The 72,089-nt window shown below is 34.1% G+C and overlaps 3 protein-coding genes and 2 non-coding genes across 8 annotated transcripts; 2 read left to right on the top strand and 3 right to left on the bottom strand.

Annotated features, from left to right (window-relative positions):
• Positions 1-7,985: 7,985 nt before the first annotated feature.
• Positions 7,986-8,092, top strand: LOC121222789 (small nucleolar RNA R71). Its single transcript, XR_005920160.1, has one exon. It is a non-coding gene; the product is annotated as a small nucleolar RNA R71 (small nucleolar RNA).
• Positions 8,093-13,584: 5,492 nt separating this feature from the next.
• LOC121222853 (small nucleolar RNA R71) lies at positions 13,585-13,690 on the bottom strand. Its single transcript, XR_005920223.1, has one exon. It is a non-coding gene; the product is annotated as a small nucleolar RNA R71 (small nucleolar RNA).
• Positions 13,691-34,273: 20,583 nt separating this feature from the next.
• LOC121222039 (uncharacterized) lies at positions 34,274-34,798 on the bottom strand. The gene has a single exon (XM_041101922.1). The coding sequence runs from the start codon at positions 34,796-34,798 to the stop codon at positions 34,274-34,276; it is 525 nt and encodes a 174-aa protein (XP_040957856.1).
• Positions 34,799-36,175: 1,377 nt separating this feature from the next.
• Positions 36,176-36,790, bottom strand: LOC121222037 (secreted RxLR effector protein 161-like). The gene has a single exon (XM_041101921.1). The coding sequence runs from the start codon at positions 36,788-36,790 to the stop codon at positions 36,176-36,178; it is 615 nt and encodes a 204-aa protein (XP_040957855.1).
• Positions 36,791-62,357: 25,567 nt separating this feature from the next.
• On the top strand, positions 62,358-64,283 carry LOC107914439 (psbP domain-containing protein 2, chloroplastic). 4 transcript variants are annotated; one of them, XM_041102120.1, is made up of 4 exons: positions 62,358-62,705; positions 62,849-63,004; positions 63,231-63,365; positions 63,419-63,568. In XM_041102120.1, exons 1-4 carry the CDS (start codon positions 62,382-62,384, stop codon positions 63,470-63,472), a joined length of 669 nt encoding a protein of 222 aa, XP_040958054.1. In that variant the 5' UTR covers positions 62,358-62,381; the 3' UTR covers positions 63,473-63,568. The 4 variants fall into 4 exon arrangements, 2 of the variants coding, with proteins under 2 accessions (XP_040958054.1, XP_016698845.1); XR_001688852.2 differs by adding an exon at positions 63,827-64,283 and having other exon boundaries at positions 62,360-62,705; positions 63,231-63,554; XR_001688853.2 differs by adding an exon at positions 63,967-64,283 and having other exon boundaries at positions 62,361-62,705; positions 63,231-63,554.
• Positions 64,284-72,089: the final 7,806 nt, after the last annotated feature.

Raw genomic sequence — 72,089 nt, 5'->3', positions numbered from 1 at the left:
CTTTATTAATAAGTTACTCATATACAAACATTTTGAGAATTTTTATTCTAAGTTTAAAGATATGCCAACATGAATCATAGTTTGCATGTATGTCACAGCCATAGATAATATTATTCATTCAATACAATTTCTCATAAATCAAGCAAACAATCATAAGGCTTATTTATGATCTTCATATGTTGAACTTAATACTTCCCCTCCGCTAATGTTGGTGACATAATCATCAAATCAATAGGTCTTTTATAAGGTTGTAATGGGGCTTGGTTAAAGGTAGGGATTTTAAGAGATGAGATATTTCAGTTTCAAAAATCTTAACCCTTAACTTGTCCTGGATTTCTCAAAATTCAACCTTTTTCTTCAAGTGAACTTTTGGAACACCCCCAATCTTATTTTGAGCTCAAGCTCATACATTTTTCCTTTTTGAAGACTAGGTGAACTTTTCTTCGCTCTTTCTTTGTCTTTGTGATTTTTTTAAGCATGAGCACATACATCTTTATGAAAATTTCCTCAAATCTTGATTCCCAAGACACTTAAGTTCTGATAGGTGCACAAAATTAGGATAATTTTAAAAAGATGGTAATTGGCTTATAATGTAGGTTCACTGCAAAAATAGGCCTTAAAGCTCAAAATTACAGTTTCAAGGGTCTAATATCATAAGGTGGGCTTGAAAAGGCTCAAACGATCCATAGAAAAATGGTGCCTATACCATTTTAGATTAATATGTCTCCTAGGATTTCGCCTTAAGAAAGTTACTAAGTCAATTCTAAAGATATAAACCTTCATGCATGTCTAATCTCAAGAGAAACTAAATTTTCATGGCAAACATTACCTAAGACTAAGATCATAAAAACATTCCATTTTTCATGATAACATACAATAAGTCAGATAAAATCATCATTCATACTTGCATACAAGCTATCTTATTAAAAATAACTTCTCTAAACATTCATTTATTAAAACATACTTATGAAAGAACGATTGAAACATACTTGAAAATTTTAAAATTTGAGCAATTTAATTGCCTTACCCCATTATTTAAAAAGAAGCAATGTCCTCTTTGCAAGAACAAAGTAATGAATGAAACTGACCACCAGGTAAGGTTGTAAAGAAAGAGAGCTGAGTCATTAAGACTGCTTAAATACCAAGTCTTTCCTAATAACCCAATCCTAGACATGTTCATTCCCATTGCCACATCACTTAGTCTTTTTCTTTCTAAAGAAGTTTTTATTCATGCTTGCTATGTTTTATTATGCAAAAATTAAATCCTAATTACTAAAGAAATAAATTCCTAAAGTCCTAAAAGACAATTAAATAAATAACAAGACAAGAATCCCCCTTTTATTTTTTTGACTCATTCCCCTTGTCTTTTTTAGTTCCATCTCCGCTTGCATCGTCAGTATCTTCCGTCCATGTCTCAAAGATAACATCAGGGAACTCAGGAACAAAAGCGTTAGAGATATTCTTAAAAGCATTTTGAATTGAATCATCCCTAATTTTTTCATATTTCCAATAAGTTTGTTGTTGATTGTGCATGAACTTGCACATATCCATCAAAATTTACAACTCTGATTTCTTTGGATTAGCAGGAGTCGGCAATGGAGTTGTAAATTCTGGTTCACCACTTAGCTTGACTGGTTTTTCTTCTAGCACAACCCTTGGTTCAGAGTTTTTAGTTCCTTCAGCTAGTTGAGGACTATTTGGTTCCTTATCAGATTCTTCTTCTTCAGTGTCTGTAACTGAATCAGCTTCAGTTTCTGTTTTATTTGCTGACTCTTCGGTTTCTGGCTCAGTTGGTTCCTCTTGCTCACCTTGGATCAACTCATGCACTCTCTCTACTAACCTTTCAAGATAATGACTTGTGATGCACCCTTGGACATACTGCCCCTTCAGATTTGCTTGTGTTTTAACACGGGCCCTTAAGCAAAGTAAAGTGATTAATTATAGGAAATAAGAACTTCTTGCCTTCTTTTTAGCACAATCATGAATCTCCTTGAGGATAATTTTCCCAACATTAATGGATTTTTCTGTCAAAATTACATATAACAAGAGCGTTCGTTCCATCAACTTTGCTACTGGTTTTAAATATTCCATTTGAAAAGAATGGCTTCCATACTTTCTTATAATCCATTGGGATCTCGGATTTGTCACAACATCAAGCACTTGTTGAAGAAAATCCCAATTGATATTGTTCATCATAGGGTAGTACTCATCTTCCTCAACATCAGCTAAATTAAACAAATCATTGATGGACTTAGAAGTAAGAGATACTTTTTTTTCTTCTGAACGATGACTTCAGTAGCATCTTGTGTAGTCAAACTAGCATAGAATTCTCGAACTAGTTCATTGTCAGGAAGTGAATGAGCATCATAGAATCATTCCCACTTGAGAGCATTGATTATCTTTCTAATCAGCACAAGGACAACCATCACATCATTGCTCTTCAGGTTAAAACCCTTTTCCGGTGTCATAGGTTGATGCTTAAAAATTGAATCAAATCGCTCTTTCACTTCTTCATCGATCAAAATCAGGTTTTCAGAAGTAGTGTTTGACGATCTAGTTCTTTTGCGCGACATGGTATTTTCCCAAAAAATTGGCAAAAGAAGGTGAAACTTGCTTCGGCAAACCTTGCTACGGCGAAGGGTTGCGGCGACGGTAGCAATGTGCAACAACAATGGTGGTGTCTGGCGTCGATAACGGTTGCGTACAGCAGCGACATTGATGCTTCGGCAATTCTCTTATGGCGGTACTAGGTAGTTTCGGCCAATGAAAAGAAAAGGCCCAGAGATTTCTTTCGGGATTTGAGGCTAGCGGCACTAAAAGAGATTTTAAGGAATTTTAGGGTGTAAGCAAATTGCTTTGAGAGATATGAAAATTTAGTAGAATGGAGAGGGGTTTATATAGGGAAAAATTAGGGCAACATGTAGCAAAAATTTAGCTACATGAAAGTTAATTGGGCGGCAAGTAATGGGTGTGACGGCAAGGGTTAAATTTTTTGCTCCTTTTTGCTGACTTGGGCCTCAAACTTAGGCTATATCTTAAAAGAAAACTGATTAGTACTTGGGCCAAACTTGACACCCTTTATTAACAAGAAATTTAAAATTAAACAAAATAAATTAAACTAGAAAAAAACATTTTAAAACTCAATTAGAAAATTTCTTCTTAACAAATTACTTTAAATTAATTCCCAGGAAAGGCTGGAGGGGTCACAGCGGTCCCGCTTAAGTTCCAATCTCCTTAGACAGAATTAATTAAATGTACTTAACTAAGAAAAATAAATTCTAATTATTTATTTATTTACAAGGCGAGTTTATGAAAAATCAAGGGTCTATTAATTTGAACGAAGATTCAACTCGCTCAATTTCACCATCCCAGTAATTTTTGAGACGTTGACCATTGACTTTAAATGTACCTCTGTAATTGTTATACAATTCAATAGATCCATTAGGATAAACTCGGTGGATGATATCAGGTCCTTTCCATCGGGATTTCAGCTTCCTAGGAAATAACTTTAGCCTTGAATTAAACAACAACACCTTCTGACATTCTTTAAACTCGCGAGGTTGTATATGACTATCATGCCATCTCTTTGATCTTTCTTTACACATTTTGGCATTATCATAGGAAAACAACCTCAGCTCTTCCAACTCATCAAGTTGTAACATCATTCTCTCACCGGCTTGCTTAAGATCAAAATTTAACTGCTTCAAAGCCCAGTGAGCTTTATTCTCCAATTCTAATGGCAAATGACATGTCTTTCCAAAGACTAACCGATAAGGAGTCATTCTTGACAGAATCTTGAATGTTGTTCGATAGGCCTATAATGCATCATCGAGCCTTCGAGACCAATCTTTTCTGTTAGGGCCTACTATATTTTTAGGGATACCTTTGATTTCACTGTTCACTCTTTCAACTTGTCCATTAGACTGAGGGTGATAGGTAGTAGCAATCTTGTACTTCACATCATATTTGTCAGGTAACCACTTAAGCCATTTGTTCACAAAGTGAGAACCTTCATCATTAATAATAGCTCTTGGTGTCCCAAATCGTGTAAACACATGCCTATGTAGGAATCGCATGACTACCTTAGCATCATTTGTCGGGTATGCTTCAGCTTCAACCCACTTGGATACATAGTCCACAGCAACTAAGATGTATTTATTTCCATATGAAGAAAGAAATGGGCTTAAAACGTCAATGCCCCATACGTCGAATAATTCAATCTCCAAAATGCTTGTCAAGGGCATCTTATTTCTCCTTGATATATTTTCGATTCTTTAGCACTTATCACAGTTCTTCACATAAGCATAAGAATCTTTAAATAGTGTAGGCCAAAAGAAACCTGCTTGCAAAATCTTTGCTGCTGTACGTGAACCACCAAAGTGACCCCCACTTGGAGATGAATGGCAATGATATAAGATCTCAGCAATCTCACTTTCAGCTACACACTTTTGGATTATATTATCTGCACACTATTTAAACAAAAACGGATCCTCCCAAAAATAATACCGACTATCATGAAGGAATTTCTTCCTTTGTTGGTATGTCATTTCTCGAGGAATTATTCCACATGCAACATAATTGGCAAAATCAGCAAACCAGGGTATTGCATGAATTCGACTTACCTTAAATAAGTGCTTATCTGGGAAATTTTTGTTGATAGGCACACCAAACTAGGTTACCTTATCTTGCTCCAACCTTGATAGATAATCAGCTACTTGATTTTCAACAGCTTTTTTGTCTTGGATCTCAAGGTCAAATTTTTTGAGTAAAAGTATCCAATGAATTAGCCTTGGTTTTGCATCTTTCTACGTGAGCAAGTATTTAATGACCGCATGGTCAATAAATACTGTAACTTTGGTACCTATAAGATATGAACGAAATTTGTCAAAAGAAAAAACTATAACAAATAGTTCCTTTTTAGTTATCGTATAATTGAGTTGGGCTCCCGTCAAGGTTCTACTTGCATAGTAAATTGGGTGGAATATTTTATTTCTTCTTTGACCCATCACAGCTCTAACAGCATAATCACTTGCATCGCACATCAACTCAAAATGTGAGTTCCAATCAGGTGTAACGATTATTGGGGCTGTAATTAACCGATTCTTTAGATCTTCAAAAGCTTTCCAAAAACACTTTGTTGAAATTGAACACTGTATCTTTCTCTAACAACAAACACAGTGGCTTAGAAATTTTCGAGAAATCCTTGATAAACCATCGGTAAAAACCGGCATGGCCTAAGAAACTTTTGACTCCTTTCATATTAATTGGGCCCGGTAATCTTTCAATTACGTCCACCTTTGCTTTGTCAACTTCAATTCCTTTCTTTGAGATCTTATGACCTAAGACAATTCCTTCATTGACCATAAAATGACATTTTTTCCAATTAAGGACAAGATTCGTCTCTTCGCATATCTTCAGTACCTTAGCCAAAAATAGAAAAATCATCCATGAAAACCTCGACGAAATTTTCGACCATATCAGTAAATATTGCCATATGCATCTTTGAAAAGTTGCAGGTGCATTGCATAAACCAAAAGGCATTCGCCTAAAAGCAAACGTACCATACGGACAAGTAAAGGTTGTTTTATGTTGGTCCTTCGGGGCTACAATTATTTGGTTATATCCCGAATAGCCATTTAAAAAACAATAGAATTCATTACCTGCCAGTCGATCTAACATCTGATCCATAAAAGGCAATGGAAAATGGTCCTTCCGAGTGGCTTTGTTCACCTTTCTCTAATCAATACAGATTCTCCAACCGGCAACAAGTTCTTGTTGGAATTAACTTATCACGCTTATTTTCAAAAATCATGATTCCACCTTTCTTCGGCACACACTGCACCGGACTTACACACAAACTATCTGAAATATGATAGATGATTCCTGCATCTAACCATTTGATCACTTCCTTTCTCACAACTTCTTTCATAATAGGATTGAGCCTCCTTTGCCCATCAATTCGAGCTCTTTCATCTTCTTCTAAAATGATTTTATGCATGCAAAATGAAGGGCTTATACCTCGAATATCAGTTATGCTCTAACCAATTGTTTCCTTGAATTTCTTTAGAACAACAATTAATCGCTCGTCTTGATCTTTTGTCAATTTCGCTGAAATAATCACAAGCAAAGTAGAACAATCACCTAAATACACGTATTTCAAATGGGAAGGAAGTACCTTTAGTTCGATTTTAGGTGGTTCTTCGATTGACAACTTGGGTTGCACAAATTCTCTAACTTTCAACTCCAACGGTTCAAACCGTGTGGATTGAATAAAATTTCTCGGATTGGCTTTCATCAAAGCCATGTTTTCTTCACCTTCTTTATCCTCCAAAGGGTCAAGATCTAAGGCTTTCTCTAATAGATCTTCTTCAAAATTGCATGGTGAGTTCACCTTTTTGCACATCAATTAATGTTCTTCCCGTGGCTAGGAAAGGTCTCCCAAGGATGATCGACACTTCCTTGTTTGCTTCAAAATCTAAAATAATAAAATCAGCAGGAAAAATAAATTTATCAACTCTTACCAAAACAACCTCGATCTTTCCTTCGGGATATGCTAAAGATCGATCCGCTAGCTAAAGCGTCACAGTTTTAGGTCTTACTTCACTTATTCCTAACATCTTAAAAATAGACTTAGGCATCAAGTTGATACTTGTTCCTAAGTCACACAAAGCTTTACCACAGTAAGATTCACCAATGTTACAGGGTATAGTAAAGCTTCCTGAGTCTTTCAATTTCGGTGGCAGTTTGTTTTTGTAGGAACGCACTACACTCCTTTGTTAAAGCAAAAGTCTCATACCTCACTTAGTCATTTTTTCTTGGACAGTATATCCTTCATAAACTTCACATAATTCAGCATCTGTTCTAAAGCCTCCACCAACAGAATATTGATGTGTAATTGCTTCAAAACATCCAAAAACTTCTTGAATTGCACCTTATTTTTTTACTTGTGTTGCTGCAATCTTTACGGATACGGAGGTGATGGAACTTTCGGTTGAATCGAACAACTTTTCTGAGTAGGTAAATCTGTATCAAAAGAAGATGTTAAAATATTTGAATTCACTAAGTCAAGGTTTACCTTGTCAGACTTTGCAGATTCAGATTCCATTGGTGTAGGAACTTCAACATCTGGTTGACTTTCCTCCTCAACGAGCTTATCTTCGACATCAATCAATCGGGGTTCCAGAGTCTTACCACTTTGCAATGCCATTAACTTGATATGTTCTTTACCCAAATTCCTTGGATTCTTAGTATTGCTCGGCAAGGTTCCTTGCGGCCTATTACGAACCTCTGTAGCCAACTGACCCATTTGGTTTTCCAAATTTTTCAGTGTTGCTGCTTGGCTTTGGATCAAAGCGTCATTCTTTTCCATGTACGCTTTCAACAAGTTCTCTAAATTGTTTGATGCCTCAGCTTGAGGTGGTTTTAGAGCTTGCTGATTAAACCCTTGAGATTGGTTCGGTCTTTACTGCAATAAGTTGTTGTTTGGTCCATTTCCTGCGTTACTCAAAGAAAAGTTAGGATGATTACGCCAAGAAGGATTGTAGAAGTTGGACTGGGGTCCTTGTCCACTCCTATTTTGATATTGGTTCCCCATATAGTACACCACTCGGGATTTGATGGACAATTCTCAAAAGAATGACCTTCCTCACAGTACACACAGGAAACTACTTCAAACGGACTTGGTGGCTGAGCTGCAAAATTATTAGTACTATTAGTGGTTAACTGTTTTAACATAGAGGAAATAGACAATACTCTGAGTTGATAACGAAGTGAAAGAGTCAACTTCATGAACTCCGGCTACTCGTCTTCTTGAAGCTATTCGATTTGTTGGCCATTGATAGTTATTACTCGCGATCCTCTCGATGATCTTATAAGCCTTATTATAAGACTTAGACAAAATTTCACCATTCGCGAAAGCATCTACCATCAACCTTGTATGTGCATTGAGACCATTATAGAATGCCTCCAACTAGATACAATGAGGAATCCCATGATAAGGACACTTACGAAGTAACTCCTTGAATCGCTCTCAAGCCTTATACAAAGACTCGTCATCTAGTTGCTGGAAAGTTGTGATCTCGTTCCTCAACTTAGCATTTTTGCTAGGTGGGAAATACTTAACCGAAAATCTCTCTGCTAATTATTGCCATGTAGTTATGAAACTTGGTGGTAATAAATTGATCCATGCTCGTGCTCGATCTCACAACGAGTATGGAAACAACTTTAACCTCAGTGCATCTTCAATCACACCAGCTATCTTGAATGAATCACTCACCTTCATAAACAATCGAAGATGGAGATGTGGATCTTCTGTGGGCATACCATTAAATTGGCCCACCGTTTGTACATTTGAAAAATCACTGGTTTCAATTCAAACTGGGTTGCCTAAATATCTGGCCTTCTAATTCCTGGGTTTAACTCACTGAAAAATGGCACAGCATATTATCTGATGCATCGATCCCTATCATCGGCAATGAGGATAGGATTTCGTACATGATCGGCTTCATTACCTTGGTCTTGATTCTGATTTCCATGGTCCATCTCGACTTGTTTTTGAGCTATTCGTTCACGTCTTCTTTGTCTGAAAGTTCTCTCAATTTCAGGGTCTACAGGGAATAAATTGATAATTCGATCTATGCTCATAAACACCTGAGAAGACAATCACAAGAATTAAAAAGAATAAGTTAGTAATGTTAGAAATAAATCAAATTGAAAATAAATAATTTCACGAAAAAAATAAATATGGCAATAGTTGACAATCCCCGGCAACGGCGCCAAAAACTTGTAATGCTCGGGTTTGTGTAAGTGTACACAGTCGTTATCAAGTAATAAGTATCGAGTTATCATCTCCACATGGATTTTATTTGTGCTAAGTCACTTAATTTGTAAAATTATATTAACAATTTGAAAAATAAAAACAAAATATAGTAGAGAAGTGGTATAAACTAGATGCAATGATCCTTGATGTAAATTATCCTAATATGCAGACTATATGAATGAAATAGATTTTAGCAAAATTTAACACAATTTGCAACAATTATAACATAAATAAACTAGGACAATATACTTTAATTAAACTTAATTTATTATCCTCATGCTTAATAATATTCGGAAAAACATTCCACGGCAACTTGATCTTTCATGAGTTTGGAAACCAAATTAGATCTTTTCGGAATCCTTTACATATTAAATACGCATTTTACTAATCCTTATTTACTAAGTGTTTATTAGCATTCGTGTGAGGTAACAGGGACGTGTTAGGTTTGAAACAATTTAATCAATCTAAAAACTATGTAGATAACAGAGCCTGGTTAGGGTTGTTATGCAACTTACAATTTAATCGAGTTAGGATCTAAATTGAACATGCACATTTCAATTATGAATCCATTAGCCATCGTCTGGTTAGGATCACTCAGCTAAATCAAGTGCATTTCAATCATGTATGAACGAAAAACAGACTTGATTTTAATTGAAAACATGATCAATTGAGGCACAAACATTATAAGCATGAATCAAATAAATATTATTTAATTAAAATAATCATCCTAGCTTAAATAAAATTAAGCTATCACTGTTGTAAACAAGAACAAAGAACTCATAGCAAAAATTTTTAAATTAAATTAAAGAAAAGAAAGATTAAACCCAATTCAGAGTGGTTGTCACCCAAGACTCTGATTGACAAGGCTCCTTCACTTCTTTGCGTTGCTCCTTTGTTGATGGCTCTCCAAGGTGGCCAACCAAGGGCTCTTTAAGAGGATAATTTGCTAAAATTCTTATGCAAGGATGATGATAGGTTTGAGAGCTAAAGGAGTTGAGAGAGAGGAGAGGAATGAGGGATGAGGGATGATTGAAGAGTGAAGGAGAGGGTTTTATTTTTAGGTGAGGAGATGGGGTAGTTTACTAAAAATTGGAGCTTTCATCCTTTAAAAAAATCTTCCATAGGTGGCCGGCCATGAATTGAGGAAAAGTGGCTGATTTTTCCTTGATTTTTGGTCAATTTGAATGCCACAACAACTCAGGACCAAGACTCGGTCTCCAGCAAATCTTCAGGTAAATCTCTAATTTCTTTAACTCTTCAAGTGCCTTATGTAATTAAACCAAAAATTGGTTTATAATCAGCCATGTGCAGCTGAAAATTGGGTTGACTTGGTCCCCACTTTGGACGGTTTTGCAATTAGAAGAAAACTCTCAGACCTGTCAAAAATAGCAGATAGTTTAAAGGACTAAATGAATTAATTTAACCACTTTAATTAATCAATCTACTTAATTAATTTAAACCCAATTTTATTAATGAAATATTTAAAATGAATTATTAAAATATAATATAATATTTTATTATTTAAATTAATCATGCATGGCTCATTTTGTGACTCCCCAAAAATTTAAGTTTTTAATTTTTACATATTTTGACACAACTACTTGTTTGCTTTAGCGGTTAAGTGATTTGGGTGTGTTTGGGAGTGTTTGTAAAGCTTGGGTTCAAGTATTGGCTTTTGAAAAATTTTTAGTTTTGCTCTTGTATGAAACTGGACATTGGCTTATAGGCCTTATGAATATTAATGCTTGTTTTATGACACAAAAAGAGCTTGTGGTCTAGTGGCAAGGTGGCGTGTTGTGTAACTGGGAGGTTTGAGGTTCAAGTCCTGAGTTGCGCAATGGAATATTTATTTTGATGCTAGAGCTGTGTAGGTAGTAGAGTTGGACTGAAATACAACTAAGGGGAGTTTGAATGAAGTTTGAATGGAGTTGTTGGGGGTGTTGGAGGATAAATTGGTAGAGTGTTTCAAGGAGGGATAAAGGGAGAGATTTTAGGAGAAAATCAAGGAGTTGTTTGTGAGGAGAGTTGTGCCGTTTTGGGAAAACTCTAGCTAAATGTTTCGGCTGGGGGTTTGCTTGTACCGAATTTGGTTAGTAGGCACTGAGGTAATCGGTTTTTGAAGTTGTTATCTTTCTATCAGTTTTGGTTTCGGTCAGTTTCATATTCTTGTCTTTTCGCTTTTGGGTGCCGGTTTTTGCTAAGACTTGGTGTTTCTCTCGGGTGTGTTGATATCTTTTTCTGCTCATCTCTTTTTCTTTTTGTGTGTTGGCCGAATAATTATGGTTTGCCTCTGTCGAATACACTTTCCTCTTCCCTCTTCTCTTGTTGCTGAATTTCCCTTCTCTTTGCTCCTCATCTCTTCTCTGTGGGTCGAATCTCTTTCTCTTCTCCTCTTCTTCCTTGACCGAATAACCTTCACTTTCTGTCTTTGATTTCTACTTCCTATTATTTTCTTTTTGATTGAGAGCTATCCCCCTTTATTGTCTGTGGTTCAATTGTATATCACTCTTCTCTATCGGTTCGAACTCCTCGAGGATTGAAGGAGTATCAAGTAATCTCAAGTCACCGAAACCTATCTCTCTTCTCACGATCTAAGGCAGGTATGTGGGCTAGCATTCTAGGGGTAGGTCGAATGCTTGTTGTATTTCTGTAAGCTATCATGAAGTGGATTTAAACCACATGATTAAGCAATCTTGTCTAATAAATCCTTTTTCAATGAAAATATCCGTCAAGAAGATTCTTGTCAACCTTCGTCAGTGGTATAGGTGGGCTAAGCCACTTTTGACAGGGAAGGCAAGTATTAATTTATATTGGTTAAGGATGTAAAAGAAGGAGATTAACCCTATTGTTTAGTAACTAATGGAAGACTTGAATGAATGCAGATTTTGGGTGTTCGTGGTTCTTAGTGCATTTTCACAATCAAGTGTGTAATCGCCCCACAGAAATAGTAGATCGGTGAAAAGCTGAAAAGTCGTAAATACGACATTTGAGACCACACGGGCGTGCCATCGCTCGAGTGGTAAGCCCAACTTGTGATTCATGGGCAAATGACCGAAATACCCTCGAAGGGTAAAATGACCAAAATACCCCTGAAGGTTAAAATGATCGAAATACCCTCGAACGATAAAATGACCGAAATACCTTCAAAGGGTAAAATGATCGAAATACCCTCGAAGGGTAAAACGACCAAAATACCCCCAAAGGGTAAAATGATCGAAATACCCCGAAGGGTAAAATGACCGAAATACCCCCAAAGGGTAAAATAACTGAAATACCCGTATAGGGTAAAATGACTGTTATACCCCTAGGAGATGAAATGATCGTTATAGCCTTATGTTATGTATGGTTGATTTGTTCTATGATATATATATGACTGTTATTGAGTATGACGTTCTGCATACACGTATGATTTATGGCATGACATACTGCATGGGGTTGGGATACTGATATGGGGGAAGTATATTGTACTGGTGGCTTTGCCACACATATTGTTATTGGCAACTTTGCTGCGATATTGGTGTGTTAGCAGGTGGGTTGATTTTATCCCCACATGGTGTGTTGGTGGTACGGAGCGGTGTGTTGGCTAGATTGGGATGGGTTGTATTATTGCACTATACTAGTTACTGTATTGGGCTAAGGCCCACACTATTACTGTATTGGGCTAAGGCCCACACTGTTACTGTTTTGGGCTAAGGCCCACACTGTACTGTTACTGTATAGGGCTCAGGCCCTGACTAATACTGCATGTTGCATATTGTTGACCGAAAGGGGATTACACACTGAGTTTCATAAACTCACCCTCTCCTTTTAATTGTGCAAGTAATCCTTATCCATAGACGATTCGGAGCTAAGAGGGACTCGGAAGTGGCCATACGACTACTGCTGTTTACATTGGCTGTTATTTTAACTTAATTTATATGTTGGGCTTTGTTTTTGTTTTTGTTTTTGCGTAATAAGGCCTTTAAGTTGGTTTTAATTTCTTTTGATTGGGCTTTGCTTACTTATTTTAAACTGCTAGTTTAGGAGAAGATTTTTTTAAAAAATAAATTATGTTTTCAAAAACACGAGTTTTAACAATAAACTTTAAAAAGCTTCTGCGATTTTAGACAAACTTATTAAAACAATATCAGATAACAAGATAAACGTTTTGACTAGTTGATTTGTTACTAATAATAAAAGGGGTTTTATAAGCTTAGAAACAAATTTTTACCAACGAGTTCAATATTCGAAAGACACTTCAATGTGACACTCCAGATTCGACCATAACGTCTAGGCCGAGTTTGGGGTGTTACACACTTCATAGCTTAAAAATATAATATGCTTAAATTAATATAAAATAAGCCATTTTATGCATGAAAACTATATAATAAAACATAAAATCACATTTTAATAATTTCTATATCCTAATTTCATATTTTCTCATATTCCATTAATTTATTAAACAATTACTTGGTTTTAACAACAATTTTAAGTAGAAAAGTGATGAATTATATAGGAAACATCCTATATATTTTTCCATTTACACCAATTCAGTGGAATGCCTACAGAAGATCCACATATTCACCTTCGATTGTTCATGGAGGTGACTGATTTCTTTAAGATAGCTAGTGTAACTGAAGATGCATTGAGGTTGAAGTTGTTTCCATACTCGTTGCGAGATCAAGCACAAGCATGGCTTAATTCATTGCCACCCAACTCAATTTCCACTTGACAATAATTAATTAAATGCTTTCTAGTAAAGTATTTTCCACCTAGCAAAAATGTTAAGTTGCGGAATGAGATCACCACTTTTCAGTAGATGAATGATGAGTCCCTATACGAGGCATGGGAAATATTCAAAGAGCTACTATGTAAATGCCCTCACCACGGGATTCCACATTGCATCCAATTGAAAACATTTTATAATGGTCTCAACACACATACAAGGTTGGTGGTAGTTGCTTCTGCAAATGATGCTTTCTTATCAAAGTATTACAATGAGGCTTACAAAATCATCGAGAGAATAGTCAGCAGCAAGTACCGGTGATTGACAAATGGAACAGCTTCAGGAATACGAGTAGCAGGAGTCCATGAAGTAGATTCCCTTACTTCACTCTCAGCTCAGGTATTTTCTATCTCTTCAATGTTTAAACAGTTTATTATTAATGGTTTAAATCATGTTGCAAATCAGCCACCAAGTCACTTTAATGTTATTTTGTACGTATATTGTGAGGACGATCATTCTTTCGAGAATTTTCTATCAAATCCCAAGTCTATTTTCTACGTAGGGAATCAACACCAAAATAGAAGTGGATAAGGATTATAGTCCAACTTCTATAATCCTTCGGGACAAAACCATCTAAAATTCTCTTGGAGTAACCAAGGAGCTAGATAGAACAACAATTACATGCAGCATATGTCAAATCAACCTTGTGGTTTCAATCAACAAGTTCAAAAACCACCGCAAGTTGAACCTTCCAATAATTTGGAGAATTTGTTGAAGGCATACATTGCTAAAATGATGCCTTGATTCAAAGCCAGGAAACAACATTGGAGAATCTGGAATCAAGTGGGACAATTAGCTAATCAGCTTAGAAGTAAATCCCAAGGTGCTATACCAAGCAACATAGAAAATCATCTACCAGCCAGTTCTCCTAATAATCTTGAGAACTTATTAAAAGCATACATGGATAAGAATGATGCAACTTTGAGAAATTTGGAGAACCAAATAGGGCAGTTAGCCAACGAACTTTGAAATAGACCACAAGGAGCTTTGCCTAATGGCAAGGAGAATCTAAGAAAACCAGGCAAGGAGAATTGCAAAGTGGTCACTTTATGAAGCGGAAGGACTTTGGAACCCAAGACAGTTAAGGTTGAAGATGAACCTCCCAAGAAAGAGGAAAATCAACCAAAAACTAAAATTCTTGCAACAGAGAAGCTAGATTCTGCAAATTTTGAAGAGGTAAAATCTAAACTAGTGAATTCTGATAAGCTAACCCCTTCGTTAGATGCAGATATATTACCTCAGAAGAGTTGTCCAGTCTAAGCCAAAGTTTCACAACCTCCATATCCTCAAAGACTCCAGCAACATAAGTAACAATAAGATACTCAATTTAAGAGAATGTTGAATGTGTTGAAACAACTACATATCAATATTCCATTGGAGGAAGATTTAGAGAAAAAGCTGAACTATGCAAAAGCGAAGGAATTTCTATCCAAGAAGAGAAGGTTTGGAGAGTTTGAATTTGTATCCCTAACTACAGATTGTAGCTTATTTTTTTAGAATAGGTTGCCTCCTAAGTTGAAGGATCCATGAGGTTTCACCATACCTTGCAATATTAGAGAATCCTATTGTGGTAAGGCTTCGTGCGGATTAGGATCAAGCATCAACTTGATGCCTACGTCTGTGTTCAGATGATTAGGTATTGGTAAGGTTAGATTGACTACTGTTACACTTCAACTAGTAGATAGATCCTTAGCGCATCCAGAAGGAAAAATCGAGGATGTATTGATACTTATTGATAAATTCATATTTCCTACTGAATTTATTATCTTAGATTTTAAAGCAGTTAAAGAAGTACCAATCATCCTAGGATAGCCTTTCTTGGCAACCGACAGGACAATAATTGATGTACAGAAAGGTGAACTCATCATGCGAGTTCAGGATGAATAGGTGACCTTTAATGTACTTAAGGCCTTGAGATCTCCTGATGAGGTTAAATGTAACAACCCATACCCAGCCCAGTCGCCAAGCTCGAATATCAGGATGCCACACTATCTTCACACATCATACTCATAGTAAATTGTCACATTATTAAGAAATCATGCTCTTTATCAGTAATCTTATAAATTTTTAGTCAAACATATATCAATAATCATTAGAACATGCCAAGAATACTTTAAATAAACTTATAGTAATAAGGTAACATGCATTAGGATCACTTAGAAAAATTCCAAGACAATCCTGTAAGTATCGATACTAGAACTTGAGTATCGATATTTTCCATGCACGGTATCAATACTGTACGAAAAATCGGTACCAAATCAACATTCTATTTCTTGTCCAAAAATCAAAACCTGGAAAATATCGGTACACTTGAAAAGGTATTGATAAAATTACCCCAAGTATCAATGCTCTTGATAGGATATCAATACCATATTAAGTTACTAACTCCCTGCACATTTCAAAATCATAGAGGTATCATTTTTACAAAACGAATATCGATACCTCTGCTTCAGACTAGAAAAATTCAACTTACTTGGACATATAAATCATTCCAACACGAATCTATTCAACATGCATCTTTTACCATATCAAATAAATGTCAAAACAACTATAATTAAAGTTTCAAACATCGAGAATAAGTACGAGCAATAATCAACATATCATGATTCAAACCGTTAAATCCTAAGAATAAATAAACTAAGGAAACATCCAAAATATCATGGCAAAATTCATGCAAAAATTCTACTACATTGCCTTTATTTCCCCAAAACATAAATGAATTAATAACACCAACAAAGTAAAGCTAACATCTTGCTTGGATCACTCCTCGGAAACCACATCACTCACACCGGCACACAACTAATCTGCAATGGTTTAAAAGGAGTGGGTGAGATTAACCAGCCCAGTGAATGCTAAGAATAACCACAATGCACATATAATATCAAAAGTTAAACAAGAGCATACTATAACACGTTCACAACCATATTCTAATAAAGTTAAAATATCATATTCACATTTCATTAAATCATAAAATTAACATAAACTCCTTCATAAAATTACACTCAAATCACTTATAAATAATTCATTTAACAATAATTCATCAAGACTCAACGAAGAATACATGCTTTAATAACCCACAAGTCTAGTAGATATATTCACATGCATTCACAAATTAATTGGAAACGATCCAAACAACAATTACATACGAAATTTACTATGAGAACATACTAACATTTTCATGAAACTTAAATCAACTCATTTAGCATAATATTCACATGTTTAAGTGTCCATGTCACATCGTATAACCATAAAAAATAAGATCACATTTAAACAATAAATTTTCATAGCAACCGCATAATCATTTAGGTATACATCACATTACACATATATACATTTTAAGATAATTTGGCGCTATGAAACATAAAAGTGGGCTCTATCACCACACATCGGATACACGGATCTCCACAAGCCATCAAGCATTGGTGTAACATACATGTAGCATAACTATATCAGTCTCAGCTTAATTGACACATTTCACTCTTTATGCATATATGTGTAAAGCTAACACTTACAAGGTCAACACTTACAAGTATACATCACAAAACATACAACATATTTATAAATATTTTGAGATAATTTGGCACTTGAGCTATGAAACATAGAAGTGAACTCTATTACCACTCATCAAATACACGAATCTCTAACACACCAAATAGACTCATAGAGTGAAACATGTCTTACAAATGAAGCATAAAGCTAACACTTTCCAACACACAAAACATGTCCCGTTGAATGGAGCTTAGATCATATTCCCTTATCTCTCCAACATGTCCCAATGCTTCAACACCCAAATCACAAAACACATTTAGGTGAGCACTCACAATCCTATGGCATGTCAACTATATCCAACAGTCTCATAAGGTCACAAGGCCAAAACATCCACAATTACACATTTTAATTACTGATTTAATGCACATCTCTGTTTATATTCACCAATTTACATCACAACTTGTACACAAAGAATGCTTAACGAATTCACATTTAATTGCACTTTAAATACCACAATAATGCTCATTGAGCCATCATATATCTGACCATATATGTGTGCATTAAAATCAGTACATCATAATCACATACAAGTATTCTCACATACTACCTTTCATAATAATACCACATTCCATAATTCAACACATATATACTTACCAAAGTTCCCCTCGTTTTCGCTACATAATTGCATCATTAGCATATCATTATCATTATCATTTGGCATGTATATCATGCCCATAACACAATTCACAATAGTCATTACACATGTGTTATAACACAGTACCTCATCATAATAATCAATCCACAATTATTCACATAATTTGCCAAAATAAGTTAAGGGAAATAGAAAGATTACACTCGAAACTTAGGATAGGGGTTTAGGCTATTCCTAATCTCCCAGTTAACACTATGAATCGTGTCTACTAGTAGCGATTCCAAACACTCACCAATTACGCTTTCCTCGAAAAGCAGAAAGCTTAAACTAGCTTTTCCTTGCCTTTCGCCTTGCTTGAAGAAGGTTTCAACAGTTTTGATACTTTACACATGATAACCGCACAATATACACAATCAATATTCAGCTAAAGTCTCACTTAAACTAACCAAAAACGCAAGTCTAAGCTATAATCCTCTTGAAATTGAAATCTCGACTAACAAAATTGAAACTCAAATATCTTCCTTTGTACTTAATGTTTTTTTCGAAAACTGATTTCATTCATCTAATTATTCACCTATGACTAATTCTCAACCTTTAAACTACACAAAACTACTCAATCCATAATATTGAAATTTTCGACATGTTTTTTTGCTATTTTAACGAAATTTCATTACAAATAAAAAATTCTTTAACAAAACTTTAAAGTAAGTCTAGAAACCTTTTAATCATGTTAAAACAAGTTGAAAAACACTTTGTAACCACGTTTTTACCCAAAATCCCAAAATCCACCATTAACGACCTAATTTTTGGCTTTTATTTAAAACATGTGATTTAATGCCTAAAAATCTCGTTTAAAAGACTATATATAATTTAAAACTAATTAGGAATTGAATCATTACCTTAGTTGAAAAAAAACCAAGCGTTTGATCGAAAACCTGAAAAAATTCGGAAGCTTGACAATGGAAAAAACTATGGTGTTTTTGGGTGTTTCTCTTAACTGCTATGGAGGTTTAAGATTAGGAGGATGATAGAAATCAAATGAATAGGATTTGTGAATTAAAACTTAAATGAGAAGAGCTTGGGAAAGCAAGGGACGACAACCACAAAGGATAGGAGAAATTTATTGTGGGTTTTATAAAGATGAAAGAGGAAAATAGATTAATTTGAAAAAAGGTAAAACTGCAACATAAATGCTCACAATTTTGTCTCTATTACAAATCAGTCCTTTTCCTAAAATTAAAGGTTTCTAAAACACTTCTTCAAAAATTGATTTTATTTTCTAAAAACCATAATCGAAAACATTACCGATATACCATGTCACAAAATTCTAAACACTCTAAGGCTAAAATTCCTAAAATACCCCTAAAACTCCTAGGCTCAATTTTGGGGTGTTACATTAAAGATTGTTCTACTACCTCCAAGACAGATCCATTCGAAGTTATTTCATCTGATTCTTCACATCAAGATGAGGACGATACATATTTGGCCTTGTTAAAAATTATCTCAAAAGGATTCAATTCAAAGGTTCAGTTCAAATCAGTAGAGCTATCATCATATGAGTATAAGCAACCTAAATTGTCAAGAGAAGAGCCACCCGAGTTAGACTTAACTATTTTGAGAAGGCACGAGAAAGGTATCAAGTGGACTATTGCAAATACTGAAAAGAGATCCATCAAGGGACAAAAGAGTTCGATTAAATCTCAAGTATTTGATCCTGGGAAACTTGAGTCTCAATGGTTGAAAGTAAGGATCATGTATCCCATCTATGACATTCAATAGGTGAGATATGTATCAAAGAAAGAACACATCACAAATAATGAGCTGGCTCCATTAAGGACAATCATGAGTAGGCAGATTTGTATGAATGATAGAAAGTCGAGCAAAGCAAAGTAGAAAGACCATTTCCTACTACTATTCCATGATCAAATGTTGAACATAATTGCTAGGCAAGATTATTTTTTCTTTTTAGATGGGTATGATTGGTATGATAAATAACCTTTTGACATTGCCTCAATTAGTGACAATCCCCAATAACATTGAGGGAGTTCTCTTCAAATTCTCTACTGTTATTTTTAAATTTCAATTTTTTCTATTCATTAGAATAAATGGCATGATTAAAAAAATTTCTTGAATTAGTACATTAAATTAATTCTGTCTAATGAGATTGGAACTTAAATGGGACAATTTGTGACCCCTCCAACCTTTCTTAGGAACTTAATTTAATGTAATTTTCTGAGAAAATTTTTCTAAGTAGCCTAAAAGGAGTTTTATTTTTTGTTTTCAATTTTAAGTTTATTTTCATTTTTATTTTTATGTTCAAGAAGAGGGTCAATTGACCCAAGGTTCAATCAGTTTATTTCTATTAAGTTTTATTTCAGTGCAAGTAATAAAATTTTTGCAGTTTTGGGCTCGAGGCCCGGAACAGTGATAAAGGGAAAAATATCCAACACTCGCTGCCCATTCCCTTCGTCCCAGCACTACTTCCCCACGCTACAACAATCTCAAAAAAAAAAAGGGATGACACAAATTAATAAAAAGGGGATGAATTTATTTTATTTCTTTTTCTTAGTATTATTTTTAGATATTTTTATTTACTTAGGAATATTTTGTTTTATGCATAAAATAAATTGAATAATTTGGAATACATGAATAAATTAAGCCCAAATGTTGTTCTCTTATAAAAAAAAAGAGCAAAGTACTGTGATAATGTGAATGTACATGTCTAGGGTTGGATTTGCAAGAAAAGACTTGGCACTTAAGTGGTCTTCATGGCTCACCTCTCTTTTCTTGTTATCCTACCTCGTGTTCAATTCTCATTCATTACTTTGTTTACACAATGATGACATTGCTTCTTTTTAAGGAGGGGTAAGGCAATATTTGCATGAATTTTAAATTTTTCTTAAGTATGATTCAATGTTTACACATAAGTACGCTAAAATAAAATGATGTTCAGAAAAAAATTTTGTTCATAAGTTAGCCTAATTGCAAGTATGATTTCTGATTCTAGTTAAGTTTTTATATGTTTTCACCAGTCATGACATGCTTATATGTTCTTAGGTCTTCTGTAGTCTTTGCCATGAAAATTTATTTTCCCTAGAAATAGACATGTATGAAGATTTATGTCTTTAGAATCGACTTAGTAACTTTCTTAAGGTGAAATCCTAGGAGGCATAAGAATCTGAACATGATATAGGTATATTTTCTTTGGATCGTTTAAGCCTTTCAAGCCTACATATGAATTTAACCCTTGAAACCTTAGTGTGAGCCTTCAAGCCTATTTTATTGCTATTCACTAACATCATAAGCCCTACTACCATCTTTTTAAGTTTTATCTTATTTTTGCACCAATCTTAACTATACTTGTCTTGATGATCAAAATTTGAGGAAAAATTCAGAGAGATATGCATATTATCCATTTGATTTATGTTCAAAAAAAGAAAAAAAGAGAGAAAAATCTCTATTCAAATGTCAAGTAAAAAGAGTAAAATAAATACTCAAATATTGAGAAGTATTGTTGGTGTAACACCCTAAACCCGACCTAGACGTTATGGTTGAATCTAATGTGTCACATTGAAGTATCTTTCGAAAATTTAACATGTTGGTAAAAGTTTGTTTCCAAGATTAAAATAAACCCCTTTATTAATTAATTAACAAATCAACTAGACAAAACTTTTGTCTTGTTATCTGATACTGTTTTAATAAGTTGGCCTAAAGTCGCGGAAGCTTTTTAAATTCTATTGTTTAGAACTCGTTTCTTTGAAATCGGTAATTATTTTAAAAAGTCATCTTCTTCTATCTAGCAGTTTAAAATATGTAAGAAAAATCCCAATTAAAAATTTAAACCAACTCAAAGGACTTATTACAAAAACAAAACTCAACTTATAATTTAGATTAAAATAAAAGCAAGCGTGAACAACAGCAATTGTGTGGCCACCTCCGAGTCTCTCACAACACCGAATCGCCCAAGGCTGAGGATTACTTACACAGTTAAAAGGAGAGGGTGAGTTTACGAAACTCAACGTGTAATCCCCTAATAGTCAATCAGTAATCATGTAGTATCAGTCTAGGCCTGAGCCCTATATAGTAACCAGTACAGTGTAATAATGCAACTCATCCCAATCCAACCAACACACCACTCCGTACCACCAACACACCATGTGGGGATAAAATCGACCCACCCAGCCAACACACCAATATCGCAGCAAATCTGCTAGTAATAGAATCGTAGCGAAGCTGCCAGTAACAGTATATGTGGCAAAGCCACCAGTACAGTATGCTTCCCCCATATTAGTATCCCAACCCCATGTTGTATGTCATGTCATAAATCATACTTGAATGCAGAATGTCATACTCAGTAACAATCATATATATATCATAGAACAAATCAGCCATACATATCATAAGGTTATAACAGTCATTTCATCTCCTAGTGGTATAACAATCATTTTACCCTAAGGGGTATTTCAGTCATTTTACCCTTTGAAGGTATTTCGGTCATTTTACCCTTAGGGGGTATTTCGGCCATTTTACCCTCTAAGGGTATTTCAATCATTTTACCCTTCTGGGGTATTTCGGTCATTTTACCCACGAATCGCAAGTTGGGCTTACCACTAGAGCGATCACACACTCGTGAGGTCTCAAATGTTGTATTTACGGCTTTTTAGCTTTTCGTCGATCTACAGTTGCAGTGGGGTGATTACACACCTGATTTGTGAAAACGCACCAAGATCTACGGACACCCAAAATCTACATTCATACAAATTTTCCATTAGTAGCTCAATCAACAAAAGTAGCTTAGGCCACTTATACCACTGACGAATGTTGACTACGATCCTTTAGACGGGTATCTGCATCACAACATATTCATTAACCAAAATTGTTTAATCAAATGGTTTAAATCCCCTTCACGATAACTTACAAAAATGCAACAAACATTCGGCCTACACCAAGAAAGTTAGCCCACATACCTACCTTAAATCGAGAGAAGAAAGAAAAGTTTCGTCGATTTGGTATTACTTGATACTCCTTCAACCCTCTAGGAGTTCTAACAAACAGATAGGAGTGATAAACGGCTGAACCACAAACAATAAAGGAAGATAACTCTCAATCAAAAAAGAAATAAAATGAGGTGAAATCAAGGACAGAAAGAGAAGGATATTTGACCAAAGAAGGAGAGGAGAAAAGAAAGAAGGTTCAGCCAGCAGAGAAAAGAAAAGAGAAAGAAAGAGAAGGGAGGATTCGGCAAAGAGGAGAAGGAAAGAGGAAAGAAAAGAGCATAATAGAATAAACCCGAGAGGTAGTTCCCCAATACCTAGCAAAATTCGGCACCAAAAGCTAAAAGGAGAACACGAAAGTGACTCAAAATCGAGTATCTTTAGAATCTAAAGACTAAATTCGGTAGATGCTACCCCAAGAAGTTCTTCCAGATGCCGAAAATACCAATCTATTCCCCCTAGCCAAATTCCCAAGACTTCAGTTACCCCAAACAACACACACTCCCCCTAATCAAATTCCTTGATTTTATTCTAAAATCTCTCCCCTTATCCCTCATTAATTTACTCCACCAATTCCTCCTCAACTCCCCCAACCACTCCATTCAAAATCCCCCTTTAGTTGTGTTTCAGTCCAACTCCACCACCTACACAGCTCAAGCAGCAAAATAAATATACCATTACGCAACCCAGGACTTCAACCTCAGACCTCACAGTTACACAACACGCCACCTTGCCACTAGACCACAAGCTCTTTTTGTGTCATAAAACAAACACTATTAATTATAAGGCCTATAAACCAATGACCAGATTCATTTAATAGCAAAACTAAAGATTCTGCCAAGGCCAAGACTTGAACCCAGGCTCTTCAAACACTCCCAAACACCCCCAAATCACTTAACCATTGATGCAAATAAGTAGTTGTGTCAAAACAAGAAAAAAATTAAAAACTTAAATTTTTAGGGTGTTACAGTTGGGCATGAGCTTTGAATTAAGTTTGGGGGTGGTAAATCCCATTACTAGGAAGGATGTACCTCGAAAAGATCCAAGACAACGTTAGGGTTAAGATTATAAAACCTAAAAGCTATGTTGTCTTTATCCCTATGTTGAGCCTAGCCCCATTACAACCCTATAAAAGACCTATTGATTTTGATAACTATGCCAACTATATTAGTGGAAAGGAATTGCTAAGTTCAACATATGAATACCACTAATTAAACCTTCTGATTGTTTTGTCAATTAATAAGGAAACTTTGATTGAGTTGTAAATGTTATATATGAACTTGAAAAGCATGCACTCTATGACTTATGTTAGCATTTTTCCGCACTTAATATAAAATTTTGAAATAATGTTTGCATATGAACGACTTATCAACAAAAAGAGTTTGTAAGCATGACTTTGTTGATGTATGTTTATCTGCAAAAGTTCGTTCTACTTAAACTTATTGCAAGATTGCCTTATCTAAATTTTTTATTTTCATTACTCGGGACGAGCAATGGATTAAGTTTGGGGGTGTGTAAACTCTAAATTATATATATTTTTTATAGTTATTTATGACACCTTTTTACTTAAAAATTATGTTAATCTCAAATATCTAACAGTGATTGCCTCCAGACGTAGTAACGTCCAGAGTGTGAACACTGCAATAAAATATATAAAGACAATGCGGTATCCACAAGTCCCTTGGAGATGGTAGCTCTTATACTTATATATTACTTGATAACGATTGTGTATACTTGCACACACCCCAGCGTTACAGGTTTTTGGAGCCGTTGCCGAGGACTGTTAATTTAATCATTATTTGTGAAATTATTTCTTGCAATTTGGTTTTTAATTTTTTTTAATTCATTTTTTTCTTTATTCTTTATTTTTTGTGATTTTCTTTTCAGGTCTTCATAAGCATAGATTGAATTATAGCTTTACACCTTGTAGGCCCTAAAATCGAGCGGGCATTTAGACAAAGAAGACTAGAAAGATTAACACAGAGACAAGCTGCAGAAATGGACCTTGAGAATCAAAATGATGTTCAAAGGAATGGAGCCACTAATGTTTGTAATCCAATCCTTATTGCTAATGATAGGAATCGTGCTATAAGGCAGTATGCTGTGCCACTTTTTTATGAGTTAAGTCCAGGAATTAGGAGATCGGAGATCAAGGAACCAAAGGTTGAATTGAAGTCTATGATGTTTTAGATGCTTCAAACAATAGACCTATTCAAAAACCCCCTCACTTAAGTCATTACTTGTCCTCAAGAGAGGAGAAATCAAACAAAAACATAAAGAACAACCCTTGAACAAGTATAGTACAAAGATTGGTTTTGAAGTACAGAACTAGGCATTTTAATGTTTACACATAATCCTGGCTTGATATATACACGACTTACCATTTTCAGTATCAAACACCTAAGTTCAGTATATTACAAAGTACACAGGCATTAAGGTTTTCAAATATATGCATCCATTAATAACTGATACAAATAATTTGATTATCCTAGCAGAATACATACAGTCATAAATGCAATTACTCAATATGATGTCAATGCATGAATAAGTCTACCTTGGTCACATAGGGCTTTTCAGCTTGTAACAACATACTAAGGCTTAGGACAAGTATGGAATTTAAGAACAGGAAGCATCAAAATAGTTTCAAGCATGAAAATAGTTTGGCACATCGTATTATTCCCTTTTCTTCCCCCTTTGTAACCCTTGCCCACTCATCACCTTATTTCTCCACATAGGAAGTCACAACATAATATAGCAATTACGGCTAGCTCACGAGTATTTGTGCATAAATGATCGAGTTTTTTTCTACTTTTGTGACTGTGACTTTTTTATCTTTTTCACTACATCTCACTTACAATTTTTTTTCTTTTCAAATACTTTTTTACAATTTTTTTTCTTTTCAAATACTTTTTTACTCATTTTGATTTTCTTTTTGTATTTTTTTCTTTTGTTACACGTATTGGCTAACCTATAATCACTATATTGTACTGCTTTCCAGTGGCATCGAAACCTATGCTTTCTAGTGGCCGAAATTCATAGAAAGTCAATTTTTCAGTATGCACATGCTAACGAGTCGATGTAGAAACAACAGAACTTGATCTTAAATCCTAAAAAGCGACAAATAGAACTTCAAAACATAGCCATTACGAACCAATACGAAAGAACTATCATCGACCAACTAAGTCAAAATTTCAATAAAAACCCCAAACACGAAAACAACCATTACCTTCGCAGGATGTAGCAATTCCTGAACCTAAAGTGCTTGGGGAACAGTTTCCTCGTGACCTCCTTCTAATGTGCATTAATTAAACGTTTAGATAGAGAGTCATGAAATGTAACCAGAAAATAAGTTTTCGACCAAAACACACAACAATGAATATAAACAAAAATTGAACACCAGAACTTACGGAATTAATGAAAATGAACTTACCCAACAACAACAGCAAGATGAGAACGAGAATTTAAGCGGCGATAAAGAGGAAAAAGAGAAAGAAGAGCAAACAGTGTAAAGAAAAAAGAAAATAAAAGAAAATGAAAGAGGGAGAGGGAGAGGGAGAGAAAGAACGTTTAATTTCTATTTTAAAACTACCATTCAGAATTCTAACAACTAGTAAAAAGTATTCCTTAACACATGCACCGAGACTCGAACACAAGACGAAGTAGAATACAGAAGCTTAACCAGTGAACTAGCAGGCACATTCTTGATACAGATTCATAGAAAATAAACTTAAGTTGACAATTCAAGAATAGAGATTAATTTAGAACAAAATAGCTAAAATTTCTAAAGACGCGACTGGAACCCCCGACCTCAAACATATAAACAAAACACATCGCCACAGATTCAAAAATTTAATTACTACCAAGTTCCACAATCAAACATTCAAATTTTTGGGGCGTTACAACTCTCTCCCCCTAAAAGAGATTTTGACCTCAAAATTTACTTGAATAAAAAAGATACGGGTGTTGCTGACGAATCAACTTTTTGGGTTCCCAAGTGGCTTCTTTAGTGCCATGGTTTCGCCACAGAACTTTAACCAGAGGGACAATTTTCTTTCTCAACAACTTGACATCTCGATATAGAATCTGAATAGGTTCCTCATAAAAAGTTAGATCCAGTCATACCTCAATTTTCATCAATAAAGACAATGTGTGACAGACTAGATCGATATCGTCTCAACATCAAAACGTGAAACACATTATGAATCTGATCCAACTCAGGGGGTAATTCTAGCTGATAGGCAATTTACTTGACACATTTTAGAATACAGTAAGGTCCAATGAACCTCGGGCTCAACTTTCCTTTACGTCCAAATCGAAGAACCTTTTCCTACAGAGACCCTATAAAAAATACTCGATCACCTACAAAATACTCGATATCTTTTCTCTTTAAATCTGTATATGATTTTTTCAGTCAGAAGTAGCTTTAAGACGGTCTCGAATCAATTTAACACTATTTTTAGTCTCAAAAACTTGCTTGGGACCTAGAACCCGATGTTCACCTAACTCAGTCCAAAACAACAGTGTACGTCACTTATGACCATACAGAGTTTCGTAAGGTGCCAACTAAATACTAGACTGAAAACTCAGCCAGCGATAGATAATCTTCCCAACTACCCCGAGAATCGTTGACACAACCCCGAAGTATATCCTCTAAAATTTGAATAACTCGTTCAAATTGCCCATCGGTTTGAGGGTGGTACGTAGTATTGAAATCCAGTTGAGTGCCTAATGCCTCATGAAGTTACTTCCAAAACAGAGACATAAAACGCGGATCCCTTTATGAGATGATTGAGACCGTAACTTTGTGCAGTCTCATGATTTTAGAAACATATAGTTTAGCAATCTTTTGAAGCGAATAATCCGTCTTGACAAGAAGGAAATGAGCGCACTTGGTCAATCGATCAAAGATGACCCAAACTGAATCTTTCTTAGTGGTTGTTAAGAGCAACCCACTAACAAAGTCCATCGTTACACGCTCTCACTTCCACAAAGGAGTCTTAACCGGCTGAAGCAAACTAGAAGGCAACTGATGCTCAGCCTTAACCTTTTGACACTTTAGACAGTGCGACACAAAGGTAGTCATTTCCTGTTTCAGACCAGGTCACCAGTAAAGTTCTTAGAGGTCCTGATACATTTTATTCCCACTGGGATGCATAGCATACGAACTACTATGCGCCTCATGTAGAATCGATCGCATCAACTCTTTGTCATTAGGCACACAAATTCGACCCTTGAAACACAAAGCTTTGTCGCCGTTCAAACTAAAATTAAAAGTTTCACTCAAATCAATCTGACGTAGACCCTGAAATAGAGACTCATCACTTAGTTGTTTGGCTCGAATTTGATCAACCCAAGTTGTTTTAACCTACAACTCAACTAATAGGCTCCAATCCTTGAATAAACTCAAACGACTGAACATCGACCTTAGATCAGTCATTGCTCTATGACTAAGAGCATCAACCACCACATTAGCTTTACCGGGATGATACTTTATCATGTAGTCGTAATCCTTAAGCAACTCAACCCATTTATGCTACCTAAAATTTTACTCTTTTTGGGGTAACAGATATTTGAGGATCTTTTGGTCAATGTAAATGATACACCTCTCACCGTATAGGTAGTGCCTCTAGATTTTGAGAGCAAACACAACTTTAGCTACCTCCAAATCATGCGTGGGATAGTTACCCTAGTGCATCTTAAGCTTCCGTGATGCGTAAGCTACCACCTTACCATCCTGCATCAGAATACACCCTAGACCAATGTGCGACACATCACTATAAACTGACTCCCAACTCGATTCGGGCTGAACCAAAATAGGAGCTTGAGTCAAAATTGACTTGAGCTTTTCGAAGCTCGACTACTACTTGCTAGACCACACAAACGGGGTGTTCTTACGAAATAGCTTAGCCAGAGAAGATATGATCAGAGAAAATCCTCCAGTAGTAACCTGCTAAACCCTGGAAAATTCAGATCTTAGGCACATTCTTCAGTTGTTTCCACTTGACTACAACCTCAATTTTCTTGAGACCCACTAGAATCCCTTTGGCAATCACTACATGCCCTAGAAAGGAAACCTCCTGCAACCAAAATTCACACTTGCTAAACTTAGCATACAGTTGCTTCTTACGGAGTATCTACAAGACAATACGAAGGTGCTCGTCATGCTCAGACTCAGTCTTAGAATAAATCAAAATGTCGTCAATAAAAACTACAACAAACTAATCGAAATACAGTTGGAACACCCAATTCAATAAATCCATAAATGCATCTAGAGTATTTATCATACTGAAGGGCATAACCAGGAACTTGTAATGCCCATAACGAGTCCTGAAGGCAATCTTGTATACATCAGTCCCCCTAACCTTGAACTAATGTAACCAAAATAAAGATCAATATTCGAGAAAGTAGATGCTCCGCAGAATTGATCAAATAAATCATCAATCCTCAGTAGTGGATACTTATTCTTTACTATCAACTTGTTAAACTGCCAATAATCTATACATATTCTCATTGATTCATCATTCTTTTTAATGAACAAAATCGGTACTTCCCCCGAAGATACACTCAGTCTAATGAAACCTTGGTCAAGAAGCTTTTGAAGTTGAGCTTTCAATTTTGTAGGCTCCCTCGGCGCCATGCAATACGGTGCAATAGACACTGGAGTAGTACCTGGTAATAATTCTATATCGAATTCAACCTTCTTATCTGGAGGTACACCAAGTAACTCTTCAGTAAAAACATCTGGAAAGTCTTTCACGGTGCGAATATCCTTTACAAAGAGTTTTACAGGTAAAGAATCAAAAACAAAAGAAATGTATGTCTCGCTACCTTTTCGAATTAGCTTTTCAGCTACAAGGGCAGAGATTACATTGGAGAGGTAATCTCGACGCTCACCAATCATAACAATCTCACTACTCTCATCAGTTCTTAGAGTAACTCTCTTAGAGGCATAGTCTAGGCTAAACCGATATTTTACGAGCCAATCCATTCCCAGAATTAGATCAAACTCGCCAAAAGGAAACTCTATTAAGTTCGCCAGAAATACCACACCCTGGATCTCTAATAGAACCCGTCTATATACTTTATCAACTCGGACCGACTGACCCAGAGGACTAATCACAGAAAACTCCCTAGAAGTAATTTTAATAGATATAACCAATTTTGTATAAATAGTACTAGTTATACAAGAGTGAGTAGACCAGATATCAATTAGAGGAAAATATGGAACAGAGTGAATAAAGAACGTACCCGCTATAATGTCGGCATCGTCACTATCCTCATAGCTTCTTGCCACATAGACCAGTGCAAGCTGTTGTGCCTCAGTCTGACCTGCACCTCGACCCAGTGCTCTCTGATCTCTACTTGAACCATTACCACCCCTAACCATACCACGGCCCCTAGGTGGTTGCTGAGCTACTCTGGGAGGTTGAATAGGACCCAGAGCTTGAGTCTATGCCGCAGTGGTCACCTGATCTAGTCGACGAGGGTAATCTCGAACACGATACTCCATCAACCCACAATAGAGACAAGCTCCTAATTTCATCCAGCACTCACCCAGATGGTGCACGTTACAGTAGCTACAAAGCTGAATCTCAGTCATTGTAACTGGTACCTCGATCCTCGGAGGCCCTTCTAACCTTGTCTATTTCTTAGGGCTCTGTCCAGAATTAGAGAAACCTAAATCCCTCTTAACCTTGCACTGACTTCTCTCTCAGTCTCGCCTCTCGCGCTCACTGTGCTTCACTTCTTCTGCTATCTTAGCCTTATCAACCATAGCTGCAAAACCCTGCTCCCTCTGAAGAGCTATCACAACTCGTAGATCATAATGCAAGCTTTTTTTGAACCTCACATACTTATCATAATCAGATGCTACAAAAGCCCGAGCATACCTACTCAATCTCAGAAACTCGGCCTTATACTCGACCACAGATCACTCACCCTACATCAGACTCATAAATTCATATTGGCGAGCCTCCATATAACTCGCCCCCACATACTTACTCTGGAAGGCATTCTTAAAGTAGTCTCAATTAATTTGTTTGGGCTGAGCACCTTACTCAACCATCAGCCACCACTAATAAGCTTTGTCTTAAAGCAGAGATACAACACCCTTCAATTTTTAAGTAAGAGTGCAGTCAATATCGTTTATAATACGCTCAGTGGCCTCTAACTAATACTCAACCACGGTAGGGGCGACTCCAGTGACACCTCTAAATAATTCAGCACCGTTCGACCAAAGTCGCTCAGTGACTGACCTTCAGCCTCTCGATCCAGAATGGGTCCTGACAACCCTCTTTAACGCGCGAATCATAGCCTGAGACAGTGCGTTGTCCCCAACTGTTGAGGTTTGCGACCCAATCTTAGTAGTAGGATTACCAACAATCTCGCTAGTCTCCAAATTGGGCACACTACCCTTAGAGGATGACTCTGCTTGAGCCCCTCCTCGACGCCCACGACGTCCACGAGAACTACGTCTACGACTATCGCGCAAACTTATAATATCAGATTATCTACAATATCAGAGGTGCACAGATCAATTTAGAGTTTTGATCACAATTCTAATGCTAGTTCCTATAAGATTATTTAACCAAACAATAATTTAATTGCTACAGTATCGTAACTAATCAGATTAATTGAATAGAAATACTCACAGGGCCGGGGTCAGACTTGGTCTTTTATAAAATCATTTTGCAAAATTACTCGGATAACCTATATTCATTTAAACACCTTTTAACACAAAATAGGAGCGCAAATCACAGCCCGAGTATTGTAAACCTGGCTCTGATACCACTAAATGTAACACCCTATACCTGGCCTAGACGATAAAACTAAGTCTAGATAGCTACATCAAATATTTTATCAAAACATAACTCTCGAAACTTAGTCTTTTTACAGTCATCCAAAAATAAAGGAATTTAACAACATAAAGTTTAATCTGAGCTCATCATCTTAGTAAGTCAAATTCCCCAAATATACTAAAAATAAACCATTAATGTAGATAATAATAAAGACTAATAAATAACATGACCGAGCTCCTGATCCGTCGGCCCAATCAAGTGTGAGTGTTACCTGTAATTCAATCAATCGATCAAATGAATTAGCAATGCAATAAGGAAAATAATTACATATTTAGTAGAGCTGTGAGTAAACCAATAAAGTTCCAAGTTTAGATTTTGAATCAGCCTCAGAAGGCAATTCGTTCAATTAACAGACCAGAATAGACCAAACAAACTAGACAGATAATAAGTCAAATCATTGTCAAATACAGAACATATGTAATTATCCTAGCCTCATCTGTTACACACATTCTCCAACCAACCCAACACACCAAAATGAGTAATTAATACTCATCCAGCCCTATACACCACATAGTGTCAGTATGACACGTCTCAGTAATTGCAGGCTAGCTGCCAGATCAGATTAAAGATACTGGTGGTTTAACCACTGATTCAGAATGTAGCGCTTCCTCCTTTACACACATTCCCACCCAAATGTGAATGAAAATTTCAAATGCCAGTTAATACAGAGGTTTATACGACCATTCAGATACAGATCATACTCTTACTAAAAAAATAAGTATCATTAACGATTTTCACACGCAATACACATACTTATTTTCAGTATTCAATCTCAGATCACAGAATAACAGTATATACAGTTTAATTCAATTCATACGGACCCCGTAAAAGGCATGCATTCATGTCAAATGATGTTTGTGGCCCGAGGGAAAAATTCCAAATATTGGTCCACATGCCCGTGTAGTTTCACACGCCTAGCACACACCCGTGTATTCGCCTGTGTGCCTCACATGGCTTGACACACGCTCGTGTCCTTAGCCCATGTGTCTTTAATTCGTGAACAGTGATTTACACGGCCTACCATACAGTTTGGCACACGGTCGTGTGGTTTACACGACCTACCACACAGCCTAATACACGACTGTGTGGTGTCGACAGCCATGCTTTCCAGCGTCCAAAATTCACAGAAAGTCAGGTTTTCGGTACACACCGCTAACAAGTCGATGTAGAAACAACATAACTTGATCCCAAATCCTAAAAAGCGACAAATAGAAGTTCAAAACATAACCTTTACGAGCCAATTTGCAACAACTATCATCGACCAACTAAGTCGAAATTTTGACAAAAACCCCAAACACGAAAACAACCATTACCTTCGCACGATGTAGCAATTTTCGAACCTAAAGAGCTAGGGGAATGGCTTTCTCGTGACCTCCTCCTAACATGCATTAATTAAACGTTTAGACGGAGAATTAAGAAATGTACCAAAAATCAGGTTTTCGACCAAAACACTGAAAGGCGAATATAAATAGAAATTGACCACCAAAATTTACGAAATTAATGGAAACGAACTTACCTGACAATGGTAGCAAGATGAGAACGATAATTTAAGCGGTGATAAAAAGGAAAAAGAGAAAGAGGAGCGAACGGTGTAAAGCAAAAAGAAAATGAAAGAGAGAGAATGAGAGAAAGAATGCTTAATTTTTATTTTAAAACTACCGTTCAGAATTCTAACAAATAGTAAAAAATATTCCTTAACGCATGCACCGAGACTCAAACACAAGACCAAGTAGAATATAAAAACTTAACCAATGAAATAACAAACTCATTCTTGATACAAATTCACACAGAATTAAACTTAAGTCATCAATTCAAAGATAGAGGTTAATTTAAAATAAAATAGCAAAGCTTTCTAAAAACGCAATTTGAACCCCTAACCTCAAACATATAAATAAAGTACATAGCCACAAATACAAAAATTTAATTATTACCAAGTTCCACAATCAAACATTCATATTTTTAGGGCGTTACATTTTTAATATTTTTACTATTTTAACTAAAGTTTCATTTAATCTTTAAATTAATTTTTTTATAAATATATTTATTATATAAATTGCTTTCATCCATAATGTGGGTGTGCCACAATTTAGTGTAATTTAATTTGTTAATATATTGTGAATTACAATATCGAAAATGATCAGAGTAGCAAGAGAATCAGCTACTTCATGCAAAATTCTGTAATATACTTCATTTCCAAGCAAACAAAGTCTCTTCAATAGTTATTGAAAAATAAAACGATGTTACATTACTTGACAAAAGAAAACCCTTAAACGACTTAAGAATTCAAGAGGAAAACCCTAGAAGAACAAACTGAGGATGGGCAAAGAAAAAACTAGTCTCAATTGTGTTTGAAAGGTTAATGAAAAATGGCATAGTGAGAATTAGGAATGATAATATTTCTTCCTTCTTAGGTCAAATTTTCATTTCTTTCAACAAGAAAAAGTTTTGTTAGTGCAAAAGGGTGGTACCTCCGTATTGAATTTAAGCAACAACTTGGGTTCTTAAAGATGAGTATAATTACCAACAATCATGAGCATATCCCTCTCTTTCTTTCTCACTCTCTTAAATATATAAAAATTAGAAACAAACGAAAGGTCTTTCCTGGTGAGAAATGATTACTGTTGCTTGAGATTGAACCTTCTGCAATCATGCCATACTTGATTGAATTGAAAATTCGAACGGTTCACCGAATTTTAATCACGACGGCATTGATAAGACCAATGGCTTTTCACTTTCACGTGAAGTAGTAGATATATGATTTGACTTGTTTGAAGAATAGCTACCATCTATCCTGGTACTACTTTCTTGACCAATATCAACATTTTTAGCCGCACCAATTTGAGAGGGCTTTCCATTAGTCTTGGGAGAATTTGGTGGAGACTTGGCACTAACATCAAGAATTTGTGCTCCACCAATATCATTGGCTCTAACACCGTCGCCAGAACTTTTGGGTGCAGCATTACCATTACCATACAAGCTATCAATTACCATCCTGAATCCAAAGACCCTTGATGTGAACCGATATACTACTATTATGATCCAAAATATCCAAGGCATGCAAACGAGGGTAAAGCCAATAGTTGGAAGGAAAATCGAGGATTGAGAATTAGGAACGAGCAAGTAGGTCAAAAGGCAGCCACCTCCAGAAACAATAGAAATTAACAAAAGGAAAGTGATGATCCATATGATTGTACGGCCAGCCGTAGGATCTGGTTCAGACATTGGGGAAACGCAGGAAAAGATTCAAATAAAATGTGTTTCTTTGTCATCATGACCCATGTTGTTGATCGGAATTATCCATCGGAGATGGGGTTTTTTTTCCCAAAGGTGGTTGTTGTTACAGGGGGGAAGCGTTATGGTGGTATTTTCCCTAGGTTTAGAATTTAGACGTGTTCGAAATTTTGTTTACATAAAATGTGGTAAATTTTGTGCCTAAACAAGACTATTAGGGGAAAGGAAAGAACAAAATAAGACGTGTTCGGTTTATGTTTGTCAAGCAAGGTGAGGGGTTAATTTTTTGTCCATTAATTTTCAAAACATTTATTAGTACCTTTCATCTTTAAATTAAGAAAGTTAAACTTAATGAACAATAATTAAAATATTGTGCTCAAACTACGAAACAAATCAAGTAACCTTAATGAGCCCTAATATAAGAAAGGTTTCGCATGATAAATGTTACTTCAGAGTCCCTAAACCTAAATATTTGATTGTAAGATTGATGCTTTCAAAGAAAAAAAAAGCTTGTAAGATTGTTTGATTCAACATTTATAATTAATATCACTTTGAGTTTTATGTTGGTATTTTTGCTGCCATATACCAAGTATAAACACGTAGAGGTATTCATAGAATCATGGTCGGGCATTAACAATAATTTAAGCTTAGGTTTGATTAGTCCAAATAGTTCATTTTATTATTTAAATAATGATAATTTTTAAAATTTTAATTTAATTTTATAATAACTTTCACATATTTTTATAACTATATTTAAATAAAATATTTTAAAATTATTTTATTTGAATTATAATATGATCATGCCAGACTGAGATAAAAAAAAATTTATCCAAGCTGAGGGACCTTAGTTGGCTTTGTGGGGGGTTGAATTGTTCCCCCCAAAGTGAAGGATTTCTGGCGGTGTGTTTTGCGATGGTTTTTACCTTGCAAAGGTTGTTTGGTAGGGAAGGGTTGTTCTGATAAAATTGTTCTCAATGTAAAAAATTGTTCACCTTCATATAAAATGCTTACAAACTATTTATAGATTATAGATAACTTTTAAAACAAAAAATTAAAATCTAATAATAACCAATGACTCTTGACCTTTCATTCTCCTAAACAAAAACTACTAATTTAAACCCATTAAAAAAACAACATAACTCTTGACCTTTCAACTCTTGACCTTTCACTTACATAACTCTTAACTTTTCATTTAAGTTTATTTAACAAAACTCCCCTGTAAACTTAAATGCTTCTGTCATCCTTCATGCCAATTAATTTCTTGTAGTTGTCCAAGAGTACCATCGGTAGCGGTTTTGTGAAGATATCCGCAACTTGGTCTCGACTTGCCACGTGCACTAATTTCACACTTCCTTCCTTTACATGATCTCAGATGAAATGAAAATGAATGTCAATGTGTTTTCTTCTCTCATGATTCACTGAGTTCTTTGCCAACTCAATTGCTGATTTATTGCCAACTCGTATCTCAGTTGCACCAAGTTGTTGTTGCTCCAACTCGCCCAACAAATTTCTAAGCCATATAGCATGACACATACACCAAGATGCTGCCACATATTCAGCTTCACATGTCGAGAGTGTCATGATTGGTTGCTTCTTTGAAAGCCAAGTAAACGCCGTGTTACCCAAAAAGAACACATATCTCGATGTACTTTTTCGATCGTCTAAATCTCCACACCAATCACTGTCGGAATACCCAATCAACTTGTAATCTTCCATATTTGAATAAAATAACCCGAGTGACACCGTTCCTTGAATGTACCGTAGGATTCGCTTCAACGCCTTCCAATGTGAATAAACCGGCTCCTCCATGAATCGACTTACAATGCCAACACTTAGCGAAATGTCAGGCCTTGTGCAAGTGAGATAGCGAAGGCTTCCCACCAAACTCCGGTATTTGTTCGGGTTGACTCGTTCTCCTCCATCGAATTTCGAGAGTTTTACACCTGGTTCCATTGGTGTTGATACCGGGTTGCAATGTGCCATCTTGTATTTCTTCAAAATTTCCTTTGCATATGCCTCCTGTGACACAAAAATACCTGTCTCTTCTTGTCAAACCTCCAAACCAAGGAAATACTTCATTAAACCCAAATCTGTCATCTCGAATTCTTGTGTCATCTTGCTCTTAAAATCTAGTATCATCTCACCATTGTTCCCCATAAAAATGAGGTCATCGACATAAAGAGCAACAAATAACATAATACCTCCATTCTTCTTCACGTAGAGGGCATGTTCATAAGGACATTATTTGAACCCGTTCTCCTTGAAGTATGTATCGATACGAGTATTCCATGCCCGTGGTGCTTGCTTCAACCCGTAAAGTGCCTTCTTCAATTTCAACACCTTTTTCTCTTCTCTATTTTTTATGTACCCGGGTGGTTGTTCGATGTAGACTTCTTCTTCGAGCACACCATTCAAGAATGCCGACTTGACATCCATTTGAAATATCGGCCATTTAAATTGAGCTGCTTGTGCAAAGAGCAATCGGATTGTCTCCATTCTTACAACGGGAGCAAATACCTCGTCATAATCGATCCCCTCCTCTTGCTTATATCCCTTTGTAACAAGTCGCGCCTTGTACCGTTCTAACTCGCCTTGAGCATTCATCTTTCTTTTGAACACCCACTTCACACCAATGGGCTGACTTCCTTTCGGTAATTCCGTTAACTCCCATGTGTTGTTACGGTCAATTGCTTTAATGTCCTCGTCCATAGCAGTTTGCCACTTCTTGTCTAGCACTGCCTCTTCAAAACTTATATTCTCAGAATCTGCCAAAAGACATACAATATGTACCTCATTTGTTGAATCATACAAATCTTGCAAACTTCGCATTTTTGGTTGTTGCGGTTCATCTTCATCATCGGTAGTTTCAAGATTTGTCGGTATGATTGTTGGTGTAGCAATTGATGATCCTTCATTTTTGATGATAACCTCCGTTGAGTTATTCCAATCCCACTCGCTTGCTTCATTGAATCGTACATCACGACTTACCACAACCTTCTTACTTATCGGGTCGAGTAGCTTGTATCCTTTTGTTTTCTCATCATACCCAATAAAAATAAACCTTTTGCTTTTGTCTTCGAGCTTCGTTTTTCGCTGATCCGGCACATGTTCATAGGCCTCACTATCGAATACTTTGAGATGAGAAACTGATGGTTTTTGTCCGCTCCAAGCCTCTTGTGGTGTTTGGTCATCCAACTTCGCATGTGGACATCGATTTTGCACATAGATGGCACATTGCACGGCTTCCGCCTAAAATTCCTTCGGCATCTTCTTGCTCTTGAGCATTGATCGAACCATATTGAGAATAGTTCGATTCTTCCTCTCGGCCACACCATTTTTTTGGGGAGAGTATGGTGCGGTTAGGAATCGTCTTATGCCTTGCTCCTCACAGTACTTCATGAAAGCCGTACCAATTTGATAAAATTGTTCTCAATGTAAAAAATTGTTCACCTTCATATAAAATGCTTACAAACTATTTATAGATTATAGATAACCCTTTAAAACAAAAAATTAAAACCTAATAATAACCAATGACTCTTAACCTTTCATTCTCCTAAACAAAAACTACTAATTTAAACCCATTAAAAAAAATAACATAACTCTTGACCTTTCACTTACATAACTCTTAACTTTTCATTTAAGTTTATTTAACATGTTCAGTCGACATCTTGTGTTCCAGATGTGGCGCGTCGGAGTGTATTGAGCATGTTTTGTTGTTTTGTCGTTTTTTTCCTTTTGCAGCATCTGTTTGGAGGAGTATGGGGCTGGTTTCGGAGCAGGATCTTGCTTTCTTTTTTCATACTACCATGACGCTAACTGACAATGCTGTTAAGTGTCATACTCTATTCACAGCTTGGAGTGTATGGCTTCACAGAAACCTTTTTTTTTGGAAGGGAGTTGCTAATTCACATCAGGTCGTGATCTTGACAGCTATACAATTATTATAGGACTGACGGGAAGCTCAGATGGTTTTCGATAAGGTTCAGCCGCAGCCTGCTGTTCGATCAGCCAACGAGGGTGTTTAGGTTCGTCCGGAAGGGAATACAGTTAAGTGCAATAAGGATGCGGCTGTCAGTATACCACTGAATATGTCCTCCTTCGCTGCTATTGGTCGAAACAACGCAGGGACTTTTGTTCGAGGTCTTTCAGGTACGTTCCATGGTATCCTTAATCCATTCCTGGCTGAGCTGCTTCATATCCGAGAGGTACTCTTGTGGATGAAGGATGAGCTGTTTTATGATGTCAATAGTGAATCGGATTGTAAGCATGCCAGCCCGAAATCTTACTGAGTTCAGATTAATTTTACATGATTGTCGTTCTATTAGATCGTCTTTTCATTTTTTATCCTTCCAGTGGACGCAACGATCTGCTAATGGAGTGGCTCATAAACTTGCTCGTATGACCTTATCCTTTGAAGGTCGTCAATCATGAGATGCTCCACCCAGTTTTCTTTGCTTTATTTTAGATACTGATTGTTCTGATCGTTCTGGTTTTTGGTCAATAACCCTGCGAGGCTTAGGTTTACGTGTACAGGTAAGATTATTAACTTGGGATTTAGACGTCTCTCAATTGTTAGCTGATTTTATTTCTACGATCGGTTTTTGATCAATGAAATCTTCTTTTTACTAAAAAATAAAGTCATAAGTTGAAGAAAATATTTCGTAAATAATTTTAAAATATATTATTTATAAAATGAAATACTAATTTACTTATTCTATAAACAATTAAAATTTGATATTTAAATTTAAATTATTTTATTTTATTTTATTTTTTTGTTAATGAAAATTTAATGCTTTAAAGATAAAGTGATGCAATATAAATTTTAACTTTTTATTTATTATCAAATAAGTTTATTTAATAAAATTTGTTAACTTAATTATTTACAACTATGATAAATTTTATTATTGATTAAATTCATTTAACCAAATCGTAAAGTAAAATTAGAATTCTTATTTATAGATGTGGTAAATCTTAAAATGAAAAAGTAGTAATACAATGAGTAATGAAAAGTAGTCTCCTCAATTCAAAATTTCCTTTAATAATAAATTAAATAATAATAAAAGTAATTGTATAATATTAAATAATTTTATTTAATACAATGCTTAAAAGATAGACATATTAAAAATCCATGAGTTTTCCTTTTTAATCATCGATTTGATCTCTATAAAATCGTTATAATTAAAATAGTTATATTATCGAAGCATTAGATAATAATGTTATTTTGAAATTTAAAATAAGTCATTTTTGTGTAGCTTTCTCATAGTAACACTTCTTATATCACATTATCCATGCATATTTCTAATCATAGAAAAAAATACGATATTAAATATTATTAAATGTTAAATAAGATCTAAAAAATAATAAAACTCGCGCATATCAATTGCTAAAAAAACCATTTGTCTGTGATTTTCTTTATATGGCACTTGGATGAAAATGCCTAAATGTTGAGCTAATGCTTTAGCTATAATGTTAATTCTTAGTTTTAATTTGTATATAATTGTAATATTAATTAAGTAATAAGTAATAAAAACAATAAATTTAATTTAAGATTGATATAAAGTTTAATTCAACAGTTCTATTATTTAATATATTTTATTACAATTATTTTCATTGTATGGTTTAAATAAAATATATTTATATGTATATTTTTTAAAATTTACAATAATAATGAGAAAATATGTGACGTCATCAATCATATGAAAAAATGAACAATAAGAGCATAAAATAGGGAAATCGTGTATAGCAAATTGAATCCCATTATTGTTTGGCACAATTACAAATTTATCTTCTACTATTTACTCTCTTTTTTTGTCTTTATTAATTTTTGGGTCATTTGGGTCCTCAACCTTTAAAATTTAGTTAAATTATTTTCTTTTGGACAAAAAACTGACTAAACTGTCAAAATTTTAATGACGTTGACTTGGCCAAGGCAATCCACATATAATTCATAAAAATTCAAAAGAAAAGTTCATAAATCTTATCCTGAAACACCTGTTGAAACTCTAGTGCCATGACCAATCGGCACTATTGCAGACACCAATCAATAATAACCCTCTAAATCACTATCCTAATCACCTAATCTAATTCCTAGTGGTGATCGGATCGAGAATGTTGAAAAAAGAAGAAGATAAAGTCGAAAGCCTAAAGTAAGTGAGAAAGGGTCCATGAACCCTATGCTTAATATTGAGCATTCCTTAGATATCAAGAAGGCGGTCACTAAAATTGATGATATTCTGGTTCATCCACTTGTTCCTGAGCACGAACCAATGCTAAAGGATCATATCGAAACACTTATCCAGACAACCATTCATCAAGATACCTTTGGTATAGTTCCTATTGATATTGTTGATAAATTTGTTCTTAAGGTAAAAACAAGTTCATCTTCTATTGTTGATGATTTGATTACCAATATTACTAAGCCTGTTACTAACCCATTTGTTGTTTAGAATCCTGTTACTAGGATTGTTGGCTTTGCTGAAGCTGAAGAAAATGAAGTTGAGGTTACAATAGTGACCATTGGTCTAAGCGCTGGGCTTGGCACTGTCCCCACTAGAATAGGTCATCAAAAAACTTGATCCAATGATACCCAAGGAAATTGGATATCAACATCGCAAAGCCAAAGGAAAAGCAGTATTGGACAAAGGGAAAACACCATTGCTCCCTTCATCCCCAAAAAGAATAAGGTATGGATTGGTCTATGACTCTTTTTTAGATATAGAGTTAGACGATAATGTACCTCTCAAGAAACTTTCTTGTAGGATGGCATGCACCAAGCGACCTAATGCTCATTTACCTCCAGTTGCTAAGAAACCATCTACAAAGAAAGATCATGTTGATCCTCCATCCAATGAAAAATATGCTCTATTGTATAAGAAGGATCAAACTTTCCTTTCTACTACATGCACAAACAAGTATTTGCTATTTTCTGAAAGAAACTTTACAAAAGAGCAAAATATAAACGAGAGAATCTTTCATGATACATGGATCCATGTTATTCTAGATAAAAATAACATTATTCAATCTATTGTTTTTGTACAACCTTATTTTAAAGAGGTTATTTATGAGTTTTATATATGCTAATATCCTCAAGACTATTAATGAACCTCCTAGAAGGCTATTTCACAATGCCTATGTTCGTGGTAAATGGTACAACTTTGGCTTTAAACAAATCAAAGAGTTTTTGCTTCACCACTATTTTACTAATGTCAAGCTTGAATATTCTTATAACACCATGGCCAAAACAATCATAAATAAAGTACACCTCATTGGCCTCAAGCAACTAAGATTTTGGAATCCACCTTGTAACCAAAGGTGTTGCCTTATTTGCAATTGCTACCAAGAACTAGATTCCAAATAGCTATAGGAACATAGTCACCAAAAGGATGGCCTCTTTGCTAAGAAAAATCTATGATGCAATTTAGTTTGGTCTAGGGGAACTCATATTTTAAGAGATCATAAAACATGTTGGTCAAGTTTTCCCCATGCTATGTTTTCCTTTCCATTCACTTACTTTTCATATTCTTTATAAGCACAATTCTAAAATTGTGCTTGCAATTGAAAAATATGAAAGAAAGCCTGCAGAGTTAAAGTTCTCATACAAGACTAGTTAGTTCACTATATTACACTGTAAAATAGGTGAAAGTAATTAAGTATACCAAATGATGAATGATCCATAAGGAAGCATGCATGTTTCCTTTGAATTGTAGGTATTTATAATTTTATAACTTGCATGATTGAATCCATGAATGTCAAGATGCCTAGGGATGACTTAAGGCATTGTTCGGTTAAAATTAGAGCCAAAAGTTGACCTTATGCATGTGTGCCTTAGTACCTATACTTGTGCCTAGTCCACTTTTTAATGAACCTTTATATGAAACCTTGAACCGAAAATAAAATATGTTTCTCCTTGCTTGGTCCCAAATTTAATGTATAAATTTATATGTTGGGCCATAGATATGGAGGTTTAAGTGGATACATCAAGGAAGTTTCAAGAAAAAAATTTAGAGTGAAAAAGTAAGAAACAGTATGATATAGTAAGTACAGGATTCTTGCAAATAAGTGCCTAAAAGAAAAATATTGTGAGAATAAAACCATTGTGAGGGTTAAAAGCAAAGCGAAAGACATAAAAGCATAGAATAGGATAAAAGCAGTTTGAGTGAAAAAGAGCTGAATAAAGTGATTCAATAAAAATCACAAATACTTAAGAAATTTTCATTCATTTTGTACAGAACTTGCTAAGCTGACTGTACTTACAAATATTACACTATGTTTTTACATTTGGAGAGAAAAGGAATGTGAGAGAAGGGGATATAAAGAGGTAAGCTAAAAATTATACTAAGAGGTGCATAGGAAACAATATCATGTGCCAAACTAATTTTGTTTTTGAACCATTTTAAACCTTCCAGTTCTTGAATTCCAAATCAATCTTACGCTTCAGAATGTTATAAGCCGAAAAGACCTATGTGACTTAGGTAACTCCGTTTATGGATGAAAATCATGATGAGTATGTGAAATTGTAGTTACTTACATTCTTCTGACATATATGTTATAGTTGTGCAGTTCATTTTGATGGAATAATAAACTTAGTTATCTTCATACCTATTGACTTTGTAATTTTAATAAACTCTCGTCTTTGAAATTAAAATTTGTGAGTATTTTATATATCATGTTCAAATTGCATGTTTTAGCAAACCTCCTACTATCTATGTTTTGAATTACCCATTTTTATGAAGCATGCTCAAGAGACATCTTTTCTTTTTATTTTTGCATGTGGTTGTCTTGTTTGCTTGAGGACAAGCTGTAACACCCCTAACCCGTCTCCGTTGCCAGATCAGGATTACGGAGTATTACAGCACATACTGTAACATTTAACAATAAATAAACAATCATTTATACTAATTTAGTGAACAAATATTCAAATAAAAATAACATTCATATCATAGATACATTTATGAGCCTTAAATTGAGTTTACGGGGCTCTAAAAATAATTTAAGAATAATCAAGACTAATTCAAAACAAAACAAAAAATTATAGAAAAATTTGAAAATTTTGAAAATAAGGGTCACACGGCAATGTGACAAAGCCCAGGCCGTGTGGCCAACCATGTGATAGATCATGTAACATTCAAAATTATTTCACATAGCCGTGTCACAGGCTATGTGCCAGACCGTGTTCAATTCGATGTTGGGTCACACGACCATGTCCTAGATCGTGTGACACATTGACTTGAAATACACGACCGTGTAAAAAGACCATGTGCAGCACACGGCCGTGTGATAGGTCGTGTACCTCTAATTGTGCCTTCAAATGCAAGTTTACCAAAATGTGCTTACTTGAAATTCAAGCAACCCATTTACCAGAAATTAAACCTGCTTAAAACAAAATTAAACCAGCTTGAAACATGCCAAAAACATCCAACCTAAGTGCCTAACCAATGTGCCCTCATTGACACCACAATTCAATAAACAAATCCAAAATTCATACTAAATAAGTTGCATTCAAACTTATAGATTTATACATAAAAAAACAGTTACCAAACTTACCATTTCACCCTATCTAATCACAGTCAATCCTACCATAATTCAAACATTTACAAAAGATTTATACCAATTAACTAAAAACAATAGTTATATACACATTTCATCCCAAACACCAAAGGCACATACATAAGTAATTTAAAACCAAGTTTAAGCAACTTTACATCAACCGAATATGTAGCACATAGAATATGTATTCAACATATTAACAAAACAAACGTATTACATGCCATATAACTCAAAGGTAAACATGTCAAAATCTACCAATAGATATCTGGATAGTGTGATCTTCAAGTTGATCCGATTGCCCAATTACACTAAATGTTATCTACAAAGAAACAGGAAAATGACACGAGTAAGCTTCAATTGAGATTAGTAAGTTCAACAGTTGAAAGGATAAGACTTACCTTATAAACATATCAATTATACATTAGCAAGATTAATAAACAATAATCCTGTCATCCACAATCAATCAACAGGTGAGTTTATATACATATGTACGAGTTTCATAATCTATTCAATTACACGAGATCATTCAATATCAAGTTACAATAATATCGAAAAATCATACAAACATTTATATAATTCCATAACAAGTCATCTACCATTAGAAATTTCCTCAATGAACAATATAATGGATACGGATACGCGGTTAACCATCTAGAACAACTAGAACACTCAAACGAGCTAAACCAACCAAGCACACACCTAGGCACTAAGTGCTTACCCCGTAGGCTAACATACCTCTAAAACACACCTGGGCACCAAGTGCCTACCCCGTAGGCTAACATCCCTCTGAAACACACCTGGGCACCAAGTGCCATTCCTGAAGACTTCACATCTACCCCTGGTAACACGCCATAATCACTATAAATATATCACAGTAGTCCGCAACAAATGCTGGACTCCGATATATTCAGTGAATAGTAACAAGTCAAGATTCATCATCTCATCACAAGTCAATCTTGTACAGCAAGCAGTATAACCTATTGGCATGCCAATTGTATCTTATCTTATGTTCATCCGAGCTCGATACAAGTAATCGCATAATATTTTACAAATCAATTACATTTCTCACCTTAAATTAACTTTATGATTATAAAATTATATATATACAAATATTCAACAAATCATAACTCACAAGCCAATATAATATTACAATTTATTCTAATTTAAACTGTATGAACTTACCAGGCTAAACTGTAGTGGTAGCAAAAGGTCAGGGACTATTAGAAACTTTTCATTTTCCTCGGTTATCTACTTGTTCTTAATCATGCAATGGTGCTAACCAATGCCGAAACTTGAGCTTTACCAATGAATGAAATGGTTGTTTTTCAGTGGAAGCAAATATGAAGATGATGGTTTAATTTAATTTTTGTTTTTATTATGTTTTTATTAATTTAACATTAAAACTAATGTATGAAATACACCTACAATTGTCCCACTATATGAAAATGGTGTATTTTCCATGTAAATCCTTCCACTCATGTTAATTAAACCACTTAATCATTACTAATCAATAGCGACTAAATTTTACATCTTTTCTAATTTAGTCCTTTTTCTTTAATTAACTAATTAAACAATAAAAATTTCTAACCGAACCTTCACATACCAAAATAGTAACTGCGTAAATATTTAATAAAAATATTTAGCAGTTTGGTTTTCAAAAATGAGGTCCCTATACCTCATTTTTCGAAACCACTTGACTTTCGGGACAACCACTTGTACCAGCCGTTTATTTAATTAACTAAAATTTCATCAAATTAAAATATAATATAAGTTACAATTGACTCATATAATTTAAATATTAATTATTAGGGATTTACTCTTTGGATTTTTGGTCCCGAAACCACTGTCTTCGACACCTTTGAAATCAGGTTGTCACACAAGCAATGAGTTAAGTGTGGGGGGAATTTGATCCACCACAATTCGTTGTGGAAAATTAAGCTCTTTTGAACAATTAATGAGCTTGTCTTCGAGTAATTTGATGTGTTTTAGTCAGTTTATAGATTTAGTAGTTTTATCCTTGAATTCAATAAAATGCCCGTGTGAAGAACCATACGCTTATGTGAGGGGAGGCGCATGGCCGTGTGACTATGACACACGTCCATGTGCCCAGGAACATGGTCGTGTAGACAGCCCCTGTAACTCTCTATTCATTTGTGCTAAAATAAGGTGCAGGGCAGACACGGTTGTGTGTCCAAAAGACACGCCCGTGTGAAAATTGACTAAAATCCCTAAATTCCCAACTATCAGCCACACAACCATGTGGCACCAAATTAGTCCCAAAAACCCTAATTCCCAACTGCACACAGCCATATGAACCACCCATGTGGTCACGAAACCACACCGAAATTGGTTGCAACCCATGCAATTCACCGCCAAACCATTTCCCCTAGTTGCTTAAACTCAAAAGTATACCAGAGATTGCAAATTGTTCTATGATTCAACATCATCCCAACCCAAAATAACACCTCTATCAAACAATTTGCGAAAACACACAGAATTTGTCGAAAATCATAGAACCCAAGCAGCAATACGTTAAAGGAACAGAAAGGTTTCGAACACACACTTGAGTACTTGGTTTTGAATGCCCAAAATGAAAACCCTCAAAACAATTTTTAAGATCAAAACCCTAAACTTGAGAAATCCAAAAATAGAAGGAGGAAGAAAATGGGAAACGTGCCAAGGAGAAAAGAACATGAAAACCTCTATCTTTTTTTTCAAATAAAAAAATAAAATGTAAAAATAATTAAAACAAATAAAAATAAATTTTTAATCTTTTAAAACAAAACAAAAATGAAACAACTCCTCAAAACGCATATGAGACTTCGAACCCAGAATCTAAAGGTACACTAACACACAACCAACCACCAGACCAGCAGGCCCATTCTAACATTAAAACGCAGAAACACGCATAATTGATCGAGCTACGCACTGACCCTGAAATTTGGGGTGTTACATGATTAACTTTTGTGGTTTTTACGATTTAGTCCTTATACCTTAATTAATCAATCAAACATAAAAATTACTAGACCATACTTTAAGTCACCAATATAATAACTCTGTAAATATTCAATAATATAATTTATGGGATCATTTTATGGAAATGAGGTCCCAATACCTCTTTTTTCAAAACCCCTAACTTTCGGTACGAATCACTTGTACCTTGACTAACTGACCAATTAATAAAATCTATAAAATCAAAATTCACAATAACATCATATTTAACCTGTAAATATTAAATAATAATATTTATAGAGTCACTCGTCTAAATTGTGATCCTGAAACCATTGCTTCTAACACCACTGAAAAACGGGTTGTTACACTTCTCTTTTCCCTTCTCTTGCTCTTTACATTTACTTTGATTGTTCAACATTCAATTAGGGAAAAGCGCATCTAGTATGGCCATGAACTAAGAACCCTAGGAAGATTGACGAGTGGAAGCGAGATTGGTTGCCTGAGAGTTTAGGATTTACTACAAATTAATTAGCATAGGTTAAGCGAAATTAAACCCTAGGATTGACGACCCTAGGAAGTAACTTAGATAGATGAAGCCGAAAGGATAGTCTACTTAGCACCACTTAATCTATCCTAGTTTAAGCTATCATGTCGAAACATAAGTAGGTTAAATCGATCAATTAATTTAGTTATAGGCAAAAAAGTATTAACTAGGTTAGTCATTAGTTGATTTGTTAAAAACCCGAATTTGAAGTTAATCATGAACATATATGCGAGTTAATCATGAACATATATGCGAGTTAATCTTCTGTCTATCTAATTTGATTGAAATTCAGTTAATTACTTTAGCATTTATTTTTATGTTAGTTTATATCATCTCCTTATTATTTGTTTTTTCGAAATATAATTAATATGGAAGTATTTAGATCTAGTAGTATGTTGGTTTATAATTTAGTTTAAATAAACTTCTTTTAGATACTATACTCAGAATACTTCTCAATGTTCTGTTGTAAAACTTTAATTATATTACAATGTCATCTATCTGCAGATACCGCACTTAAAGTTTGTATTTAATTGTAGATTTACAAATTCCGACCGGCGCACATTGGAGCGTGATCAATTACTAAGAGGAATTTAGATCCGAGGTGAAATTGTAGTAATTGTCTAGAGGAGAACACTCCCCAATAGAGGATGGGGGCATTGGGACCTAAAATGCTTGCAACAGTTGCGGAGTGTCATAAAGTTTGGGATGTCGGTGCCTAGGTATCGGCCAGCAGCATGTCCCACTTTTGATGTCACCGAACATTCCAACTTTCAAAATAAAATATTACAGCAAAGGCATTTCAATGGCAAGCTATTTAATTTTTATATAATATTATTTGCGGAACAATGTAAGAATTTATTATTGTTTAAATCAACAAAATTAGCTTAGTGTAAATTTTTTTGAATATTTGTACGTTTATAATATTTTCAATGAATTAAAAACATGAAATAAATTCAAAATCCATAAACTGCAATAAAAAATTGAGTAAATAATGTTAAACTTCTTGAAAAACGAAAAACATACATTATTAAGAGCGTTAAACGCTTGTACAATACAAGCTCTCATGAAATTACAAACTTAATTACACTATGACTACATAAAGTAAATCAACAGTGTATATTTTTCCAAAAGACAAAATCATGAGGATGATCTTCATTTTAAAAAGGGACAATACATCATCGCTAATACTAAGCGGAATTAATATAATTAAGGTACGGAAGCTGGAGCAAACCTAGGGATAGGCCAGCCATTGGCTTGGACCACTCCTCTACCTTTCAACTGTTGACATCCAGTTCTGCAAGCAATTCTGCAAACATTAAGTTTGACATTCCTTATGGCCATACACATGGGCATGCAGTCGATCTGACATTTGATTAACGACCATCTGGGTTTAACGGCATTCCCTTTCGCTCTCCCCACCATATTTGAAAACAAAATTAGCACTAAAATTAACGTAAATGTCAAGCTTCCACCATTCCCTAAATGGCTCTTTATTCTCTTAACCTTACTTTCCATTACAGCTATAGTCTCTCACATGTCATGTTGTTGGAAGCCTATATCAATTTGAGCAATGTTGAGAGAAATGTGGAGATGGCTTTCAGATGGTAGGTCATTCTTGAATTTAGAGGATATATAATATTCAAATTTATATAAATTGTACGAGTGGTATATATTACAGTTGCATTTTATTCTATTTCTTGCTTCAGCTTTATAAAGCGGAAAAAAAAATTTGAATATGATTGATTACTTTGAAAACCAATATCTAGGCCAGTTTAACCGGACAAATCTTGAATCGGTCAAATCTAATCACTGAAGATTTAGAATGGACAGAAAAATGCCAATGTTTTTTATAGTTCCTTTCTTTCTCGAAATTGTATTTATAATTTATAGGATTTACACTTTTAAGTTTTTAATTCATATTAAAGATATTAATATTATTAACACTAGGGTGCTGGGTTTGTTTTTGGATTAAATTAGTTTCGATTATTTAGAATTTAATTATTATATATTTATTTTAGAAAAATTAGTTTTTTTTATTTCTTAAATTTAAAAATTTAGATCCAGTTATTAACACCATTAAAAATTTTCTTTTAAACTCGTTGGAGCGACATTTTGAAAATAAAAAAAATGCTTACTTGATAGTTATATAAAAAAATGATATTGCAATAAAATGATATTGCAATAGACTTGAATTTAACAAAGTTAGCAATTCTTAAAATTCACGTAAATATTTTAATCAGAATAAAGCATTTAGAATAACTAATGATATTATAAAAGTTGAGGTACCAAGAAGAAGAAGAAGAAAAAGGTGAGTATTCCTTTTATATTAGACATATTCATGAGTTTGGGTTACATACTTAAATCTAAAGGCCTACTAAAAATTTGAAAAGGTTTATATTAAGTTCGAGACCTGATCCAGCCCATAAAAACCTCTATTTTATATGTAGTGTTATATATTTTATAATTTATTTTTAATAAATAATTTTTTAAAAGATTTAAACATTAAAAATTAAGAAAACATCAAATTATTCAATTCAACCAATTAATCGCTTAAACCTGAAATTTTACCAAGAAACTTCTAGCAACGTTACTAAGAATTTCTGTTATTTCATTAGAAATTTTGTTATCCAAATGTTTTAGACAGCGTTATTGGAAATTTTTATTACTCCCTTAAAAATTTTGATGTACTAAATATTTTTAGCCCTTTTATAATTTTGATATTCCGTCCGAATTTTTGTTAATAACATTAGTAATACCAAAATTTCTTACCAATTAGCTCCGAACTTATTTTTATTCCATTAAAAATTTTGATATATCAAAATGTTTTAGGCTATCATATTAGAAAATTTAGTATTCAATTAGAAATTTTATTGTTGCCATTTCAAATCAAAATTTGATCATTCCATAATTTTTAATAAATTTGTTTAGAAATTTTGTTATTTCATTAGAAATTTTGATATACCAAAATGTTAAGCTATGTTCTTAGAAAATTTGTTATTGGCATTGCAAAACAAAATTGGTTATATCAAAATTTCTAAAAAATTTCCTTAGAAAATTTGTTATTTTGTTAAAAATTTTAGTATACCAAAATATATTAAGCTACGTTCTTAAAATTTTGATTATTCCATTAGAAATTTTGTTATTCGCATTACAAACCAAAATTGGTTCATACCAAAATTTCTAAGGGATAATGGTAGAAATTACTTCTATACTTTATCAAACCATTTAATATAGTACCTACATTTTTAATTTGTTCCATGTGGTATCTGTACTTTTTTTCATTTTATCACTTTGGTACTTCAATCAAATGGTGTTAATTTCTTACACAAATCACTAATAAAGTGCCACGAGGTAGTGTGAGCTACAACGAAAAAGTGAAACCAATAGACCATAGGACTAGGCTTGTTTATGGGTCGGGCTACCCTCTAATGTGCCAATAAATACATTATTATTTACATCCTTTTTACACATAACTATAGCTTGTTTAATAATTAAATCAAAGAATCTTAGCATATATTTAGGTTTCATACTTAAAGTAGTAATTTATGTTTTCTAATAGTTTTTATTACATTTTATATATCTAAATAAGGTTACATGAGCTTATAGGTTAAGTCGAGAGCTAAAAATGCTTATTCAAGCCAAAACTGATGCCTATGTCGTGACACCAAGATACTGATGTCTCAACGTCGAAGACAGAAGCTAAAAACAAGTTTTTGAGCGAAACTGCCCTTGGTGTCGCGACACGGCCCTCCTGTGTCGCAACATACCCCCCTGTGATTGGTTGCAACATTGCAAACCTGTGTTGCAACCAAGCCCCTACGCAGCGCCCAAAAATTGGAAGAGGATAGATTTCAACTGTTCTAATCTTATTAATTGATTAAAGGATGGAGTTTCTTAGCGGATCAGCTGTTTGGGAGAGAAAAAACTTAAACCCTAGGCTTGAAAACCCTACGAAGTCATTTAAGTAAGAATTAACCCAAAATTGGTATGCCCTTTCTGTGAACACCTTAACCCCGAATCGGTCTAGATTGTAAGGTCGGAAGATAAGTACTCCTTACCGACTCATTATTTTAGTGGAAGATCGGAAGCTCCTGCTAGGGTATCAACTAGTTAATTGATTAGAATTCTACATTAATAATTAATTAGGTAAAACAATTGGATCTAGGCTAAAAGAACTCGCGTAGTTGAAACAAGGGATAGGAGAAGCCGATACATGAACTTAGGAGTAGATTTAGATTTAATTTAATTTATTTAGTTTATTATGATCATCTTACTTCTTGATTAACACTACTAATTCATTACTCGAGTAGATTAGTAATTATTTTTGGTAATTGGCTTAATAGCAGTTTGCCCCAAACTGTAATCCCTTGGGTATTATCCTCGGAATACTTACCAAGTATTTCGTTCTAAACAAACTATGTTACAATCTAACCTGTATAATTGCAGACAATGCCTTATATCTATATCTTTAGTTGCAATATTCACACACTGGACATAGATACGTCAAGAGGCGGTCACTCAGCCAGGACGGAAGGCCTGCCCAAAATTTGGGAGGGTTTGGGTAAAAATATTAGGCTCAAAAAATGAGTTTGGGAAAAAAATTACGCCCGTTTAAAGTATGGGTTGGGCTCGAGCTTGAACATTCAGGGCCCAAGTCCGGACTGACCTATTTTTAAATTTATAATACTTTATATTATGTTATTTTTATATATTATGTAATTTAGAACACATTAAAAAGAATAAAACTATACTAAATAGATAATACTACTCTAATATAAACATTAAAATAAAGTTAAGATGACTATATAAAAAATTTCAGTAAATAAAAATGTATAAAATTATTAAATATTGAAATAGTATAATATAAATATACCTTTTAAAATTTTAAAAATAATATGGGAGGGCCAAAACTGAGCTTGGGTTAGTCTTTTGCAAATAAGGGCAGGTTTGGGTAAACTTTTAAGCTCATATTTCTGGTCAGGTCGGGCTTAGGCAAGCATAAAGTATGTTAATATCATGCTTAAGCCGGGCCCGACCCAACTCATGAACACTTTTACATAAGATTTGCTAAAACAATTTCCCTTTTCTTTTTAAAAGTCAAATTTATTAAAAAAATTCCATTTTTTTATTTCTTCCCTTTTTTCTTTCCCCCTTCCTATATTCTTTTTTTTTATTCTATTTTCGCCGCTACTATATTGCCATAGCTTTCTTCCAACGCTTCCTATGACCATTCCCACACCCTTTCCCTTATTTTCTCCACCCCTATTGTTCCTTTCATCTGTTTTATAACTCCCCCTCCTCTTTCTCTGTCACATAATAGATTTAGAAGTAGAAATTTGATAGGAAGTAGAGAGAAAGAAGAGAAGAGAATGAGAGAAATCAGAGGAGAAGAGAGTGAAAGTATTTCTCAATTTTCATAATTGATTTGCACCTCAATGGTTTGTGTTAAAAAGATTGGTAACGGCCTTGGCCAACTGGCAGAGGTTAACAAACTGCCTAAGTCGCACTGTTTCATTAAGCAACACAAGTAGAACGAATCGTTTAAGAAATGTATTAATTCCCCTCTCCAACACGCACCGTTTCACTAATACTAGCCATAGAACGCTACATTTTACAATCCAGATTTAATAACTAAAACAAAATAATAACAAAAACAATAGAATTATAAAATGTTGACTATTTTTGCTTTGTTCCATTACAAATACCCCTCCCTCAAGCTTGATTCTTGTCCTTAAGGATTAAAAGAAGGAAACTTCTGTTGAAGCTTACTCAAATTCTCCTAAGTAGAATCTTCAAGAAACATGTCATCTCATTCCACCAAGACTTTTGTGATAGCTTGATTCCCTTTTTTGGCCATCCTTCTTTCTAGTACTTAAACTGGTTCCTTTAGAATAGAGCCATTTAACCTTATTGGTGGCTGCACAAATCAACTTGTTGCTGACCCAATGTGCTTCTTTAATTGGGACACATAAAATGTAAAGTGGATACGAGTTGTTATAGGTAAGACCAATTTATAGGCAACTTGTCCTACTCTGGCCTTCACTAGATAATGACCAAAGTACTTTGGTGACAATTTATGGTTTCTGAACTTCTTCATAGACTGTTACTAATATGATTGAAGCTTTAAATACATCAAGTCTCCTACCTTGAAATCCCTATTATACCTTTTCCTATTAGCCATTTGTTTCATCCTTTCATGAGCCCTTTTTAAATGAAACTTCAATATTTTTCTCATAGCTTCTCTATATTGTAAGCTTCTACCCACCTTGGCTACTCAAGAAACACCAACTAAGTAAGGTAAGAGAAAGGGATGGTCCTAACCATAAAGGGCCTCATAAAGGGTGGTCTTAATAGTTGAGTGATAGGGGGTATTATACCACTATTCTTCTAGAGGTAGGCAAGTCACCTAATTTGAAGGTCTTTCACCTGTCATACACCTCAAGTAACCCTCCAAAAACTTGTTTAAGATCTCAGTCTAGCCATTAATTTGTAGGCGATAGGCACTAGACAATTGAAGCCTAGTTCCCAAATGCCTAAAGATTTCCTACCAAAAATTACTGAGGAACATATTATCCCTATCATACATAATAGATTCTTGCATACTATGTAGTTTGTAGACCTGATTTAAGTATTCATGTGCTACTCTCATTGCAATGAAGGGATCAATCAGGGTTATGAAGTAACTAGGGCTGAGTTGTCCACGTTGCATCTCTGGCAAGTCATACATTCTCGAACCTATTATTTCACATATTTGGAAAGGCCCTTCTAGTACAGTAGTCCAGAGATTCAATGCTTTGTGGCATGTTTTCCCGAGTGGCCCCCCAAGGATCCCCCATGAAAGAGGTTAAAAATGTTCCTTTAAGGCTAACATTATTTCCCACAATAGCTTTTCCCAATCTTTTAAAAACCTTCTCATCCCAAAAATACTTGGGATGAGGTTAAGGTTGGTGTTAGAGCTCTTCAGACAACTGTTGCCACTTGGTATCATTTTGACATGAATCCATAATTTGACCCTATAACTCAAACCAAGAAGCCTGCATACTACTCATAAATAGAAAGAATTGATGATCCTACTCATGAGTTCTCCTTGATAATGCATCAACTACAATGTTTTGAGCCCCTTTCTTGTAGGAGATAGAATAGTCATAACCCAGCATCTTAGCTACCCACTGTTGTTGGTAAGGAGTTATTGATTTTTGTTAAAACAAGAACTTTAAGCTTTGGTGATTAGTCTTGATTTGGAAATGTCTCCCAATTAGGTATGGATGCTATTTTTAACTGCTAAAATCACTACTAACATCTCCTTGTCATATATGGACAAGGCCTGATGTTTGACTCCTAAAGCCTTGCTGAAGAAGGCCACTAACTTGCCTTTTTGTTGTAACACTACTTCAATCCCTTGTCCACTAGCATCAGTCTCTACACAAAATGTCTTGAGGAAATCAGGAAAGGCCAAAACTGGTGCCTAACAAATGGCTTCCATGAGTTGCTAAAAGGTTTCTTATGTAGAGTTAGTCCATTGCCAAGGCACATATTTCTTTAGAAGAGCAATAAGAGGCTTGGCCAACAACCCATACCCCTTTTTAAATCTCATATAATAGCCTGACAGTCCAAAAAATCCTCTCGAATCTTTCATAGACTGTGGAGTTGGCCAATCGAGAACTCCCTCTACCTTTGCCTTATCCATACTAACTACCCCTCTTGAAATGATGTAACCTAGATACTTAATTTGAATAGTCCTAAAATTACACTTGCTCCTTTTGGCATATAACTGATTGGCCTTCAGCAATTGTAAAACCTCCCTTAAATGTTCCAAGTGGGCTGACCAGTCTTTGGAATACACTAGTATATCATTAAAAAAACCAGAAGTGACCTCCTTAGTAGCTGCTTAAAAATAACATTCATCAAGGATTGAAAATTGGAAGGGGCATTGGTTAAGCCAAATGGCATGACCATGAATTCATAGTGTCTCTCGTGTGTTCTAAAGGTTGTTTTGTGAATGTTGTTTTGAGCCCCTTTCTTGTAGGAGATAGAATAGTCATAACCCAGCATCTTAGCTACCCACTGTTGTTGGTAAGGAGTTATTGCTTTTTGTTAAAACAAGAACCTTAAGCTTTGGTGATTAGTCTTGATTTGGAAATGTCTCCCAATTAGGTATGGATGCTATTTTTTAACTGCTAAAATCACTACTAACATCTCCTTGTCATATATGGACAAGGCCTGATGTTTGACTCCTAAAGCCTTGCTGAAGAAGGCCACTAACTTGCCTTTTTGTTGTAACACTACTTCAATCCCTTGTCCACTAGCATCAGTCTCTACACAAAATGTCTTGAGGAAATCAGGAAAGGCCAAAACTGGTGCCTAACAAATGGCTTCCATGAGTTGCTAAAAGGTTTCTTATGTAGACTTAGTCCATTGCCAAGGCACATATTTCTTTAGAAGAGCAATAAGAGGCTTGGCCAACAACCCATACCCCTTTTTAAATCTCATATAATAGCCTGACAGTCCAAAAAATCCTCTCGAATCTTTCATAGACTGTGGAGTTGGCCAATCGAGAACTCCCTCTACCTTTGCCTTATCCATACTAACTACCCCACTTGAAATGATGTAACCTAGATACTTAATTTGAATAGTCCTAAAATTACACTTGCTCCTTTTCGCATATAACTGATTGGCCTTCAGCAATTGTAAAACCTCCCTTAAATGTTCCAAGTGGGCTGACCAGTCTTTGGAATACACTAGTATATCATTAAAAAAAACCAGAAGTGACCTCCTTAGTAGCTGCTTAAAAATAACATTCATCAAGGATTGAAAATTGGAAGGGGCATTGGTTAAGCCAAATGGCATGACCATGAATTCATAGTGTCTCTCGTGTGTTCTAAAGGTTGTTTTGTGAATGTCCTTTTCCCACATTCGTATTTGATGGTAGCCCAATCTCAAGTCCAGCTTGGAAAAGTAATTAGCCTAGCCTAACTAATTGAAAAGTTCCTCAATAACAGGTATGAGAAACTTATTCTTGATGGTCAATTGGTTGAGTTGCTTGTAGTCAATGCACAACCTCTAAATGCTATCTTTTTTTCTTCACCATCACCACAGGAGATGCAAATGGACTGTTGTTATCTTGAGTTATGCCAACTTGTAAAATTTCCTATATTAGTTTTTCAATCTCTGTCTTCCATACTGCAAGGTATATGGCCTCACCTTAACCACATTGGTTTCATTTACCAAAGAGATCCCGTGATCTTGTAATTGAGAAGGGGGAGGTCCCTTAGGAGTTTGGAACACATCTTCAAACTCTGTGAGGAGAGCTTGTAGGTCTTGAGGCAATTGAATAGATGGCATGGTTAATATAGTTTGAACACATGAGGCCAACAACATAGAATAAGGTCCATGACCTACCATATTAAAACACTTGGACAATTGGCCACCAAAAAAATTGTAAAGACCCTAAAACAATACCTTGGAGAGTATGACACTGTCCTAGGTAATCAAACTGCATAGTTAGAGAAGAAAAGTTTTAAATGATAGAGCCAAGAGACAATAGCCATTGAATACCTAACACTAGGTCACAACCTTTCACTATCACAACCTTTCACTGGCAAAACCATGAAATTAGTAGTGAAACTATAACCTTGTGCATCTCACTAGACAGCTCTACACAACCCTTTAATGGATAATCTGACTCCATTGGTGATCGCCTCTAGATGTACCAACGTCCAGAGGAAGAATCCCGCACAAAAGATATGAAATAAGTGGTGTCCGCAAGTATACGGTTTAGGTTGTAATATGGTTACAACAAAGTAGGTAAGTACTCTGAGGATCATACCCAAGGGAAGCTGGCACTATGAACATCACAAGTGAATAAATCCATAAACGAATTTAGGATCTATTCTTCTTGGGTCTAGTCTAATGTGTTGTCAGTCTAGTTAGTCACATCTATGTCTCTATCTTCTGGGAGTCATCTACTCCGATACCCAAGACAAAACATCTCCCTAATTGGACTTGATAGAGAACATATTAGTCTTTCAATCGATTTGCTCACTTTTAATTAGACTAAGGACATGTTTAGATTCATATACTAATATAAGTTGTCTTTTCGTATTACAATTTGACCATATAATATCGTTTAGTATTAATTTAAACATTAGACAACCAATGAGCAACATTTTCTACCATTTTACTTTGCGTGCAAAAACCATACGAGGACATTATAAAAAGTATTAATGTAATTAATTAATAATTTCATTAACCAATCTGTTCAAAAAATTACAAGTGTACATTGATGAAAATACTACACTTAGGGCATTAGATCCAACACTTTGTAACCCAAAATATTTCATTTGGACACGAATGACACACTACAAACATAAAGTTTGTCCTTTGTGCATTTTCTATAATATCTTTCATCACTTACTCGCACCAAATACGTCTGCCCCTTATCTATCCAACATATTTTCTGCCCTGTTTGGAAATAAGGCTGATAAGCATAAATATGTTTCTTCGACCACCAACATATACCCTTCAATATAGAATTTATGCATCTCGCTAGGTTCATTGTCATATGCCATATTGTAGACCTTTATTATATGATTGATTCCATTATTTCTTGGGTATCTCGTCGAGGTATTCAACATCAAATTTGTTTATTCCCGCAAATTCTCCAACATTTCACGGAATCAATGTTGGATGGACTTGTACCCTATCAAAGAAAATAAATAGTATATCAATGAATAAAAATAATATGTTAAAAAGTTATATAGAAAATAATATTTACTATATACCCATCTTAATAGCATATCGTCACTCATCATCCTTATGAAATCGACCCATGTAATATGACCCGGTATGACGTATACAATACCTGTGGTGTGCATAGCCCTATAGGCTTCCATGTCGATTAATCGTAACCTCTATTCTAGGTGCCCTATCAGAAATGATGCATACATCGGGTTGCGACACAACATGCATTCTCAAGTTAGGAAAAAAAAGTCTCAAACATCAGAAGTTTCTTGGTCAACAATTGCAAAAGCTATTGGCAGGATTTTTTTTATTACCGTCTTGTGCAACAACCAATAACAACTGATACTTATATCTCTTATATATGAATGTGTCGTCAAGTTGGACTAATGACTTACAGTACCATAATGCTTCAATGCATGGCTTGAATGTCCAAACAATAAGATGCAAAACTTTTTTCCCTTAGGCCATTCAATTTCTATGATACTCAAGTTATGTTTGTAGATTAATGACGATACTTGGGACGTACTGGTTTAGTACCTTCAACTATTGCCACAATTCATTATATGATTGATCCCACCTATTATGCATATTTTCCATTGGCTTCTATTTTGTAGCCTATGCCTTGTAGTACGACATGGTGTAATTATACTCACTACAGATATTAGCAACCAAAACCGACATGGACATCCTAGGATTCGCTTTCACCATTAGTAAGACAATGTCAGAGATAAAGTTAGAATCTAATTTTGAATGATCCTATGACATACCTACAACAACACAATTATTTCACTATAAGTAAGACAATGTTAGAGACAAGGCCATCAACTAATTTCAGATGATCCTATGACATACTTGCAACAACATAAGTATGTGAAGCATCATATTCCATGATTTTCCATGGACGTCTACTGTCATGCATTTCATACTTTGACTCATATATTTTTGGGTCGTGATTTTGTAACATGGAATTTGATACCATGCTTTATGCTATATCGCTTCACTACACCAACAAAAACATCTTTGGAGGAAAACTCTATTCTAACTTGTAAATCATCGAAATTTGTAAAAGAACTCGCATTTCCTATTTTTCTATGAGGAAGTTTTGGAAATTGTAACTCATTTTCCGCAACAATCTCAACGTTAAGCATGTGAGATAGAGGTTCATATGCCGTAAAATCTGGTTGGGTTCTTCCAGTATTTTCTGAACTTTTCTGTTAAAATCACTCCCTTCTGGTTTAGTAGGAACAACCTTTAGTTTAGAAAATAATGCAATTTCTGAACCATCTGGCCTAGACTCCCAGATTAGATCATCATCAGTTTTAGCTACCTCTTCATTCTCAACTTCCTCTTCATTATCAACCCTAGTTGTAGTTTCATGTCTAGGGTTGGATGTCCCTTTGTTGGTGCAAGTTTAAGGGAGAGCATCATTTGTTCTCGTCAACCCTATGTTAAAACCAATATTACTTATGGATTGCCTACTCGTGTAACTTGATGGCATACTCGCATAAGTGTTTCCAACATATACCATCAACATTTCGAAGTTGAAATAAAAAACACTCATAGAATTTTGTGTTGGGGTCTCCATGTTCAGGTTACCAACTAACTCTAGCTATACACCAAAGTTAAAATTGAAGGCTAGAACTAAGAAATGCCTTCTCATTAATGATTCTAACATTCCTTACTACGAGCTTTGTAACAACGTCATGAAACTACCGCACAAGGTTGGACTTTCTACTTTCTGTTCCCAAAACAAATTAACTGGAACTGTTGTTGAACTTGGACCACCTTTCTCATCATCGACAAACTGGGCATATATCTCTAGTATAGCATTTTTAGTAGAGAAATGTATATCAAGCTTTAACTCAACATCTATGTTGCCTTTAAGCTCAAATGTATCATATCTAACAGGGTTCATTGACATTAGATATCTATATTTCAAGCCTGAAATTCTCCTCTAGCTTGAAGTCGAGACTTTCCTTCTAATTCTTGAAACAAGCTCGTTCAGTTTGATACTCTGGTTGAAAGTCAATTTTGTAGATTATGTTGATACAAAAATGAACTCAATTTCCATGTCACAAATTTGATCGTTGTAATAAATAACGACTCTAATTTGTCTACTCATCTTCTCCAAAAAACCTAGTTCACATGTTTAAAACGAAAACATTATACAGAAAAATAAATACTTATTAACCAAATTCAAACAACTATACTTACTTAAACTAATTTATTTTGTTAGGTTGATTTTTGAACTTCATATTTTAACATTAACAATCTTTTCCTTATACAAATCTTCAACTTGAAATTTAAATATGAAAACCTCTCCATGTCAATTTTCATTTTATAGGAAACTCTACCACAAAATATGAAACATATTTCAAAATATTGGAAAAGATTGGGCATGACAAATAAAAAAAACGCTTCTAATAAGAAGCGTTTTTTGAAAAGCTTTTAAAGATAATATTCCTATTTTGCCACAAAAAAGATTGGATGTAAGTTTTATCTCAAGATTCTCGAGTTTTCAGAATTCAATCTAACTATTAATTTTATTATTTACGGAAAGCATTTTCAGGTGACATGGCAAGAGAGAGGGTGAAAATGTGCTGTGTAGGATGTGCTTTCACTCCTCTCTCTTACCACGTCACCCGAAAACGCTTTCTGCAAGAAGCGTTTTTGCCATTTATACCAAAATCGACCAACGTACCTGATTTTCAAATAAAATAGCCTAAAACCCTATTTCTTTTAAACTGACATACATCCCTAATTTTGCCAAGATATGGTATTAATTTATTTCTTTAATATAAAAAGGAAGGAATAAAAGGCATTAACCAAACACCATTCTAGGTGTTGCTAGACTAGAGGCATCGTTGTGTTGGACCTGAAGCATATATATCATAATTTTTACCTTAGATCCTTGCTTTTCATTTATATCACAAATGTCTTGTGTTATCATTATTGATATATGAGACTGCTGAAATGGATTAAATGGTTTAAGTGCCGAAATTTTATTGATTAGGTTATCATGCATTAACAGGGTAGTGCCAAAATAAACGTATTAAATTATAAATTTATCATCATAAGTGAAAAATTAAAATTTATCATTTTCTTTTGAATGTTGTGTCACATTATATTTGGAATATAACGATTAAAATTGTCACTCAAATTTTTTGTGATTGATTTTTACTATTAAATATTAAATTTTATTAAATTCCACCAACAAATTTAAGTTTTTTAATTAAATTTCACTATTCAATAACAAAATTTAAGAAGAAAAATTTTCAAATATTTTATTTTAATAGTTAAAAATAAGATAATTTATAAAATATTAAACGATCTAAATTAAATTAGAATTTTATTTAATTAAACAAATACTTGAAAATAAAAATATATAAAGAAAAATATTAATATTATATTTTATAAAATAAAATTTTATTAATATTATATTTATTTATTTATTATTTTTAAATATGTAAATAAAATATAAAAAAATATTTTTATTAAAATTTGTCTTCAATTTATTTAAAATTAAAATTAAATAGTAAAATTTAATTAAAAATCAAATTTTAGTGACAAAATTTAATATAGAATTTAAGTATAGTGATTAATTTACTTTTAGTTCCTAAATACAATGGTAAATACTAATCAAAATGAGGGGGCAAATTTCAATTTCCAAAACAAACATTTTTAAAAAGTGCACATTAAATATTTTATTAAATTATAGGTACCATATGAGAAATTATCCCACTAATGATGTTAAGTTTTATCCCGGAAAATAGCTGCTTGTTGTTCACGAAAATGGATTCCCAAATTTGCGTCTCTATCTCAAACCAAAGCCCCTACTACTACCATTTCCATCGTTCCACTCCAAAGTTCCCTTGTTTCATACCCAAAGCTCTCAGACCCCATTCTCATGAAAACAACAAAAATCTCAAGAAAGTTACCTTGCTATCTCCCCTTTCCCTCACCAAGAGAGCCCTCAATTCCTCAAGCCTCCTCCTTATCTTTTATGGGTTTTTCCCTCACAATTCCAAAGCTTTCTCTGACAAAGATTTGGACCTCGAAAGGTACACAGATTTTGAGCAGGGTTTCACCCTTCTCAGGCCTTCTTCTTGGAACAAGGTACTTACTTATATACCATCATTTATATCAAGATAAAACGTGGAGTTATGAATGAAAAAATGTTTCTATTTTTCCGTCAAACTTGTCTTGTTCTCATTTTCTGAACATGGAGTGTAATTAATAATCAATCTGGGGGATTTAAGGTTGAGAAAGCAGGGGCAACTGTTTTGTTTGAGGAGGCAAACGTGGGAAATAACAATGTTGGGGTAGTTGTGAGCCCAGTTCGTTTAAACAGCCTTGGAGAATTTGGTACTCCCCAATTTGTAGCTGATAAGCTTATACAGGCTGAAAAACGCAAGGTACTTACAATCAGTTCCAAGTCCGTCTAACAGAGGGGACTACTACATTTGTGGAACTTCTAATGTCTTCTTTCTGCATTGTAATGTGATGTATATGCTTCTTCTTTCTATATTTAGATGATAAGTTGAATCAAATATGGTTGTAGTTTTTCTATTTCTTAGTTCAGTTCTGATGTTTAGGGAAATTCAGAAAATGTTGTTTTATACAGTACTCTTCCAATTATAGGAAAGCACAAAGGATGCTGAGGTAATTGGAGTTGCCGAGAGACCTGGTCAAGGAGGCTTACAAGTGTATGAGTTTGAGTACAAAGTGGATAGCACCAGGGGAGGAATGAAGAGGATCCTTTCAGCAGCTTTTGTGGCATCAAAGAAGCTCTACCTTCTTAATATTGCTCATTCAGACAAACCTGAAAGTCCTCTGGATACCCATACAAGAGCCGTATTAGAAGAAATTCTCCACTCTTTTGATGCTTTACCTTCTACATAGCATTCTGAAGAAGTATTATTTTGGCACAATTTCTTGCTTTTGCACATCGGTATTCAAAGACGGGTAATTGCTGCTGACTTGGTTTTTTTAATCCCCAGTTTAAATTGAATAGGAGGATACCACCAGCAGACTGCTGAAAATGAAAACTGACATACAGGGAATTGATTAATTGGTATTATCAACATTTAAAATGACTCCACATCAACTTTATTGGTAATAAACCATTAAATAGATTCAAAGTTGAAAAAGAGGAAGGAAAAAATAAATGAGAGTGAGATTCCTTTGTTTTAAATTGTGTCATATGAAGCTGATGGGTGACTGTTCCGTTTTTTTAGGTCGTAGGTATTTTGTATAAACCATGCATAAGTCAACCCTTCGCATTGAGTTTCCATGACAATAACATGCGGTTCATACAACATATATGAGCGTTCTTTGAATTTCTAGTCTTACAGAACCAAACCATTTTTATGGTTAGGCAAATATGGAATGAGCAAAGATAATCTTGGCTGGGATCTTTAGCTGTGCAGAGTCATTACTTAATATTCCTATCAAGGTGAAGCCAATTGTTTGAGAATCAATGTTTAGCAGTCAATTAAATTTCTTCATGTCTGGATCAATACGGAGACGATGGTGTGCGGATGAAAAACACTACTATATTACATTATTATCGTTTATTAAAATTTCTTTGAGCAAGATATCTTTAGCTCAGAGTTGTTTTCCATTGTCGTATGTATGAATATGTGATTGTATGTTCATACTAAGTATTAATAATATGAATATTGTTTCTATTTATACAGTTGAGCATTTTCCTTTCTATGGCATGCTAGACTAGGATATTTGAATTATCAATTTTTGAAATATATGTCTAATCATGGTTATATATCTTATAAGAAAGATCATGAAGAACATGAAATTGGTGTGGCTTCTAAAATGACTAAGAAATATTTTCCTCAAGTTTTGAAAAAAAAAATTCTAATTTATTAGAACTTATTCATTTTGATATTTGTGTATTGAACGGTGTGTTAACTAAAGGAGGAAAGAGATACTTTGTAATGTTCATTGATAATTATTCTCAATTTGCTAATGTTTTCTTGATTAAAACTAAGGATGAAGTCTTTGAGAAATTTTAAAAAAAAATTAAAACTCTTATTGAAAGTCAAATGGAGAAGAAAATTAAAATTCTTCAAAGTAGTAGAGGTGGTGAGTATTTTCCAAATTCGTTCTCTATGTTTTTGTGAAGAGAATGAAATAATTCATTAATTAACGACACCATATGCACCCTAATAAAATTGTATAGTCGAAAGAAAGAATACAACATTAGCAAATATGATTAATAGTATGTTGTCAAATGTTTAGCTACCTCATAATCTTTGGGGTGAAGCCCTATTAACATGTCATATTACTAATAGAGTTTTACTGAAAAAGTTACAAGTATCACCATATGAATGATAGATTATTGACAGAAAATCGAGTTTAAATTATTTTAAAGTTTAGGCATATATAACTTATTATAAAGTATATAATTCTCATAAAACAAAGTTAGGATCTAGAATTATTAAAAGAAACTTTGTTGGTTATGCAAAAAAACTCAAGGGCATATAGATTACTTAACATAGGCTCTAATATTATTATTGAATCCCTACGTATATAATTTTTCGAGAACAAATATATTTTTGATAATGATGATTATGGTGAAAGAAATTATGATAATATTACTTGTGATGAAAGAAAGGAGAAACAAAATGATTTGGCCCTAAAATTGGTAATAAAAAGAAAAAAAAACCAATTGAACTAATTGAGCTAAGAATAAGTTCGAGAATGAGAAAAGAACAACATTTACCTTTTGAATTTATTTCTCCAAATTTAGTTATCTTCTTAGTCGAAGGAGACAAAACCAACGTGTTAAACAAAACATGCATTATTTTAAATGTATATCTTTAGATTTTTAGTGAAACAATGGTTTCAAGAAATGCAGTTTTCTGGAAAGAGGCTATAAATGATGAAATGGACTAAAAAATATCTAATAATACATGGGTCTTATTTGATTTACCTAGAGGTTCTAAACCTATTGGCTGTAAATTGATGTTTAAAAGAAAATATAACACTAATGGTTTTATACAAACCATTAAGGCAAGATTAGTTGCTAAATATTTTAAGTAAAAGGAATGCATAGACTACTTTGACACTTATACACCAGTATCGAGAATAATATCTATAATGGTTCGTATAACAGTGGCTTCTATTTATAAATTGCATGTGCATCAAATGGATATTAAAATGACATTCCTAAATAGTGACTTAAATGAAGAAGGATATATGAAACAATTAAAAGTTTTTATATTTCCCAAAAATGAAAATAAAGTTTACAAATTAGTTAAGTCACTATACAATTCGAAGCAAGCACTTAAAGAATGACATGATAAATTTGATACAACAATACTATCAAATAGATTCAAACATAATATGGTTGAAAAGTTCATATACTCGAAGTTCACTATGGACTATGGTGTAATAATTTGTCCCTATGTAGGTGATATGCTTATATTTAGTAATAACATTATTGGAATAAACAAGACAGCCTTATCTAACCTTTGTTTTTAAAATAAAATATTTTTTCTAACCAATCTCATTATAGGTTATAATAAAAAAATATTTAAATAAGGTTGATAAAATCTTTGATATTAAAGTTAAAAAACATAGTAATGGTCATGTTCTTAACCAAAATCATTATATTGAGAAATTGATTGCAAAGTTTGAACATTTCAATATAAAAAAGTTAATACTCCTTTCGAATCGAGCATAAAATTGGTTGAAAACCATGATAAAGTAACTGCTCAACTTTAGTATGCAAGTTTTATTGGAAGTAGAATGCATGTCATGCATTGTACTAGGCTAGATATAACATTTGCATTATGCAAATTTTCTAAGTGTACAAGTAAACCTAGTATGATTAATTGGAAATCCATTGTAAGGGTTCTAGGATATCTTAAAAGAACTAAAAACTTTGGCTTACATTATTCATGTTTTTCCAATGTTTTAGAAGAACTCTATGATGCAAGTTGGATTACTAGTGGAAATGATAATAAATCAATATGTTGGATATTGACACTAGGAGGATGAGCCATCAATTGGGCTTCTAAGAAACAAACTTGCATCTCTCACTGAATGACGAAATATAATTTCATAGCTTTAGTTGCACTAGACAAAGAAGTAGAATGGCTGAGAAATTTGTTATTAGATATAGAGTTTTAGCCACAACCAATACCAACCATTCTTTGTTTTGTGATAGTGAATCCACTATGTCCAGAGTATATAGTGATATATATAACGGAAAGTCTTAGACATTAGCATAAGACATTATTATGTTAGAGAATTGATCTCTAATGGGGTGATTACCATTACTTATGTCGGATCAACTAGCAACTTGAAAAATATTTTAACCAAAGGATTATTAAGGGATTTGGTAAATAGTGCTACAAAAGGAATGGGATTAAAACTCTTATTAGGAACCAAAAAAAGGAACCAAAATTTTAATTAGTAACCTCTAGTTATAAAGTTCAAAGGGTAAAAACAAGTTGTTGTATGTGTTTGTGAAGCACTAGAAAATCTCATTCTAAATATAAAGTGATATGAAAGCTAATGCGATCTATTACATGTAGAGGATGAGTTAAACACTCTTAGTAAAGTTTATTGATTGATATATTATATAAAGTAATGGAGATAATAAAGAAGCTCTACTTACATAAACATAAGAAGTGGTTCCACTTTAACAAGAAGAGTTAGAAGAGTTAATGGGGTTTTCTTGTAAATGTTTACTAAAGAAAAGATAAGCACATTACTATATTACTGCTAAAATTGACAAAATTCAGACAGAATTATAAATAAATTTATGTGTAGAGTATCATTAATATTACTAGAAAAAGTTAGGGTTTAATCTGTGGACACCAATAAATTTATTAAAATTCTAATTTACATTTGCTAATTGGTAGTTCAAATAGAGAGGTACAATCTTGTATGCATAATTTTATTTGTGTAAAAGGTAAAACCATTACTAACATTCCAATCTAGTGGAGGACTGTTTAGAGTTTGAAATATTAGTAATCCTACATTGTAAAGAGATATATAATATAAAAAACTCAAATAACAAATTCTTTATAATTTGTGTAATTGAGTTAGGTGTTTAGTGTACATAGTATGTGGGCTAACCTATTGGGTTTTATGTGTATATGGTCAAAAGATTGGCACTTGGGCTTGTTTTTGGGTGAGGCAATAATATTTCTTTAATTATAATTATTTTTTATTTTTTAAAATAATTATCATAATGAATTTTTTCAAAATTGCATATAAATCAATATATTGGAATAACATAACTTTCTTGAAAAGTTTCAAAAATGAAGAAACATAATTTTCTATTAAAAGGTGCTATGGTATGGAAAAACACATATTGTATCATAAAGCATGTACCAAGGGTGCATTCTTTGATGTTCAATAGTTCAGTGCCTATATAACACTCAACTTATGCCATTTTCACAATTCTGCTTTGTTCTTTTACGACTTGATGTATGCTAAAGGTAAAAATAAAACCTTAAGGAAAGTGGTTCACACCTCAAGCCTAAATATTATTTATCTTAATTTTCTTTCTTGTATCATATGTTGTCTTACATGCTTAACTTTAACCCTTCTTTGAATCTTTGGATTTAAATGAGATTTCAAATGTTAGTGTTTTTTTTTTCTTTTTGGCACAAGAAGAAGGATAAAAACCATAACTAGGCTAGGCAAGGTCAAGCTATTCCATAGCAATCATTGTGTAGCAGTTAAAAAACTTCATCCGACAGTTACATGTAGATATACCTACCCAGAGGCCTTGAGAATGCTATTAATTCCAAACCATAGACTATTCGATTACCCTCTCTAAATACATGTGTAACTCGAACCATCCAATATAGTTGGAATAGATCTTTAATAGCTTGTGACACAACTGAGTGATGATGTTCTATTGAAGTTGCTTGAATCAAATGAATAGCTACAGTACTATTCATCTCAAATGCCACCTTTTTTAGCCCTAGATTCCAAGCTAATTGCAGTCCGTCAAGAGCACCCCAAAGCTTGGCATTGAGTACAGAACAACGACCAATATTTTTCGAAAAAATAGCAATCCAATTGCCATGTTGGTCACATATTAAACCACCATCTGAAGCATTCCTAGACACATTACTAATAGCACTATCAGTGTTCACCTTATGCCATCCATCCTTAGGTGGAATCCACCCAACTAATCTACAAATTTTAGTTTGTCTATGCCTCAAAGAACTCGCCATCCTATGGTTAGAATGAAGATAAACATCTCTCATTCTGTAGCTCTTCTTCAAGACACTATCACATTTAATGAAATGTGCATTAAAAAAATTGTTTCTTCTAATCTAGAGATGCCAACAAATGACACCAAAAAGGGTCGGCCAAATAGTAAGATTGTAAGCAAATGTTATTGTTTTGTTATTTTAGGTTGGGTTGGGTTTTAGCATCAAAACTTATAGCTACTGGAACAAAAAATATACAATGGATAAATTATGTAACATTGACACTTTATTTGCTTATAGAAACTTGAGCCCTTCATGTGAAGAAAAGCATGTGTAACACCTCTTAATCTGATGACTGACATTGATAAACTATGTAACATTGACACTTTATTTGCTTATAGAAAATTTCTTTTTACAAAAAAAAAATTAAATTTTATCTTAATAAAAATATTTTAGAACAATTTTAAAAAGTTGGAAAGCTTTGCATACAATTTTAAAATAATTTAATAAAAATATCGTAGGAATAAATTCCAACAATTTTAAAGGCTCAAAGAAATTTTACAAATCATATCAAATCATTCCTTAGGTGTTTGGACATTAGTGTTACTTAAAATGGACTTTTGGCATCAACACACTTTTACATATTTCAAAACATCCTTGATGTCATTCAAATGGCTATTTTATCTTCCAAATGGTAGGTTGGCATACATGAAAAGGTCAAAATAGTTTGCTTCTCATCTACATGGTTAACTCCTACCATCTAGATAGCCCTACAGTCAAACATCGTCAAAACACACTATCAAGTTCCAATTCATTTTAAAACATTTTCAAAACTCATTTCAAATATGCTAAAATCAATTTATAAATTAAGAACTACACAAAATATCTAAATAATTTCAAATAACGCTTAATCTCACAAACCAAAATACTTTCAAATTCTTATACTAGCCTAAGTCTATATGTACATGCCAAAATGCAATTTCAATTTCTTGAATGGTGATGTGATACTCCCGAGTTCAGAATCACAAGCTTCTTGTCAAGTCCAACCTACGAGTTTAAACAACTAACACATGAGCTCAATGAGCTCAATAACTACACAAGGATAAATCTACTTATCTTATCTTGTTATTAAGGTTTAGCCCTCTAGATATGTTCGATTCAAAAATAATTTGTTACATTTTAATGATTCTAATGGAATTAAATCTTATTACCAGATTACAAGGGCTCAACTTCCAAATAATTAGTTCATTATTGATCATATTTCAAAGTTTAAATATATGACTTTTAGTTAGTACTCACATGGTATTTAAACTAACACATATAACCCCTTTTAAGCATTTTTCTCATTTTTCCATATATAAGTCAAGTCTTATATTGCATTAGCAACAAAATCATAAATTTAAATCTCAAAACTTTATTTTATGGCTCATATGCTTATGAATTGATCCACAATTTTCCTTTATTGTTATACACATAATCATTTGGCTTAGTTAGCAAAACACAAGATGCTTTTTCTACTACAAATGTTTAGAGCATGACATCAAAACATATTTATTCATAGTATGTTTATTTATTCAATTTATTTTAAGCTTATTAGCTTATAACCCTTAGTAAACTCTAGCAAAATGTGACTTGGATACTTGAGACTCATCTAGACAATACAAGAAAGCATATAAGTGCTAAGCCTGAAGGCATAATATGTTAGATCTAGTGCCCTGAGTGTATTATATTCGTTTGTAAATTTGTAATTTTTTCGAATAGGTTGATTTATAAAAGAAATTCATTGATTACAATTAATATACTTTGTACTATTGTCTTTAAATGGTTTTTTCATGCAAAGCAAAATGGAAGCAAATGTTGCTAACTGGTTATCTAATGTATAACTAATAATAAGCGGTATTATGTGGTCGGATCGTAATACGAAAAGACAACTTATATTAGTAGATGAACTTAAAAATTTCCTTAGTTTAATAAAAAAAATGAGCAAACAGATCTAAAGACTAATATGTTGTCTCTCAAGTCCAATTAAGAAGATGCTTTGTCTTAGGTATCGGAGTGGATGACTCTTAGAAGATAGAGATATAGATGTAACTAACTGGACTAATAGTACATCAGATAAGACCCAAAATGAGTAGATCCTAAAATTCGTTTATAGATTTATTCACTTGTACATTATATAACATAATTAATTAAACTCATTTTAATTAAAACATAGGCTTCTCCTAAAGTCCTATTATGTCCCTAAGTTAATTAAATATCCCTATGTCAAAAAACTAACTTAGAAATCACCTTCCTAAGCATTTACACAGTTTATGCATACAACAATTATCTTTTGAAATCAACATGATATGCACTATTTAGATATTATGTCAATTAACTATTACCTCTTTCCAGATTAAATAATTAATTCAATAACTTACAAATGTTGGTCACACATTTACAAGTATAAACATGCTTTAAACTTAAATGAATGAAATAATCATCTGCACAGAATATTCAAGAAATAATCACTAATGAACTCAAGTCAAGATTCATACGTATTTTGAATAAATAAAATTAAGCCATGTCATATTAAATTGAAAATGTAAAGATGAGATGCAATCTTATCTCTTGACATAGAAAACAATAATTTAACAGAAAGAGAATGATAAGAAAGAGCAGCTGAGGGGGCTATCTACAGCTATTTCACAATGCGAAGAGTAAACAACTTAATGTAGGGGGCTATCTGCGACTGCTCCTTGCAACTTCCCGTGGTGGCTTCCCTCCTCATATTTAGGTTAGAAATCACCTAAAAACCTTCAAGTTGATCTCCTAATTTCTCTCATTTCAGCAAGTGATTTCCTTATTTGTGGACTAATTGTCTAGCAAACCATGAGAAAGGCAAGAAACACTTAAGAAAGATGTGAGAGTGAATTGATTCTATTGTGTCAATTGTGTGTATCTAGTTGTGTGTTGAAATGAGGACTAGAAGGAGATGAAATGAGGACTAGAAGTCTCCTTCTATAACTGATGAGCCCATGCCAAAAATAGAAAATTATATCATATAATCTTCCATGCTTGTGTCATCCCTTCTATGGTGGAGGAGTGAGTATTCCTTGCTAAATTTAGTAAGGTTGTTACCTTAATTTTCTCCCCTTGTGGTGCCATCCCTTAGTGTGAGGAAGAATGGGTTTTCCTTGCTATTTTTAGCAAGGATGTTAGCTTTTTTCTCTCCTTGCATGGTTGGCCACGTGTGGTCAAAGTGTGGTGGTTTTTTACTGTTATTTTTAACATTAATTAGACGGTTGAAGGCTTGATTTAA

The sequence above is a fragment of the Gossypium hirsutum genome, chromosome D10, assembly GCF_007990345.1.
Source record: "Gossypium hirsutum isolate 1008001.06 chromosome D10, Gossypium_hirsutum_v2.1, whole genome shotgun sequence".
NCBI classification, from domain to species: Eukaryota; Viridiplantae; Streptophyta; class Magnoliopsida; order Malvales; family Malvaceae; genus Gossypium; species Gossypium hirsutum.
This window is presented reverse-complemented; position numbering and strand designations above follow the sequence as displayed.

Excerpts from the sequence above, each read along its gene's own strand:
- LOC121222037 (XM_041101921.1), bottom strand. The coding sequence starts at position 36,790 with ATGGCACATTGCAACCCGGTATCAACACCAATGGAACCAGGTGTAAAA.
- LOC107914439 (XM_016843356.2), top strand. The coding sequence starts at position 62,382 with ATGGATTCCCAAATTTGCGTCTCTATCTCAAACCAAAGCCCCTACTAC. Across the intron at positions 62,706-62,848 it reads GGCCTTCTTCTTGGAACAAG|GTTGAGAAAGCAGGGGCAAC; the intron begins GTACTTACTTAT and ends GGGGGATTTAAG. Across the intron at positions 63,005-63,230 it reads TACAGGCTGAAAAACGCAAG|GAAAGCACAAAGGATGCTGA; the intron begins GTACTTACAATC and ends TTCCAATTATAG.
- LOC121222039 (XM_041101922.1), bottom strand. The coding sequence starts at position 34,798 with ATGTCTGAACCAGATCCTACGGCTGGCCGTACAATCATATGGATCATC.